Source organism: Ranitomeya variabilis, chromosome 3 (assembly GCF_051348905.1).
Source record: "Ranitomeya variabilis isolate aRanVar5 chromosome 3, aRanVar5.hap1, whole genome shotgun sequence".
Classification (NCBI taxonomy): Eukaryota; Metazoa; Chordata; class Amphibia; order Anura; family Dendrobatidae; genus Ranitomeya; species Ranitomeya variabilis.
Window position 1 is genome coordinate 274,757,887 of NC_135234.1, and position 72,089 is coordinate 274,829,975.

At 43.7% G+C, this 72,089-nt stretch overlaps 1 long non-coding RNA gene across 2 annotated transcripts; it reads left to right on the plus strand.

Annotated features, from left to right (window-relative positions):
• The first annotated feature begins 4,630 nt into the window (after window positions 1-4,630).
• On the plus strand, window positions 4,631-45,927 carry LOC143818163 (uncharacterized). Of its 2 annotated transcripts, none has more exons than XR_013224352.1 (4): window positions 4,631-4,696; window positions 24,319-24,440; window positions 33,449-33,535; window positions 45,643-45,927. It is a non-coding gene; the product is annotated as an uncharacterized LOC143818163 (long non-coding RNA). The 2 variants fall into 2 exon arrangements; XR_013224351.1 differs by lacking the exon at window positions 4,631-4,696 and adding an exon at window positions 15,136-15,257.
• Window positions 45,928-72,089: the final 26,162 nt, after the last annotated feature.

The window sequence follows — 72,089 nt, forward strand, 5'->3', positions numbered from 1 at the left end:
ACTGCACCTTGTTCCATTCACCGCTCCATTTTCCGCCTCCTCTGCACTGATGGTCAGGCAGAGGGCGCGCACTAACTACGTCATCGCACCTTCTGACCTCAGCGTCACTGCAGAAGACGGAGCGGCGGCTGGAACGAGGAGCAGGTGAATATCGCGCAGTGCAGCGCTCCCCTCCCCGTTATACTCACCTGTTCCTGGCACGGTGCAGTCCCTGCTTCCCTGGCGCTGCTGCTTCTTCCTGTACTCAGCGGTCACCGTTACCGCTCATTACAGTAATGAATATGCGGCTCCACCCCTATGGGAGGTGGAGCCGCATATTCATTACTGTAATGAGTGGTACCATGTGACCGCTCAGTACAGGAAGAAGCCGGGCGCAGGGCAGCCAGGGACATGCAGGGACCGCGCCAGGAGTAGGTGAGTATAATTAGACAGCCCCCGCTCCCTGGCCCTGCCAACCCCCTCCTTGGACCGCCGCATCATCAGGAGGCCCGCTGACCCGCCGGGCCCGGTCGCAGCGGCGCAGTATCCGCAGTAGTTACGCCCCTGGGGATACAGTTACACCCGGTCCCTGTACCTTCGCGGGGTTCCCGTTGGGACTCCCGCTCTGTGCCGGTTCCATGCTGTCCTGACAGGGCCTCTGCTTCCCCTCCCTCCTCTGCTTCCTGGCATACAGCCTGCACCTCCTCGGACAGTGCGCTTAGGTCATGAGTGCTCACTCCTGGTCTCTTAAAGAGACAGTGCGCATTTTCCAAAAGGTGCTTCTGACCAATGGCATGTTAATGATCACTATTTTTAGCCCCTCCACCATAGGGAGGGTGCCAGAGCAACAATATCCTCAGTTGCTAACTTATGGTTCCTGCTAGCATATGCTTCTGTTTCTGAAGCCTCTGTCAGTGCTCCGCTTACACTGTTTGTCTCCACAGACTATCTGCTACCCGTTACCTGGCTTTCCTGAACGATCTCCAACCTGTTTACTCCAGTTCCGTCTTATCCAGCCATTAACTCACCTGAACCTCAGGACAATGTCAATACCACTGGAATCAGCTTCTACCCGTACCCCCACTACCCACCGGTTAGCTCTACATCACCCTGCTTGTCCATCTGTCCCACTGGGTCAGCTACCATGAGTCTGGGGTCTAACGAGAGGTAGCACCGGTGTCCCGCCGGTATCCCATTCTGACTCTGTTCGAGGGGTCTTACCACGGGTCTCTGGGGCTCACGTTGACACGCAACTAGTGTTGAGCATTCCGATACCGCAAGTATCGGGTATCGGCCGATACTTGCGGGTATCGGAATTCCGATACCGAGATCCGATACTTTTGTGGTATCGGGTATCGGTATCGAAACAACATTAATGTGTAAAAGAAAGAATTAAAATAAAAAATATTGCTATACTCACCTCTCCGACGCAGCCTGGACCTTACCGAGGGAACCGGCAGCGTTCTTTGCTTAAAATGCGCGCGTTTACTGCCTTCCGTGACATCACGGCTTGTGATTGGTCGTGTGCCGCCCATGTGGCCGCGACGCGACCAATCACAGCAAGCCGTGACGTAATTTTCAGGTCCTGAATGCCTAATTCTAGGCATTCAGGATTTGAAAATTACGTTACGGCTTGTGATTGGTCGCGTCGCGGTCACATGGGCGACGCTACCAATCACAAGCCGTGACGTCACGGGAGGCAGGAAATGCGCGCATTTTAAAATTACGTCACAGCTTGTGATTGGTTGCGTGCCGCCCATGTGAACGCGACGCGACCAATCACAAGCCGTAACGTAATTTTCAAATCCTGAATGCCTAGAATTAGGCATTCAGGACCTGAAAATTACGTCACGGCTTGCTGTGATTGGTCGCATCGTGGCCACATGGGCGGCACGCGACCAATCACAAGCCGTGACGTCACGTAAGGCAGTAAACGCGCGCATTTTAAGCAAAGAACGCTGCCGGTTCCCTCGGTAAGGTCCAGGCTGCGTCGGAGAGGTGAGTATAGCAATATTTTTTATTTTAATTCTTTCTTTTACACATTAATATGGATCCCAGGGCCTGAAGGAGAGTTTCCTCTCCTTCAGACCCTGGGAACCATCAGGGATACCGTCCGATACATGAGTCCCATTGACTTGTATTGGTATCGGGTATCGGTATCGGATTAGAGCCGATACTTTACCGGTATCGGCCGATACTTTCCGATACCGATACTTTCAAGTATCGGACGGTATCGCTCAACACTACACGCAACCTTTCGGAGCCCCCGGACCGTGGTCCAGAGGTTCCACATTTAATTACAATAAAAATTAATCTGAACTTCACCATCTGTGCCTCCGTTTCCATTCGTTACACAGCCTGCCATCTAGATGTAGCAGAGCCAAGTGTGAGGTCACTTCTGGCTGTCCTTGACTTTTCTGCAGCAAATATGCTGCAAGAAAAGTCAATCTGCATATTTGCAGCGGTTTTTCACCATCCATTCAAGTCAATGAGTGAAAAACACTACAAAAACGCTGAAAAAGCGCTGAAAGAAGTGACATGCCCTATGTCATAAAAACCCTGCAAAGTACAAAATTCTGTTGACAAAAAAAACAATGTGTGTGTATGAGACTTCCGAAATCTCATAGGCTTTGCTGGTAAGGGAAAAAGCAGCTGAAAATTAGCATAAAAAAAGGAACAAAAAAAACGCTGCAAAAACGCCCTGGGTGAACTTACCCTTACAGTGTGAAAATGGCACTAAAACAAGATGTCCGCTCTTTGTATGGAGAGGAACATATGATTTCAGCAGCCAATAACACAAGCTGTTGTGTCAGGACATTGTGGATGTTTCCTGCGCCCTGATTGGCTAGCCGCAATGTGCACACATAAAGTTAGAAGAAGAAAAAAGCTTACAGGCATGGTACTCCTCTGAGCTCTGCCAACCCCTATCGTCATCAAACACGTGCCCCACGCTCATCATATACCATCATTATCGTAGCCAAAGTGCTCAAAATACTTTAGTGGCAGCGCAAATATTTTCCCGCACTTTTTACTGAAAGTTTCCAATTTTATAAAATTTTGCTTGTGTTTCCGATCTCAAATTTTGAATGTGCAATATTTATGTATGGCGATCGTTTTTCGTACAAATTCACTCATCAATAGTTGAATGGAACCAAGTATGCATGAGACCTAAGCCTAGGATACACCTTGCCACTCTTGAAAAGGAGCTTTATGGTTGTGTAACGCCTCAAAGTTGCTGTGTATGTGCCTTTAAGATGTAACAGAGCTAGCAGCTACCTCATTAGGATTGCACAATGTTCACATTTCCCTTTGCAGATAATGTACCTTAGAATTAAAAATAATTTAATAATAATAATTTTATTTCTATAGCGCAAACACATTATGCAGCACTTTACAATTGAGCGGTGACATATACAGACAATAAATTAAATGCCAGGCAAGACAGTTTAAACAATTATATTAGGAGTGAGGGTCCGGCTGCTCACAAGCTTACAATCTACATGGAAATAGGTGAGGGGGGGGGGACACAATAGGTGAAAAGTGCATGTTATTTCAGATCCAGCAATTATAATTAGGGATTTTCAAATAAAGCTGCATGATCCGGTCATCAGCTTATATGTTTACGTGCAATTCTCAAGTACAGTTATCATGTGCATGGAAGGTGTGGATACAGATGAATAGGATAGAGCAGATTCCGAATAATATTTGGAAAGAGGTAACAGGGGAGAGTTAGGTTTGTGAGTTGAGGTGATGGACTTGTTTAAAGAGATATGTTTTTAAAGCACACCTAAAACACGGGGGCTAGATATCAGCCAGATCATCTGGGATAGAGTATTCCAGGAGACTGGTGCAGCGCGAGAGAAGTCTTGGACATGGAGATGCGAGGTTTGGCTTATGGAAGATGTTAGTCTTAAGACAGTTTCAGAATGGAGGGAACATGTAGGGGGAAAGACAGAGACGAGGGAGGAGATATGGAGTAATGCAGAACTATGGAGAGCTTTGTGAGTGAGAGTGATGAGGTTATATTGTATTCTGTAGAATATGACCCTGGCTGCCGCATTCAGCATGGTTTGGAGAGGAGAGAGTTTGGTTAGAGGGAGACCGATCAGAAGAGAGTTGCAGTAGTCCAGATGAGAGTGAGTGACAGTAAGAGTCTTAGCAATTTCAAAGGTGAGAAAAGGTTGGATTCTGGAGATGTGTTTATGATGCATGTGACATGATCGAGTGAGGGATCGGATATAGGTAATAAAGGAAAGTTCTGTGTCAAATATGACCCCAAGACGATGGGCTTGTATGCTTGGGAGTTATGGTTGAACCCTCCAAGATAATTTCAATGTCAGGTAGAGTTAGGTTAATAGAGGAAACACAAGAAGTTTAGGAAGACATGGTGTTAGAGACAGCAGACAAACAATACTTGGTATTTTGTATTTGGGTGGAGGTGATGTCCAGTGAAGAAGTTTATAATTGGGTGTTGTCAGCATAGAGATTATACTGGAACCCAAATCTACCAATTGTTTGTCCAATAGGGGCAGTGTGTAGAGAAGAGAGGATCAAGTACATAGTAGTTGTTTATATATGTATACAGTGAATTATCTTTCCATATATGAACATAAGGTCACATGGTTAGACCACATGACCAAATCCTGGGCATAGCACTGAGAGAGAAGGTGACATTGTGTGTGCAGAGTGTAGTCCTCTAGAAAAAGTGAAGTAACAGGTAAGAAACAGCCAGAATTCCTGTAAAAGAGAAAACACAGCCTCAGTTTGAGAAAGCTGGGAGACAAGGACTGTGCATATAAGCAAAAGTTGAGACTCAGGAATCACTCCACCATTGTTATATCTGCATTACTATACCGAAAAGTAACTGTGATTGCTGCAATGGAATTGAATCCCTGTTAAACCATTGTTTATCTGAATGTACCTGTGTATTCATGCAACAAGTACAATTTATCGATAGCCACTGCGGCCTCCCTGTTTTCTGGACTGTTTGGATTGCACCACATTACATCACACTACCAGTAAACACAGGTTAACTAATTGCACCCTGGCCTTACCAACTTTGTTTTCTTTTATTTATGTCCCTGCCATAGCGAAGTGATAACATCTGCACAACACATAGTGTGTGACCTATGTCATTGTAGTGCATCACGGCATTACACTTGCACCCCGAGCAAAATTTGCCAGCCAGCCCTTACATACAGTATGTCTGGTACAATAGATAGAATGTATCATCAGAAAATAATTCATTTTGCTGTAGACATAGTTTTTTCTAAACAAAATTGATGACAGCTCCAGTCAATCACTGGGTTCAGTGGCTATTGCCATCTTTATCAACAGAGCCACTGAAACTAGCAAATGGCTACACATGTCACGTGCTCTGTAGTCTTGGCATCGCCAACATAGTCAAAGCTAGCACTGGGGCAGGGGAAGGTGATTAATGGGTTTTATTATATTTAGATAGTGCAAGTTTATGGGCAGAAAATAAAAGCATAAATTTGGCTTTAAAAATAAATAGCAACAACAAAATTACACAATTCACAACACCCTTTGTGCGAGTTTTTGACTTTCAATGGAAAACCTAATTTCAGTAAGGGCAAAGCGAGAGTCTTTGTCACCTTGGCATCAACAAACTCAGTCATATTTATTTGTGAATTACAGCAATTTGTTTGTTGACCTGCATAATAAGCTGATGCTATATTACCAATTAGAAATTGATATTCACAATTTTAGTTTGTTCTCTTAATTTGGAGAATAATTTCGCCAGCCAAACCTTAAAGCATCACACCAGCATGTTTTTTTTTTTATTTCACCACTGGAAAAATTTAACTTATATAGTTTTCCATCTGTCGTCTTCTTCTGTCATCAGCGCCGCTCCAGTCGTCTTTTGCAGCTCCTGACCTGCCAGGTCACTAAAGTGTTTGCTGGATGCACTGGTGGTCACTACTCAATGGAAGTCTATGAAAGCCAAACAAGTCTCATAGACTTACAATGGTAGCTTGTGACCACTACCTCTGACTTCTGCTTAGTCTCAAGATGGCGAATCAGGACCAGATCGGCGCTGGGAGAAGAAGAAGACAGCAGCTGACAAGTAGTGTATATTAGAAGGGGCTGTGTGTCAAGGGTTTACCTCGACAGAGAGTAGACAAAAAACAGCTGAGTCTGATTTTTCCTACTCCTGCACTGGTAGAAGACGTTCACCTTCATATTAAACAGTGTAGGTTGCTTCTAGCAGTGATGGGATTAAATTGCTCAATTGAGAACTCCTGGAAGCTTTCCTGCTTTAGGCACTCAGCTGTGCACTGTAAAGGTACCGTCACACTAAGCAACGTCGCCAGCGATCTGTGACGTTGCAGCGTCCTAGGGAGCGATATCGCTGTATTTGACACGCAGCAGCGATCAGAATCCCGCTGTGAAATTGCTGGTCGCTGCTAGAAGGTCTGCACATTATTTGGTCGCTAGGTCGCCGTGTATCGCCGTGTTTGACAGCAAAAGCAACCATACCAGCGATATTTTACACTGGTAACCAGGGTAAACATCGGGTTACTAAGCGCAGGGCCGCGCTTAGTAACCCGATGTTTACCCTGGTTACCAGCGTAAAAGTTAAAAAAACAAACAGCACATACTCACCAGCGCGTCCCCCAGCCTCTGCTTCCTGACACTGACTGAGCGCCGGCCCTAAACTGAAAGTGAAAGCACAGCGGTGACGTCACCGCTGTGCTGTTAGGGCCGGAGCTCAGTCAGTGTCAGGAAGCAGAGGCTGGGGGACGCGCTGGTGAGTATGTGCTGTTTGTTTTTTTAACTTTTACGCTGGTAACCAGGGTAAACATCGGGTTACTAAGCGCGGCCCTGCGCTTAGCAACCCGATGCTTACCCTGGTTACCCGGGGACCTCGGCATCGTTGGTCGCTGGAGAGCGGTCTGTGTGACAGCTCCCCAGCGATCAAACAGCGACGCTGCAGCGATCGGCATCGCTGTCGCTATCGCTGCAGCGTCGCTTAATGTGACGGTACCTTAAGCCACTATTTCACCTGAGATCTTGGTCCTCTCTTATCCATGAATGCTTTGGATTCATCATCTTGGACATCTTCCCACACACACACCTGGACCTCATCCATGATATTTGCCCTTATTGGAATTGTCTGGTTGGACTAACATCCAACACGGGACCACTAGGCTCTGTTTCCACAAAGAGGTCTTTTTTTCGTGTTTCATATGCTTTATTTCCTGGGTTACATTAATAACATTATTAGTAGTAGTGTCATGGTCAGTATTGTTTTTCTTGTCATTATTATTATGACTATTCCATTCTCCCTCTGCCAGACCCACCTTCTACATCATTTATATTATTATATTATTATTGTTTTACATCACCTTATCCTTTCATTTTTCCAGTACCCAGCCCTATACACATCACCTTCAGGTAGTTTATACCCTTTCATCTAGTTTGTCATTGTGGCATACATAACCTTATGGTACCCCTATTTTTGGATACAGGACTGCCATATTATGGGCTTGTCTTTCCCCCCTTTTCCATACTCTTTGCATGGTATATATCACATCCTGTCCTTTATATAATTCTCTTTTTGTGAAATGCATGGTATATGCTTTTCATATATCCCTTGTTGTTTCATGTATTATTTTTTGTTCAGGATTAAACTATATCATTATGGGCTTTCTTCTCTACAAGATATCATTTATTTATTAATTTATTTGAACTCATTCTTAAAAATATCCACAGGCATACATCTTCTTCATGGAGAGGGTCCTTTTTGGGTTGTTTCCATATATCCAAGCTCCTAGCGGCATCTTTGCTTTGTCCTGGAGCTCTATTTAGAGCTTTCCAGGATCTGTCTGATACCTAGGCTTTCTATATACTCCACTACTGGCTATGCTTTTCTATTCCATACATCAGGCATGGACTAAGGGACCATAGTCATGCGCACCTGTCTCACTCCTCACTTTGTACATTATGGGTAATTTTGCCCATACCACACTGTTTTCTTCTTGCGCATGTGCGTTTTTCCTCACTTTTGACTGGACACTCTGGTCTATGTTCATGCTGTTCAGGCATCATACTGCTTAAGTGCATTATGTTACTTCCAGCTCTGTGTCTGGAACCGCATCAATTCTAATCACCAGACACCACAGCCGCTCGTCACACCTCCTGCTGCTGACTGGTTGATCCCTTCACACCAGAGAACTACTTGTTCTCAATTATACCCTTCCATGAATATTGGTGCATTTGGATCTGAAGACAAACTTCCCCTGACAAAGCTGTCTTGAACAGCGATACGCGTGGGGCCTTTCCCCACACCCCTGATCTTTGGGACCTCTTTGCCTATTATGGCCTCCTGCAGGAGCTTCTTTTGAGCATGGTAGCTCTATCTGCAGATATTCCTCTGTAGCTTTTTCTATTGTCTCGCAACCAAGCCTCACGCTTTCTGTATTATCCATCCCCTTTCTCCTTCCCCTCCCCCATCCCTCTCTTTTCCATCTTTTGTCCAGATTATCTGGCTTGGTCTTTCATACCATGCATTTCAAATTGACCCATGATACTCTCTCTCCTCCTTGTAGTACATGATTTTTTATTTTGCATAGTCTTTTTACTGGTAACCATCTATTGTTTGGTTGCCAGGTGAGGGTGATTACTGTAGTTACATCTGTATTTACTGTTTATATTTGGTTATATTTGGTCCTATGACCTATACTCTTTTTAGCGAGATCTTTTCTACCTAGATATTAGTGGATCTCCACATATTGTATTTTGTATTGGAAATTGTCCCATGTATACATCATTCAGGGGTGTTGTGTATGTTCAAGGTTTCCAATAAAGCTTATATTCTTGTTTTGAATCAGGTGTGCACACCATTCTTTGTTTTGGTCTTTTTCTCCCCAGTTCATATTGCTCTCTTTACAAGGTGTAGCACCCTGAAAACTATAACCTTTTCAATATACATGTTGTCTAATATTGTAGGTGCACCCTACTCTCCTCATCTTTATGTTAGCCACTCCCATCTGCTATATAATCTGGGCCCTGGCTATTACTCATTGTCAGAGATAGCTTTTGCTACATGGCTGTTGATGGCTATTACTGGAGAAGGCGTATGGTGGATTTATCTGTGACAGTCGCTAGGTTTTGAGTGTGTGATAATTAATTTTCTTCTCCTACTTTGATTTAACCCAATTCCTCTGTTGTATGTGTGAGTATTTTTGTATAGCTGGTATTTTCTGTTATTTCTGTTTGTATTACTTTGTTAGTCTGGTTGGTGTATTATGGTAAACTACAACTCCCATCTTCCCCGGGTGGGGAAGGGTACAGACTGAGGGCAGATTCACGACCTAAGGCAAGGTACATGGACACGGCTTCTTCACCATCAGAAGTAGGAACAGGGCGAGCTAGAGCGCCCCTAGCGTTAGGGACAGGGAAGGGGCCCCAGGTCCTGGGTCACCAGACGACTACTCCAGCACCAAAATAAAATGCTGCTTTAAAGAAAATGTTGTAAAAGTGCTTGGTTAAGAAACAACAACCGGTTCTACATTTTTGTTTTATTATAAGAGCATACCAGAACTGATGCAGTGCAACAAAATGCATATTCCTTAATAAAGGATATTCTCCAAAAACTATAGAGAGTGAAAAGGAGACATAGAGAGTTTATATAGCCTTATAGTGGTATGGAATAAACTCAAAAAAGGCTAGCTAAATATTAAAGACTTGCTATGTCCAATCAATAAATACACATAGACAAAACAATACTAATGTCAACAAATCCATATGCCAAAAAATAATTTCTTATAATAATAGATAGGTGGCCAGCAATGCAACCATGGAGCAAAGGGAGTCATACAATTTGACCAAGCAGGAGAACCCAAGACACCCGGGTAGAAATTTATATCACAGTACATACTGTTGAATGCCAAAAATGTATATATGAACTAAGGTTGTCCCACAGAAATTCTTAAAATGGAGAAAGAGGAAGCATCATGATGTTTGTCAAACTCCATTCTTTATAATTGTAACCTAATCAGTGTATAAGTATAGGGAGATTGCCAAACACATTGATAGATAGTTATAAAGTGACATGTGCATGTAAACAAATAATGTAAAAGCCTCTCACCCATAATTAGTATGCCAAACCGTTGTGCTGATGCCCCGACGCGCACTTCGCTGTTGCTTCTTCGGGGGGGCAGTGTGTTCTCTGCAGGAGGTGCCATGAGGGCGAGACTTCCGCCACCGACAATGTCACATCTGGTGTCACGGTAGCGGTGAGTATAGGGAACAAGTGTTCCTTTGAGGTCATTGGAATGCACCGCTCCATGGAGACACCATTTGAGACGCAGGCAAACAGGAAGTGCCGGTCCCATGCATTACTTGTGGTAGAAAAGGAGAGACCGGAACAAGCGCCATGTAAGATAACAGAGGTAGCCATATTAAATGTGGGCTAGAAAAAGGGCAAATGTAATGATAATATTAAGATCCCATCAATGAAGAAAAAACCCCACAGACATATAGATAACATTATCTTCCAAAGAAAAGAGTACATATATAGGGAACAGACCGTCTATATATCACATTGTGCTATGAAACATTAGCAAATACAGTACAAATTTCACAAATAAGGTGACCCCTTATGTCCACAAGTTGCTTGATGAGCAAAAAACATCAGGGGGAATATTCAAAGAATATTCAAAGATGTCATAAATGAGGCACAAAATCCAATGCTGAGATAACATCCGCTAATAAAATAAGTGAAAACACAAAAACACACAAATTAGAATAAAAGTAAATTAAAAATACTCCACAGGCATATAACCAAATGAAGATCATTAAAAGGCACAGGGTCCACAGATACAGAACGCACCCTACAAAAAGGATGAGAACCTCAATTTTTCATTGAGCCCTGAAGGGGTCATAGTACCCAATCTCATGATATAGTGGCTTTCAAGCTGCACCAGCCTGTGTTTTAGATCACCTCCTCTGATGCCTCCATGTACTCGATCGATTCAACATAGCTTTAATAAATCAGAGTTGCAGGCATGGCCACAGCATGAAATGGCGGGGAATCATCTTAAGGGATGCTAAATTTTCAACAGACTGGGCTGCCTTAATGTCCCTAACATGTTCCCTGGTCCATATTCATATTTGCCTTGATGTAAGGCCCACGTAAATTAAACCATTGGGGCACGAGGCATAATATACCACAAAGTGACTACTGCATGAAATATATTCTCTGATTTGGAAAACTTGTTTTCCATCAGAAGAACCAAAAATGGCGACCCGTTCAATGTTGCAGCATGCCCCACATGGAAAACACCCCTGACGTGGTTTCCCCATATAAAATATTAGAGGAGTGGCCACATAATGGCTCTTTACCAAAATAATTTTTAGGCTTCTTCTTCTCCTTGCTGCAATCAGCAATCTCTCGGGGAGTGATCCACCTATGTTGAGTTCCGTCCTCAAAATTAGCCAATGTTTATCGAGAATGCTGTGAATTGTGCCCCACTGATTATTATATGTAGAAATGAATCTGATTTTGTGGGGCTCATTTTGAACCCTCCTGAAGCCAGACAGGAGCTGGCCATGGCTGGATGCTTTAGCCCTCTGATAACCCTGCTTTATGCATTATTTGCTATATCCCCCCCTTGCATGAAACCTATCCCAAAGGTCCAATGCCTGCCTCTCAAAACATTCATTGCTGGAACACAAACCTCTGATCCGCAGGAATTTGCCTATCAGGATAGGCTGCATGGTGTATGGAGTATGGGCTGATGAGGCACGTAAAAGGGCATTTACCGACGTCTCTTTCCTAAAGACGTCGGTTTGAACCTTATTGTCATCGGTCACAAGAATCTAAATGTCCAAAAAATAGATCTGTTGCCTATGAAATTTATATGTAAGCTTAATGTTATAGTCATTCTTATTGAGGTAAGACATAAAATCAAAAAGGTCATAGGCAGAGCCCTGCCAGATGAGCAATAAATCGTCAATATAGCGATTCCCGCTAGAGTTGAGCGACTTTTACTTTTTTCGGATCGAGTAGGGGTTTGGGAAACCCGACTTTGTCAAAAGTCGAGTCGGGTGAAATCGGCCAATTATTGCGAAAAGTCGGGGGCCGACTGAAACACGAAATCCAATGCAAGTCAATGGGGAATCAAAGTCGGCAGTGAGTGGAGGACAGGAAACCACCTTCAGTGCCCATTTTAATGCCAAAAACATCAATTCTTATTACTTAAGCTTGACAATCTTAATTTACTTTATAATAATAGTTAGGCATTGAAAACTGGGGGTCATTTGGCTAAAGTTGTGGGGGGGTAGGGCTGGCTCAAGATTTTCGTGGGCCCAGGAACGTGGAATACGTCACGGCGGTGGAGCAGGGAGAGGTAAGTATTTCAACTTTGCAAGTGCTGTGATCCTGAGCAAGCAGGGGGGCCCACTCATTGGCACTGGCACAGGGCCCCTCATATTACGGCAGTGTGTTTGACGGCGGGTGGCACCTCCCACTGGCAGAGACACTTTTGCGTACTATAAGGGCCCTGTGACAGTGATGTCGCCAATGAGTATGCCCCCCTCCCACCTGATGAAGGAACCTGCACTTTCATCTGCACCTTCCTCTTTGTCCCCGTGTAAGGTGGTATAGTATGCGGGAAGGGGAAATTGACTTTCAGCAGGGTCAGATTCTGGCTGTGTAGAGTGCAAGGGGAATGTAGTGATCTGGGTCAATGTACCAGCAGACTCATCTAGCAGTGGCTGGGCAATGGGCAGGATGAGGAGGAAACACAGATACAGGCCCAAAAAATAAAGTAGGCTAAATGCAGTTCAAAATTGGTAACAGGACTAAACAGGCAGCATTGCTTTGGTCAGTGGAGGAAAACTGTAATGAGTGGCAGACACAGTTAGTAGGCCCAAATAATAAAGTAGGCTAAATGCAGTTCAAATGTGGTAACAGGACTAAACAGGCGGCATTGCTTTGTTCAGTGGAGGAAAACTGTAATGAGTGGCAGACACAGTTAGTAGGCCCAAATAATAAAGTAGGCTAAATGCAGTTCAAATGTGGTAACAGGACTAAACAGGCAGCATTGCTTTGTTCAGTGGAGGAAAACTGTAATGAGTGGCAGACACAGTTAGTAGGCCCAAATAATAACGTGGGCTAAATGTCTGCCAAAAAATTGTTCATAAATAAACAGGTGGCATAGCTAGGTACAGGGGTGGGCTCCTCTGCTGAGTAGCAGACAGTGGAAGTAGGCGCAAAGTATTAGCTGGTCTAAATGGAGGCCAGGGCCCCTGAATATTTTAACTATCATCTATCATTTCAACAAATTTGTATTGGCAGTGCCATTGAAGGATGTAACAGCACAGACTATACAGTGGTGGAGCAGGGAGAGGTAAGTATTGCAAGTGGTAGAGCACTGTTCAAGCTGGGGGGGAACACTCTCTCGTGGGTGGCGGTACTGGCACAGGGCCCCTCATATTACAATGGTGTGTATGACGTTGGTTGTGCACCACTACCATCAGAGACACTTCATTGTACTATGAGGGACCCTGTGCCAGTGCCGTCGCCTAAGAGTGGGCCCACCCACCTGTCCAGGCAAATTGCACGGGTGTGCCAGGTGGCACCAGGTGGCTCAACACCTCCAGCCTTAGGTGCTATTGTGCTTTTACCACTACCACCAGATGCACCACCACCACCATCAGTTCCAGCTGGCAACCACCGCCCATGGGCTCTTTCACCAGACTTCCTGATTTTTTGGAAAATCTAACCAAAATAACAACCGTTATATGGTACTGTAAAACAAGGTAGAAGGTGTATAAAAACTTGTTGAGAATTTAAATCTCCCTTTTTTGGGGGGAGACTGAACCAAAACTCAGGCCCTGTGCATAAAACAACACAATGTAAATGGCAGAAAGTGGCTGGCTGATATACGACAAACTAACAGGACTGAAGTATATCCACTTTATGAGAATTTGAATCTCACTTTTTTTGGGGGGAGACTGAACCAAAAGTCAGGCCCAGTGTATATAACAACACAATGTAAGTGGCAGAAAGTGGCTGGCTGATATACGACAAACTAACAGGACTGAAGTATATCCACTTTATGAGAATTTGAATCTCATATAAAAGAAAATATACACTGGCGCTGCACCAATAGAACAACCGAGAACTAGATAAGCCCTCAAAGATTTTTTTTTAATCACTCCTTGAGAGAGCGCCGAGTGAAGAATTTGTAAAAGATCCTTCTGGAAAGAGGAAACAAGGTTATATGCAAGGGACGAATAGGTCTCTGTCTCTTAACTGTCTAAAAGCCCCCCGCTCATACATCCTAACTGGACAAACCATCACAATCCCCCCTTATCCACAGGTTTGAGAACCTTGTCCCCAAGTGATCTCAGTTCCCATAATGCTCTCCTCTGGGCCATAGTTAAGTTGTCATGTACCCTGCCTGTCAGAATCATTTTACGTTCTTGCATAACTAATTTACAGAATATTTCCACTTGGCGACACAGGGAGAGAGGGGGAAAAGTGGTGGGCCTGGGGAGGATAGATGCAGGGAAGTTAGGTGTAGGGGTCCGTTTTATTATTGTCCGTCTTAGCTGCTGCTATGGCTCATGAGAGGAGTTTAGCTAGGCTGCTTCAGGGCACTTAACAACCTTCAAGTTTTTAATTTCAAACTGCACACATATACTTGTAAAAATTAGAGCTTCCCGTTGCCACCAATACAAATCCAATCTTCAGGCAGCTAATGCTGCCAGTGTCTTAGAAAAATATAACCACAAGTATATTTTCATCTTTGTTTTACAAACTACTCGCAAAGACAATAGCATTTGGTAGATATTAAAAAATAGGTGTAATGCAATTAAATTTTAAAAATGATCTAATATACAGTTATGCAATAAGCAACATATTAATAAGCAACAGTTATAATAAACCACAAAGCTGCAGACTACCATGTAATATTGGCAAGATATCTGTGTAACTACATTTCTAGAGCTATAGTACCACAATGTAGGAATTGTCCTCAGTAATATGCTCTATATTAGCATGGAAACACTGACATTGGACTATAGTAAGTGCAGCACCAGGGTAGCACAAAATCTTTTTGCACAACAGTTTGACATCAGAAGAGCAATAAAAATGATGGTTTCTAGGTGCCAAAGAAATCTGTATTTGATGTCAGTGCTATGCCTCCAACCGTGGCATATAAAAGATAGCAATGACACCCCATGCTGAGATATGGTGTGAGGATTTTCAGCTTATGATTTAAAACAAGCGACGATACAGATAGGTGAGTAAAATATTTTGCTACATTTTCAAGTCTTTACTTTAATCTTTGCTTGTCACTTGTGCAGGACTAAATCTACTGTACACAGAGCATTATTCCTTAGGAGACGGCTGAGTAATGACTTTATGCTAATGCATTTTTGTTTCGCATTTGTCTTCTTTTTTCTAAATTCAGACTAATATTGTTTTTTCCAGCAGAACATTCTAAGGCTGCACACTAGAAGACAAGTATGCCCGTTCACATGCTGCTCACATATCCTGAAAGATCTGCACATCCGCATGTGTATTCATCAGCGGAGTTACCGTTTACAAATACTTGTGTAATAGCACTTCTTAAATACTATATATTTACAGGCGAGGACCGAAGCCAAATTATAATTTACTCCTAAATGTTTACCTAATGGAACAATCTAATCACTTTTCTAATATAGTTTAATTAAAGATTCCACATTTTCCCTCTCTCCCTCTATTATATCTTCCTTTTTTTTAAAGCATAATTTTGATGATGTTTTGTTGAAGAAAACCCAGTGAGTGCCGGGATACTCAAACTGTAGGTCATCAGGGGGCAGAGGCTGGGCCGGCCGTCGGCTCTCTTGCCGGCCCATCACTTCTCATTAGAGCCGGTGAGTAGTGCAATGTCACTGAGCATTTAAGGGAAACGCATGGTAGCTCTGCTAGCATATACCTGATGCTAAGCATATGCCAGAATTGACAAGACACATGCTCAGTAAAGCCACTGAAATGGACGTCACTAATGACGCTTTGTTTCAGGGTGGGGTCAGAGGTTGCAGCAGTGACCTATCCCAGCATGCACTAGGGAATCCCAAATGGAATGTCATCAAAATGGAAGTAAAAGAAAATGAAAATAGATTAGAGATGGAGAGGGATTGGTAGGGAATATTTAATTATATTACAGAAGAGATCAGATTAAATAGACATTTAGGATTAAATTAAACTTTGATTTCAGACACCCCTTTAAATTACTTTGTTCAGTATCCTACATAGTAAGGTGTAAAGTGTATAATCATGTAACTCCTTAATGACTCAGGGATAAAAAAAAGAGCCTGTCATCTTGGAAACGCTATTCACCTGCAGTAATAGGGATAATTTGCAGGTAAGCAGAGAAAATGAACGTATTATTTCCTGGCAGTTGCCGGCTTTCAGTCATAGGGGTGGTCCACGGAGCAAGTACAGTTTAGGGTGGCGGTAAGTATTCACCAGCACTTCAATTGACAGCTCGCTCTCTACAGATGTACGCAGGAGAGCCAGCTGTCATTCAAAGTGCCAGCGCGTGCTCACAGCCGCCATTCACAGTAGAGTGAGCTGTGCTGTGAGCGGTGACTAAAGTCTCCCCATGACTGAAAGCCTCGTAATGAATCATGAGCTTCTGGCTCCAAGACGTCCCTAATCAAGACCAACGTGAACTTCGCCAGTCTTGATGAATTGTGACTAATGCCTTTACACACAGCATTTCCTGCAGATTATCCCTTTAGAGGCACATGTCTCTTCCTTCTTTGACTTTCTGTACTACATAGTACATAGGGACAGCTTATTACATAACTGCTAAATAGCAATAGTCTGTAAGAAGTAAAGTTCAGGCTACTAGCTGGATTTGAGGAATATGTTTGCATTTGGTTGATGTTCTGTCATTGGGATGCATTGATGAATTTTATTTTTGGAGAATTTCTGAGAAAAATAGTTGAATCAATTCTCCCATTATATTCCATGGAACAATATGTAGACAAAATGGCAAAATAAGCCAAATCCAGACAGAACACAAGACTCAGTCAATCATATGCTGTATAGAAGTACTCTCACCCATTTCTCACAGTTGCAGAGAGATTCTCGACAGGTTTTGAGCTCATTAAAGTAAAATAAACATAAAATCAAATGATTTGCTAGTGACAAATATTTGAGAAAAGTCTTAGAATTGTATCTACAGCCATTATGTTTTTCCCATAGCCAATAGATATTCTTCAAAATTTCAAAAGGGATTATACAGTCACGCTGTTACACCAAGCTAAGCAACCTGCAGCTTGTATAGACGTACCTGGTGACAGATCAGATTTACCTGTCCTGGAACTTATGGTATGTAACCTATGAGCAGGAAAAAGAAGAAGGAATAATATAATCAGCTGCCAAAATGAGAAGGAAACTGAACAGCAACACAAATTAGCAGTGGACGCATAGAAGCAAAAAAAGCTTAAGAATTTTTTTTTTTTATGCTGAAATAGCTTTAAAACACTTTGCAATAGATATTATCAGCATTTTTAGATATGGCATGATCTTTTTGAGGAGATAACACATTTAAAGGGGATATCCGAGACTTTAAAATAAAGGGCGGGAATACTGGTGTCATGCTGATTGATATCCGGCTTCCCCCAATTGTTATGCTGAGTGACAGCTGTCTCTCCGCAGCCTAATTGGGGGAAGCTGGATGTCAATCAGCATGACACAAATGGTTCCGCCCTGTCAACAGGAAAAGAAACTGATGCTCTGTTGACATGATGTCAGTGGAAGTCTGTGACTGCTCCGTGTTGGCATAGGATGGGACTGGGAACAACAGGCAGGTAGGTAGCAACTACCTGCCTATTAATACTTTGGCACAAATTTTTTTAAGTGCTGGATATACCCATTTAATGACAAATACAGGCAAATTCTTTAGGCTGGATCACTACTATTCTATATTACAGCTCTGCAATGGTCACTTGGAGCTGAGCTACTATATCAGACACAAACCATAGACAAATAAAGTAAAGTAGTGTTTGTTTTTTTTAAACTTACAAAACCACTTTACAGATCAACAGCACTTAGTAGATATCTGTCAGCAGGTTTGAAATCTGACAGAAACATGAGGTAGGGGCAGAGACCCTGGTTCCAATAATGTGTCCTTAATTTACTAGGTGCACCAGATATAATAAAATCACAGCATTTTTCTCTGCAGACTTAGCAGAGCTGAGATGTTGAGCTCTGTATAACCCACCCCACATCACTGATTAGCAGCTTTCTGTGTACAATGTATAGTAACAGAAAGCTGCTAATCAGTGCATCTTTGGACGAGCAGGCACAAAGCCAGTTGTCTAGTAGTGATAATCTTCTGCTGATAAAACACTGATTGTATTAAAACAGCAAAATAGAGTGCAGTAAGTGACACATCACTGTAATCAGTGTCTCTCCCCCTCATGGTATTCTCAGATTACATAGCAAAAAACCTCGTGATAGATTCTCATTAACTAGCCCTTTCTAGGAGTTTTAGCTGTCAGTAACTAATCAGAAGGTCATAACACATTTATTTATTTTTCTTGCTTTTATAGCACTTTAAATTTCCACAGCATCACAGAAAAATATTTAGAATTGAGAGTCCTCAGTGGTTGATACCTTTTAATGGCTAACTGAAAAGATGGTAACAAATTGCAAGCTTTCGAGACTACATACGTCTCTTCATCAGGCAAAGACTAAAACAAATTCTGAAGAATCACATATTTATGGACAACATAGTATAGAGAAAAAAAAAAAAAAAAAGAGGGGAAAAAGACCATGGATAAGCCAGGTGACATGAAGCAGAATTACCATGGGTGATAAACAGTTACGTCCATAAATATTGGGCCAATTCTTAGATAAGGATTGTTTTATTGTCCTGTGATTAGGGTCTCTGTTGTGATGACCCCACATGGTCTGATGGGCAAGTTCCTTAATTGATGTAAAAAGGCATAAATCCATGTGACACATTCATTCCTGCAGTTAGAGTGTCAAAGGTCGTCATCAGTTTATATTCCCAGACTCTTCTGTCTTTCTGCGATTTGAAGTTACCTTTCAATACAAGTAATTTCATGTCCATAATGCTATGATTTGGGAGACAGAAATGTATTGCCACAGGTATATCCATTCTTTTTTCTCTTATTGTATGGCGGTGAGAGTTCATCCTTGTTCTCAGTTTTTGCCCTGTCTCCGCCACATACAGACCCCCAGTTGGACATTTAGTACAAATAATTAGGTACACCACATTAGAAGTGATGCAGCTAAAAGTACCTGGTATCTTGTAGTCCTGATGTGAATTGGGGATCTTTATCTTGTCCGTGGTCATTATAAATGGACAGGTTTTACATTTTTTCTGGTTGCAAGGGAAGGTACCTGCAGCTCTTGGAGAGGACAGGGAGCTTCTGACAATGATACTTCATAGATTTGGGGGCTGCCTAAAACACAGTGGTGGGGGGTCTGGAAAAATAGATTGTAGTCGGGCATCTTTTTGCAGTAAAGGTTGTAATTTCCGTGCAGCTCCCCTTAGCGCCTCCAGATTTGGATTGTAGGTAACTACTAGAGGTACCCGGTTATTTTCTTCTTTAGTTTTGTAATGTAGCAGGTGATTCCTTGATATTCTGGTGGCTCTTGTGATCTGATTTTCAATTGTTCTTGGATGGTAGCCCTGATTCAAAAAGGTCTTTCTGAGGCGACCCAGGTGTTCATCTCTATCCATTGGGTTGGAACATATACGATTGTATCTGATGGCTTGGCTGTAGACAATGGAGTTTTTTATGTGCTTTGGATGGAAACTGTCCCATTTAAGGTATGTTGGACGGTCGATTGGCTTTTGATACAGGGATGTCTCTATTTTATTGTTCTGCAGCTTAATGATGGTGTCCAAAAAGTTAATTTCAGTGCAGGAGTAGTTGAGTGTCAAGTTGATGGTGGGTTGAAATTGATTAAAATGTTCATGGAACGTCTTTAGCTGTGGCTCAGACTCTGTCCAGATGATTAAAATATCATCAATGTAGCGGTAGTAGGCCAGAGGCCTGATGGGACATGAGGACAAAAAGTCGCTTTCAAGCTTGGCCATGAAAAGATTTGCATACTGTGGGGCCATTTTTCTTCCCATTGCTGTGCCAGTCTCCTGTAGATAGATCTTCTTGTCAAACTCAAAGTAATTGTGGGTGAGGATGAATTTTATAAGTTTCACCACAGAATTTGCATCAGTCCCTGTGTTTTCCAGGAAGAATTTGCAGGCATTTAATCCATCCTGGTGTGGGATATTGGAGTACAAAGATTCCACATCCATGGTGGCCAGGATGGTTCCTTCTGGTAGAGGATCTATTGCTGATAGTTTATTCAATAGGTCAGTTGTGTCCTGAATGAAGCTGGGTGTATCTTTTACCAGGGGTTTAAGAATACCCTCTACCCATCCAGATACCTGCTCAGTAAGGGTGCCCACACATGAAATAATTGGTCTTCCTGGGTTTCCAGATTTGTGGATTTTGGGAAGCATGTAGAATGTCCCTGTTCTTGGACTTTCTGGTATCAGGTCATTGGCTCTTATGGATTCGTCGGGCAGACAAGATACCAACTTGTTTAGTTCCTTGTAATAATCCTGTGTAGGATCTGACTCCAATTTTTTGTAGTAGCGTGTGGTCATAAGTTGTCTGTTTGCTTCCTTCATATAGTCTGATGTGTTCATCATGACTATTGCACCACCCTTGTCAGCAGGTTTGATGATGATTTCTTTGTTGGTTTTCAGAGACTGTATGGCCTTTCTCTCCTGGGCACTGATGTTGGATGCTTGTGTCCTGTTAGTATCTATGATGGTGGATTTTATCAAATGTCTGAAGGAGTCTATATAGTTATCCAAATGAGGGTTGCGTCCCGGTGGAGGTGTCCAGTCTGACCTCTTCTTTGTTGTTAGGATCCCTTTTCCTTCAGTCCAGGTGGGTTCCGAATCTTCTGTATCATTGAAATATTCCCTCAGAAGCAGTCTCCTGAAAAAATGTTCCATATCACTGCAGAGTTCAGTTTTATCCAGGGCCTTAGTAGGACAAAATGAGAGTCCTCTGGAAAGCACAGCCAGCTCCACTTTGTTGGGTTTATAATCTGAGAGATTAATGACAGTTATTTGTGTCTGGAATGGAGTGGTTGTCCAAGTTGTCAGGTTTAGGCTTTGTTTTGTATCTGTTTGCATAGAGTCCTGAATTGAGGTGCAATCTGTGCAGTTTCTTTTCCTTGTTATGAATTAGATGGTTCCGTAGTTTGTTGTAATATTGTTGTAATTTTTGCTCTGTGTCTTCTGTAAGTGTTTTCCTCAGGGTTTCAAATTGCCCTTGGACTTTACTCTTTATGCTGTAGCAGACATGCAAAAGATGATTCCTTAATCTCTCAGAAGTCCTGTGACACAGGTTCTGAGCATAATGGGTGTTGTAGGTATGAAGAATTGGGTTTGTAATCCAGAGTCCTTTGGGAATTAGATTCTCCTTTTTGCATGTAGATAGGAAAAAGCACAGCATCACAAAAAGACAGCATCACATGCATCATCATCACTGTCCTGATTGGAGCTCACAATCTAAATTCCTTATCAGTATGTCTTTGAGGAGTTGGAGGAAAACCACACAATACAGGGAGAGAATACGACCTCCATGGAAATATTACAATATCTTCTATTATCCAATAGATCTGAGGTGATGTGTGCACATTGAGCAGATTTCCCTGCTGCAAAAATTAGAGGGGTTGGCAGGAAATCAGTTGTGAAATACATGCGTTTTTGTGTGTATACCGTCTTGTTTAACTATAAGACACACCTTTTTCCCCCCAAATTTGGGAGGAAGATTGGACAACACAACCTCCAAGCTCGGAGCCCGCAGCATCTTCCCACACCTGCCGCCATCTTCCTGCAGTAGGGACCCTGCCTCCAGTGAGGAAAGCTACCATAAGTTCAGATTACAAGATCGACTCCTATTTTATTAAAAATATATTTTTTACTTGTTTTCCAACACAAAATTTGGGTAGCATCTTACGGTCCATAAAATACAATATTTGATGTTTGGTTTTTTTTCGTGGGTCTTAATCCAGTCATTTAAATGAATGAAAAATGATGCAAAAAATCTCTGAAATAATTGACATGCTGCAATTTTGAAAAAAAAAACACTTGAAGGTTCAAATCTGCAAATATTATTCACTTTGCTGTTACTTTAAAACATGTGATTTTTCTGTGCAAACATGCGAGGCAAGAACGCAACGTGTGAACTAGCCCCAATGTGGAAACACCTCCTTAATGATGATAGCTATCCCTTTTCCATAAAAATGAATGTAAAGCTGTAACATCATCACTACATTGATAAGAAATCTGACTAAATTGTTTTTGTACTATTGAAAGATGTCAGTTTGATTTTATAAATGGCCATATGAAATCGGAGGATGTGTAAGATTTTCTTTTTTAACTATACTCTAACAACATTACTCAAAAGGTTTTTTTTAGTTACCGTATTTTTCGGACTATAAGACGCACTTTTTTTCCTACAAATTTGGGAGGAAAGTGTGGGTGCGTCTTATAGTACGGATATAGCATGTGGGGAGTGGGGCAGCAGCGAGTGGGATCGCACTGTTATCCCACTTTAGGATGTCCCCGCTGCCCAGAATCAGCTGCTGGGGAAAGCACATGGCCCCGCTGATTAAGTGCAGTGAATATTTATTAGCTGCTCCCCGCCCACCGATCAGCTGAGCGGTGAGCCGGGAGCAGCAAATGAATGCTGCACTTAAGCAGGGACACACAGTTTCCCCAGCACTGATTCCATGCTGCACTTAAGCAGGGACACACAGTTTCCCCAGCACTGATTCCGGGGAGAATCTGTGTGTCCGGGGGAGGAGGCAGCAGCAGCAGGGGCCAGGAGATCGCTGTCTACCTGCCTGTGCTGGACCCTGAGCTGTCTGGTGCACAGGGAGGACCTGTGTGATGTCAGAAGTGGGCGGGCTGGAGTATCACATGGCAGCTCAGAGCCCTCCCTCTTCTGACATCATCATAGGTCCTTCAGACTCCCACCTAGAATCTGCAGCTTCCTCTTATGTCCTGTGCGTGCGCTGTGGAAAGGCAACAAGAGAGAGGGCTCTGTGTGTGCAGCCATGGGATGCTCCAGCTTTTACCTCACAACAGTGTGGCTGGCTGCCACAATTAAGAGGTCAGTCTTTACAAAACACAATAAAGCACTCTGCCACTCCTTTGGTGAACTATAACTCCCAGCATGTCATAGGATCTGCAGGACATGCTGGGAGTTATAGTTCTCCCATGGGATTATAAAGCAGCACTCCAGTGTTATTTTGCAGTGCTGGAGTGGTGCTTTCACTATAAGCCCTGTGCACCCATTCTTAGGGCTCATTTCCACATGCGAGGCACACGTCCGTATCTCGCATGTGGAAACCAAGCTGTGGAGCCGGCACTCCAGAGCGGAGCGTGCGGCCGCATAGGAACACATGGAGCTGCACAGCTCCGCTCCAAAGTGCCGGCGCCAGAGCTTGGTTTCCACATGCGAGATACGGACGTGTGCCTCGCATGTGGAAATGAGCCCTTATACTCACCCTCCAGCGTCTTCATATCATACTTCACAGACGCCACACTGGTCCCGCAGCTTCCAACATAATAACATACTATTATATATAATAACACCACATATAATAGTATGTTATTTATGTTATTAAATATTTTACCACATTTTTTTTGCTTCAAATATTTTTTTCCCTATTTTCCACCTCTAAAACCTGGGTGCGCCTTATAGTCCGGTGCGTCTTATAGTCCGAAAAAATACGGTACTTTCCTTCTAATAATATGAAATGCAACACAAAAAATATGGAAAAATGAAATTGCAATTCTACATTCCATATAATTCTATAGAACATTGTGTTGTTTTATTTTTGTAGCTCTCTTAGGGTATGTGTCCACGTTCAGGAAACGCTGCATTTTTGACGCAGCATTGAGCAGCATGCATAAAAAAATGCAGCGTCCAGATGTTACAGCATAGTGGAGGGGATTTCATGAAATCCTGTCTCCACTATGCAGTAAAAGACGCATGCGGCACACCCGAGAAAACTCACATGCGGCGCGTCTTTTAAGAACGCAGCATGTCCTTACATTGCAGAAAAAACTCAAGGACAACGCAGGTGACCTGCCAGTGACCTCAGGTGCAGATTTGGTCAGGATTTTACCTGCATAAAATCCTGACCAAATCCTGATGCAATCCTGAACGTGGACACATACCCTTAATCCTATATTGATGCGTACAATATATTAAGTTACTTATGCTTTCCTATTACAGCTATGGTTTCCCGTGTGATTATGTCAAGTTTTCTTATTATATTTGGTCTCTGCATGTTGACTGAGAAGACTCATGGGAGTTTCCTTCATTTTTTCTCGCACAGTGATGCTTGTAATATGCAGGTACTAAAGACAATATTTTTATTTCAAATTATTTTGAGATGTAGCCTAGAATGATTGAGTATTAATATGTGCTTTAAAGAGCTGATTACTTATGCCTCAATTGGCTATAGAAGTCCTGCTTCTTATGTGGTCCACATATTCCCATGTTAAATGAATATGCTAATCCACAAACAGGGTTTTGTTACGGATTTGGGCAACTATACCACAACTGATCCATGAAAAAAATAGCATGATGCAGATGTAAAATCTACACTACATGTCCATTTATGTGCTGAACTTTTTTTTAATGTAAATTGCATTTGTTAAATGAAACCTGTCAGCAGGATTGTGCTCGGTAACCTACAGACAGTCAGGCCGATGCCATTATACTGATTAAAATGATACCTTGGTTGATGAAATCCGTCTTGCTGCTGTTTAATCTTTTATTTGAAGTTTTCAGTAAATGAGATTCTCGTGCCTGTGGGGGGGTCGTCATGTGGTGCTCTGCTCACATATTCAACTGTATGGCTTATAACAGGTCATTGATCCTTCAGTGACCTGCTCCCTATTGTGCATAATGAATATTTCATATATTTAAATTAAATAAAAATCTTCCAGGGAGGCGGCGGCTGCATCTGCATTGCAGCATGATCACATCTATAATGTGTATTTATTTATGTTTTGATGGTATACATTAATTCATAAACAAACCATTAGTCTGAAAATGGCGCCAGCAGCATCTGCACAGTAGCATCTATCGGCGATCTGATAGATGCTACTGTGCAGTCTCCAGAGACGACATGTTGCTAGAGAAAAAATTGCCTCAACTTAGGGTACCGTCACACTCAGCAACTTTCCAACGATCACGACCAGCGATACGACCTGGCCGTGATCGTTGGAAAGTCCTTGTGTGGTCGCTGGGGAGCTGTCACACAGACAGCTCTCCAGCGACCAACGATGCCGAAGTCCCCGGGTAACCAGGGTAAACATCGGGTTACTAAGCGCAGGGCCGCGCTTAGTAACCCAATGTTTACCCTGGTTACCATTGTAAATGTAAAAAAAAAAAACACATACTCACATTCCGGTGCCTGTCACGTCCCCGGGCATCCGCTTCCCTGCACTCCTCCTGCATCCTGTGTAAGCGCGGCTGTAAAGCAGAGCGGTGACATCACCGCTGTGCTCTGATGTACGGCCGGCCAGCGCTGACACAGGATGCAGGAGGAGTGCAGGGAAGCGGACGCCCGGGGACGTGACAGGCACCGGAATGTGAGTATGTGGTTTTTTTTTTACATTTACAATGGTAACCAGGGTAAACATCGGGTTACTAAGCGCGGCCCTGCGCTTAGTAACCCGATATTTACCCTGGTTACCAGTGAAGACATCGCTGCATTGGCGTCACACACGCCGATGCAGCGATGTCAGCGGGTGATCCAGCAACGAAATAAAGTTTCAAACGATCTGCTACGACGTACGATTCTCAGCGGGGTCCCTGATCGCTGCTGCGTGTCAGACACAGCGAGATCGTAACGATATCGCTGGAACGTCACGGATCGTGCCGTCGTAGCGACCAAAGTGCCACTGTGAGACGTGTTGTGAATTTGGATTCTGGGCTCCCCCGGTGGCTACTGGTGGAATTGAACTTGTGACATCATCTTCCCTGTTCACCTGTTCTGATTAGATCTGGGTGTCGCTATATAACCTGGCTTCTCTGTTAGATGCTTGCCGGTCAACAATGTTATCAGAAGCCTCTCTGTGCTTGTTCCTGCTCCCAGACATCTACTAGATAAGTTGGACATTCGTCCATGTTTTGTTTTTGTATTTTGGTTCCAGTTCACAGCTGCAGTTTCGTTACTGTGTCTGGAAAGCTCTTGTTGATCAGGAATTGCCACTCTGGTATTATGAGTTAATGCCAGAGTCCTAAAGTAATTTCTGGATGTGTTTTGTTAGGGTTTTCTACTGACCATGAAAGTATGCTTTCTGTCTTCTGCTATCTAGAAAGCGGACCTCAAATTTGCTAAAACTATTTTCCTGCTGCGTTTGTTATTTCTTCTAAAATCACCGCCAATATATGTGGGGGGCCTCTGTCTCCTTTTTTGGGCATTTCTCTAGAGGTGAGTCAGGTCTTATATTTCCCTCTGCTAGCATTATTTAGTTCTCCGGCCGGCGCTGGGCATATAGGGATAAAAAGTAGGACATGCTACCTGGCTACTTCTAGATGATGCGGTAGGTTTAGTTCATGGTCAGTATAGTTACATCTTCCAAGAGCTTGTTCCTATAGAGGCTTATGCTAGTTCTCTGGCCATGGAGACCATGACAGTTTGACCGGCCCACTAAAGGGTTAAAATCCTTGGCTGAGAAAGGAGAGAAATAAGAAGTCTGCTGAGAGTTTTTTTTTTTTTTTTTTCTCTGTGCTCTTAATTGGATCACTTGCCAGTCTGTCTATGCTGCAGTCTTTCTTTTTTTTCTCTCTCCTTATAATCTTTGAATGGCTTTGTGTTCACCTGTTAATAATGGATCTTCAGAGTGTAACTGCAGGTTTGAATAATCTCACCACGAAAGTACAAAATTTGCAAGATTTTATTATTCATGCTCCGGTATCTGAGCCGAGAATTCCTTTGCCGGAATTCTTCTCAGGGAATAGATCTAGCTTTCAGAATTTTAGAAATAATTGTAAGCTATTTTTGTCCCTGAAATCTCGTTCTGCTGGAGACCCTGCACAGCAGGTTGGGATTGTGATTTCCTTGCTCCGCGGCGACCCTCAAGACTGGGCTTTTGCATTGGCACCAGGGGATCCTGCGTTGCGCAATGTGGATGCGTTTTTTTTGGCCTTGGGCTTGCTGTATGAGGAACCTCATTTGGAACTTCAGGCAGAAAAAACTTTGATGTCCCTATCGCAGGGGCAAGATGAAGCTGAAATTTACTGCCAAAGATTCCGTAAATGGTCTGTGCTTACTCAGTGGAATGAGTGTGCCTTGGCGGCTACTTTCAGAGAGGGTCTCTCTGATGCCATTAAGGATGTTATGGTGGGGTTCCCTGTGCCTGCGGGTCTGAATGAGTCCATGACAATGGCCATTCAGATCGATAGGCGTCTGCGGGAGCGCAAACCAGTGCACCATCTGGCGGTGTCCACTGAGAAGACGCCAGAAAGCATGCAGTGTGATAGAATTCTGTCCAGAAGCGAGCGGCAGAATTTTAGACGGAAAAATGGGTTGTGTTTCTATTGTGGGGATTCTACTCATGTTATATCAGCATGCTCTAAGCGTACTAAAAAGCTTGATAAATCCGTTTCCATTGGCACTTTACAGTCTAAATTTATTTTGTCTGTGACCCTGATTTGCTCTTTGTCATCTATTACTACTGACGCCTATATCGACTCTGGCGCCGCTTTGAGTCTTATGGATTGGTCCTTTGCCAATCGTTGTGGGTATGATTTAGAGCCTTTGGAAACTCTTATTCCTCTGAAGGGGATTGACTCCACCCCATTGGCTAATAATAAACCACAATACTGGACACAAGTGACTATGTGTATTAATCCGGATCACCAGGAGACTATTCGTTTTCTGGTGCTGTATAATCTACATGATGATTTGGTGCTGGGATTGCCATGGCTGCAGTCTCACAACCCAGTCCTTGACTGGAGAGCTATGTCTGTGTTGAGCTGGGGATGTAAGGGGACTCATGGGGACGTACCTTTGGTGTCCATTTCATCATCTATTCCCTCTGAAATCCCTGAGTTCCTGTCTGATTATCGTGACGTCTTTGAAGAACCCAAGCTGGGTTCACTACCTCCGCACCGTGAGTGCGATTGTGCTATAGATTTAATTCCGGGTAGTAAATACCCAAAGGGTCGTTTATTTAATCTGTCTGTGCCTGAACATACTGCTATGCGAGAATATATAAAGGAGTCCTTGGAAAAGGGACATATTCGTCCATCGTCATCTCCCTTAGGAGCCGGTTTTTTCTTTGTGTCAAAAAAAGACGGCTCTTTGAGACCATGTATTGATTATCGGCTTTTGAATAAAATCACGGTTAAATATCAATACCCATTGCCGTTGCTGACTGATTTGTTTGCTCGCATAAAGGGGGCCAAGTGGTTCTCTAAGATTGACCTTCGTGGGGCGTATAATTTGGTGCGGATCAGGCAGGGGGATGAGTGGAAAACCGCATTTAATACGCCCGAGGGCCACTTTGAGTATTTAGTGATGCCTTTTGGTCTTTCAAATGCTCCGTCAGTTTTCCAGTCCTTTATGCATGATATTTTCCGCGATTTTTTGGATAAATTTATGATAGTGTATCTGGATGATATTCTGATTTTTTCGGATGACTGGGACTCTCATGTCCGGCAAGTTAAGAGGGTTTTTCAGGTTTTGCGGTCTAATTCTCTGTGTGTCAAGGGTTCTAAGTGCGTTTTTGGGGTTCAGAGAATTTCCTTTTTGGGATATATTTTTTCTCCCTCTTCCATTGAGATGGATCCTGTCAAGGTTCAAGCTATTTGTGATTGGACGCAGCCCTCTTCTCTTAAAAGTCTTCAGAAATTTTTGGGCTTTGCCAACTTTTATCGTCGATTTATTTCTGGTTTTTCGGATGTCGTTAAGCCATTGACCGATTTGACTAGACAGGGTGCTGATGTTGCTAATTGGTCCCCTGATGCTGTGGAGGCCTTTCAGGAGCTTAAGCGCTGTTTTTCTTCTGCCCCTGTGTTGCGTCAGCCTGATGTGACTCTTCCTTTTCAGGTTGAGGTCGACGCTTCTGAGATCGGAGCTGGGGCAGTGTTGTCGCAGAAAAGTTCTGACTGCGCCGTGATGAGGCCTTGTGCCTTCTTTTCCCGTAAATTTTCGCCCGCTGAGCGGAATTATGATGTTGGGAATCGTGTTGTGAATTTGGATTCTGGGCTCCCCCGGTGGCCGCTTGTGGAATTGGACTTGTCATCCTCTTTCCTGTTTCACCTGGTTCCATCAGTAGTGGGTGTCGCTATTTAAGCTCATTTCTCTGGTGGTTTCTTGCCGGTCAACAATGTTATCTGATGCCTCTCAGTGCTTGTTCCTGCTTCTAGACAACTACTAGTTAAGTTGGACTTTTGTCCATGTTTTGTTTTGCCTATTTGTTCCAGTTCACAGCTGAAGTTTTGTTACTGTGTCTGGAAAGCTCTCGTTGATCAGGGATTGCTACTCTGGCGTTATGAGTTAATGCCAGAGTTTAAGGTAATCTCTGGATGGTGTTTTGTTAGTGTTTTTCTGCTGACCATGAAAGTATACTATCTGTCTTCTGCTATCTAGTAAGCGGACCTCAAATTTGCTAAGACTATTTTCCTGCTGCGTTTGTAGTTTCATCTGAACTCACCGTCATTATATGTGGGGGGCTACTGTCTTCTTTGGAATATTTCTCTAGAGGTGAGCCAGGTCTTATATTTCCCTCTGCTAGCTATTTAGGTCTTAGGCCAGAGCTGGGCATCTAGCGATAAATAGGAAATGCTACCTGGCTATTTCTAGTTGCGCGGCAGGCTTAGTTCATGGTCAGTATAGTTCCATCTTCCGAGAGCTTGTCCCTCTATAGGCTTGCTATGATCTCTGCCTGCAGAGATCATGACAGTACTGTCATGATCTCTGCAGGCAGAGATCATAGCAAGCCTATAGAGGGACAAGCTCTCGGAAGATGGAACTATACTGACCATGAACTAAGCCTGCCGCGCAACTAGAAATAGCCAGGTAGCATTTCCTATTTATCGCTAGATGCCCAGCTCTGGCCTAAGACCTAAATAGCTAGCAGAGGGAAATATAAGACCTGGCTCACCTCTAGAGAAATATTCCAAAGAAGACAGTAGCCCCCCACATATAATGACGGTGAGTTCAGATGAAACTACAAACGCAGCAGGAAAATAGTCTTAGCAAATTTGAGGTCCGCTTACTAGATAGCAGAAGACAGATAGTATACTTTCATGGTCAGCAGAAAAACACTAACAAAACACCATCCAGAGATTACCTTAAACTCTGGCATTAACTCATAACGCCAGAGTAGCAATCCCTGATCAACGAGAGCTTTCCAGACACAGTAACAAAACTTCAGCTGTGAACTGGAACAAATAGGCAAAACAAAACATGGACAAAAGTCCAACTTAACTAGTAGTTGTCTAGAAGCAGGAACAAGCACTGAGAGGCATCAGATAACATTGTTGACCGGCAAGAAACCACCAGAGAAATGAGCTTAAATAGCGACACCCACTACTGATGGAACCAGGTGAAACAGGAAAGAGGATGACAAGTCCAATTCCACAAGCGGCCACCGGGGGAGCCCAGAATCCAAATTCACAACAGAATCGGGAGCTTTTGGCCATGAAGTGGGCGTTTGAGGAGTGGCGCCATTGGCTCGAGGGGGCCAGACATCAGGTGGTGGTATTGACTGACCACAAAAATTTGATTTATCTTGAGACCGCCAGGCGCCTGAATCCTAGACAGGCGCGCTGGTCATTATTTTTTTCTCGGTTTAATTTTGTGGTATCGTACCTACCAGGTTCTAAGAATGTTAAGGCGGATGCCCTTTCTAGGAGTTTTGAGCCTGATTCACCTGGCAACTCTGACCCCACAGGTATTCTTAAGGAGGGAGTTATCTTGTCAGCCGTTTCTCCAGACCTGCGGCGGGCCTTGCAGGAGTTTCAGGCGGATAGACCGGATCGTTGTCCGCCTGATAGGCTGTTTGTTCCTGATGATTGGACCAGTAAAGTCATCTCTGAGGTGCATTCTTCTGCGTTGGCAGGTCATCCTGGAATTTTTGGTACCAGGGATTTGGTGGCAAGATCCTTCTGGTGGCCTTCCCTGTCACGAGATGTGCGAGGCTTTGTGCAGTCTTGTGACGTTTGTGCTCGGGCCAAGCCTTGTTGTTCTCGGGCTAGTGGATTATTGTTGCCCTTGCCTATTCCTAAGAGGCCTTGGACACACATCTCGATGGATTTTATTTCAGATCTGCCTGTTTCTCAGAAGATGTCTGTCATCTGGGTGGTGTGTGACCGTTTTTCTAAGATGGTTCATTTGGTTCCCCTGCCCAAATTGCCTTCTTCTTCCGAGTTGGTGCCCCTGTTTTTTCAAAATGTTGTTCGTTTGCATGGTATTCCTGAGAATATCGTTTCTGACAGAGGAACCCAATTTGTGTCTAGATTTTGGCGGGCATTTTGTGCTAGGATGGGCATAGATTTGTCTTTTTCGTCTGCTTTTCACCCTCAGACTAATGGCCAGACCGAGCGGACTAATCAGACCCTGGAGACATATCTGAGGTGTTTTGTGTCTGCTGACCAGGATGATTGGGTTGCTTTTTTGCCATTGGCGGAGTTCGCCCTCAATAATCGGGCCAGCTCTGCCACCTTGGTTTCCCCGTTTTTCTGTAATTCGGGGTTCCATCCTCGATTTTCCTCCGGTCAGATGGAATCCTCGGATTGTCCTGGAGTGGATGCGGTGGTGGAGAGATTGCATCATATCTGGGGGCAGGTGATGGACAATTTAAAGTTGTCCCAGGAGAAGACTCAGCTTTTTGCCAACCGTCACCGTCGTGTTGGTCCTCGGCTTTGTGTTGGAGATTTGGTGTGGTTGTCTTCTCGTTTTGTCCCTATGAGGGTCTCATCTCCTAAGTTTAAGCCTCGGTTCATCGGTCCGTATAAAATATTGGAGATTCTTAACCCTGTTTCCTTCCGTTTGGACCTCCCTGCATCCTTTTCTATTCATAACGTTTTTCATCGGTCGTTATTGCGCAGGTATGAGGCACCGGTTGTGCCTTCCGTTGAGCCTCCTGCTCCGGTGTTGGTTGAGGGTGAGTTGGAGTACGTTGTGGAAAAAATCCTAGACTCCCGTGTTTCCAGACGGAGACTCCAGTATCTGGTCAAGTGGAAGGGATATGGCCAGGAGGATAATTCTTGGGTCACTGCATCTGATGTTCATGCCTCTGATCTGGTTCGTGCCTTTCATAGGGCCCATCCTGATCGCCCTGGTGGTTCTGGTGAGGGTTCGGTGCCCCCTCCTTGAGGGGGGGGTACTGTTGTGAATTTGGATTCTGGGCTCCCCCGGTGGCTACTGGTGGAATTGAACTTGTGACATCATCTTCCCTGTTCACCTGTTCTGATTAGATCTGGGTGTCGCTATATAACCTGGCTTCTCTGTTAGATGCTTGCCGGTCAACAATGTTATCAGAAGCCTCTCTGTGCTTGTTCCTGCTCCCAGACATCTACTAGATAAGTTGGACATTCGTCCATGTTTTGTTTTTGTATTTTGGTTCCAGTTCACAGCTGCAGTTTCGTTACTGTGTCTGGAAAGCTCTTGTTGATCAGGAATTGCCACTCTGGTATTATGAGTTAATGCCAGAGTCCTAAAGTAATTTCTGGATGTGTTTTGTTAGGGTTTTCTACTGACCATGAAAGTATGCTTTCTGTCTTCTGCTATCTAGAAAGCGGACCTCAAATTTGCTAAAACTATTTTCCTGCTGCGTTTGTTATTTCTTCTAAAATCACCGCCAATATATGTGGGGGGCCTCTGTCTCCTTTTTTTGGGCATTTCTCTAGAGGTGAGTCAGGTCTTATATTTCCCTCTGCTAGCATTATTTAGTTCTCCGGCCGGCGCTGGGCATATAGGGATAAAAAGTAGGACATGCTACCTGGCTACTTCTAGATGATGCGGTAGGTTTAGTTCATGGTCAGTATAGTTACATCTTCCAAGAGCTTGTTCCTATAGAGGCTTATGCTAGTTCTCTGGCCATGGAGACCATGACAGAGACGGTACCCTAAGATTTCCCCTTTAATGTGCTTTGATCCCTGAATAAACAGATCTTGTGAGGTTTTGCAGATGTACAGATACTAACATTGAATGCTTGAGCTCTTTTCTCATGTATCGTCTACAACTGCAATACAATTCTCTATTCTTACTTTGCTAAATAGGATTTTATTGTTTTTCAAGTAGGCTTCTATTTCTTTACTGTTGAATAAAAAGTAACGTAATATTATCTAAATATTGCTAACTCAGGATTTTGTGTTTTAATCTACCCTTTTGAGAAAGGGTGGACCATGCAAGAAATTTTTACAACAAAGATCAGAAGGAGGTGATCTACGAAATGTAGGAGGTCTGGAAGAAGATGTTTTAAAGGTACAAAGTATTACTTGTTTTACTCTTTTTTATCATATAGATACATTATTACTATTTCCATTGAAAAATTGTTTCCTGCCTAGCAAATCTACCTGAATAATTTGGGGTGGGGAGCTTACTTTATCTTTTGGACTGCTGGTGAATCTTTTGTGTTAGGCTATGTTAACATAATGAGCTTTTGATGTTGCAGATTTTCTGCACCTATTAAGTAAAATAGATTTATTGCATTTTTTCAAGATGTAAAAACTTTACAAAAACTCATCGTAGGAACGTAGCCTTAGGTAGAATAACAGTTATCAGGACTGATTTAATCACTAACATGAATTACAGATTGGCAAAACATGCATCAGTTAAGCAAGGTATGTCACTGCTAGAATGTTCTGATGCCACTTAGTACATTGGAAAGGTATGAGAAAATATATCGACCTCCCTTGAAAATTGACAATGAATATCTTGGTCTGCCAACAAATGTCCAATGGTCAGCTTTAGGCCACATTCACACGTTCAGTATTTGGTCAGTATTTTATATCAGTATTTATAAACCAAAACCAAGAGTCGAAAAATCAGAGGAAAGTATAATAGAAACACGTCACAATGTCTGTATTTATCACCCACTCCTGGTTTTGGCTTACAAACACTGATGTAAAATTCTGACCATGTTCACTGAATGTGTGAACGTAGCCTTACTGTGATCCATAGCTAAGCATCATGCATCTGTGACATGTTTGCTTGTAATCAGTGTGTGTGCATAAAAGCTGAGTGAGTTTCTGGGATCCAGACAGACTCTTGCATCTTTTATCCAGCCACTGACATTTCGGGATTGTGAGTCATGGGGAAAGCAATAGAATTGTCAACGGATCTATGGGAAAAGGTAGTTGAACTGTATAAAACAGGAAAGGGATACAAAAAGATATCCAAGGAATTGATAATGCCAGTCAGCAGCGTTCAAACTGTGATTAACAAATGGAAAATCAGGGGCTCTGTGAAAACAAAACCACGGTCAGGTAGACCAACAAAAATGTCATCCACAACTGCCAGGAAAAATAGTTTCAGGATGCAAAGAAAAACCCACAAATAACATGAGCTGAAATACAGGACTCTCTGAAAACTAGCAGCGCGGTTGTTTCAAAATGCACAATAAGGAGGCACTTGAAGAAAAATGGGCTGCATGGTCAAGTCGCCAGAAGAAAGCCATTACTGTGCAAATGCAACAAAGTATCTCACCTGCAATATGCAAAACAGCACAGAGACAAGCCTCAAGACTTCTGGAACAAGATAATTTGCAGTGATGAGACCAAAATTGAACTTTTGTAATAATTATAGGGGATAACTCAGGAGACTCTTTGCGTGGAATAAGACAACTACAGGACACAGTTTTATAAGTGGTAAAGTCTATATTATCACACGGTGATTCAAACAGGTGCAGAGAGAAACTCAAGTCCACAACACTTGGTGCAAATAATAAACGCAGCTTAGCAGTCTATAGGAAACTTCATAGGAATCAAGCAGAAAGTCTATGAAGCACAGTTATTCTTGAGGATACTTGACACGACTAAATCCTTGTCTTAGTCCAGACACAGATAGAAGATATGCTTATTAGGCAGTTCAAATCATATCTTAGCTCAACCAGGGAGGCCTGGTTAATAGTCTCAGGTTATTGCAAAGCATCAACAGCTTACATGTCCAGTGTTAAGTCCTTCTCAGTCCCTGGCTTACTAGAGGTAGGGATCCCATAGAAATGACACGCAGCACAAAAGGTTGTGTGATCATATACAGGGAAAGCCCAGGAGCGCGTCTGACCCACTGAGCTCTACCCCTCCTTTATAAAAAGAGTTAAACATTTTACAGACATGCGTACAAGCGCTCATATTTCACATCCTTATACAATAACAGCCTATACTAGAGATAAGGTTCAGCTTGGTATGTAGGTAAAAGGTTACAATATCAAAAAGGAATGCGTCCATAAAAGGAAATGTCAACTTTGCTTATATAAGCCAGATGTCTCAGGAGAAAGACACAATGGATTCTTTCAGTCTGATCTCCACAATTCCCCCCTTTGACATATTCCTTTTATTTATTACCATAGGGCCAAAGACAAAGCCTTTATTTTTGGTATTACACATACACACACTTATATTCAATAAGAGAATCAAATCTAGTATTAATTCTTCTATCGCAAATTATTTTCTTCTTTAGCAGTATACTAAAATATAAAAACAAAAATTAGTACGGTAATATTAATTAGAATCACTAGAAGATAACATAAGAAAAGAAAAAAAAAAACTTTATACTCTTGCATCTATTACACAAAGTTTATTTGAAATTATGAAAGTAGCCGGGGTTAGGCGTCCTAATGTACAAGTACCCTTTATACCTACGGGAAGCCATTTATATGCTCCTTCTCCGCATATCCAAAATGTACCTTCAGGCAGATCCCATAGAGCTGAGTGCTGCAATACCAATCTGTGAGCTAAATCCACAAATCTAGATACATTCTGAAGCATACACCAAGAGGGTTTTTGTCCCAAGGGGCTACAGTACCCGGCTGCGGGATTCCCACATACAGGCATTCCATTGACATACTCATCAGATTCATTACAAACCAGGTTCCCCGGTTTGCTTGTACAACTGTTTACATCACCTTGGGGGAACAACTCAGAATGTTCCCATTTTCTATTATGTATGTATCTTTCCAATACTACAGGTTTGAAAGCATCAGAGGAAGGGACGGTTGTACTGAAACTGAGCTGTAGATTTTCAGTGGGGACCTGTCCTAGATCAGTTAATCCAGTCTTATTCCTAGGTACCCATTTTCCTCCCCTGAATGCTAAATATTGTAGATGTGTATTACTCCCTGAGAGATTACCCTGCCACCAAGGAAATTCTACCCATCCCACAATTGGTATGGCGATTGTAGTATTCCACAGCCTAGCATTACCAGTTTGGTTGTTGGCCAGGTTGTCTGAACAATTAGGCCAAGCGAATATTTCTTCTGCTGATACGGGAACTGCTAGAAAAGGTATACTTGTGGCTGATACCGGTGAATGGGTACAGATCCAACAATCTGCCAGGGGTTGTGTATTATTTAACAAGTCATGCACTAATTTTCTATGATGTTGTACGAATCTATTGTTCAAAGGGGCTAGAGATTTTAGTCTATCCCATGCCTCCGTTGAGATTAACATTATTAACATCAATATCATGAGTTTTGTACTGCTTTTTTGCAGTGGCTTGCATGTATCCATGATGCCTTTCCTTCAAGCTTGACTGATGTAGGTGTTGTCAACAGGACTTGGAAGGGTCCGTCAAACCTTGGTTCTAGAGCCTTTCTGGTGTGTCTTTTTACATAGACTTGATCACCTGGTTCCAACTTGTGACTTCCTTCAATGTTGTCAGGATCTGGAAGGGAAGCAAAAACTTGTGCATGCACCTTAGTTAATTGTTTCTGAAGATTTTGCACATAAGAAGTCAATGACTCAATATTTAACACAAGTTGTTGTGGAAAATAACATCCTAAATTGGCAGTCCTGCCAAACAAAATTTCATATGGAGACAGTTTAGTCTTACCCCTTGGGGTATTGCGTATTGAGTAAAGGGCCAGTGGAAGGCATTCTGTCCAAGGCTTTCCTGTTTCAGCCATGGCTTTCTGTATTTTTAATTTTAAAGTTCCATTCATGCGTTCCACCTTACCAGAACTTTGAGGATGGTATGGAGTGTGTAACTGACTTTCAACACCCAACATTTTCAGTACATTTTGAAATATTTCTCCAGTGAAATGAGTACCCCTATCTGACTCGATCACTTCAGGGAGACCGTAACGGGGTATCAGTTCGGCAACTAGCTTTACAGCAGTGTTTTTAGCTGAAGCCTTCCGAACTGGATAGGCCTCTGGCCACCCTGAGAACATGTCCACACACACCAACACATACTCATACCCATTACTTTTTGGCAGCTGGATAAAGTCTATTTGTAATCGCTGAAACGGATAGAGAGGTCGGACGTGGTGCTTCATAGGGGTCTTTGTCGTCTGTCCGGGATTATGTGCCAGGCATATAACGCATGCAGCACAATAGTCTCTTGCGTAGTTGCCAAAACCTGGAGCCAACCAGACTTGCTTTGCCAGTAGTGTCATTGCATTTGCAGACACATGAGTAGGGTGGTGCAGTCCACCAACTACAATCGGGTACCAGGCTCTAGGTAGACATATTAGTCCATCTTTCTTCCAAATTCCTGCTTGTTCTTCTGCCCCTTCCTTTTTCCACCTGTCCCTCTCCTCTTCTCCTGCATCTTCCTGTGCTTGTCTCAGTCTATCTTCAGTATTTTCTGTGGGGTTTACAGTATGAACCTGCTGTAAGGGTTTGACTGCCGCTGCTTTGGCTGCTTTATCAGCCCTATCATTTCCCCTAGATTCCCTAGTGTCGAGTCTCACATGTGCAGCTACCTTAATTACTGCTACTTCTTTTGTTTCTTGTGCAGCCTCTAAGATCTGTTTGATCAAAGAAGCATGTTTTACAGGTTGTCCTGACGCTGTCATGTAACCTCTAGCTCTCCAGATTACTCCAAAATCAAACACAATACCATGTGCATACCTAGAATCAGTGTATATATTAGCTGTCTGATTCTCAGCTATTTTTAGCGCTTCAATTAATGCTGTTAGTTCTGCTTCTTGTGCAGACTGTTTTGGTGGAAGTGGTTCTGCTTTGAGAGTTTCAGATTCTGACACAACTGCATACCCTGTATGGAAGTTACCTGTGTCATCTGCAAACCTACTACCGTCTATAAACAGCTCTAAATCTGGATTTTGAAGTGGTGTTTCGGATACATTGGGTAAGCCTGCTGTTTCTTGTAAAATGAGCTCTGTACAATCATGTGTGTCTGTAGGGAAAAAATTTGCGTGTGGATCAGTGTCCTTATTCCCCCCTTCAGACTCGAGAGGTAGCAGTGTAGCTAAATTGAGAGTCTGAAGCCTAGCAAATGTGATAGTAGAGGGAAGCAGCAAAGAACACTGTAGCCGCAAATGTCTGGCCATGGAAATGTGTTTTGGTTGGACCTGGTTTAATATCCCATAAACATCATGTGTAGTTTGAACTGTGAGTGGATGCTCTAGGACAATTTCTGATGCTTTGTCCAACAATAGTGAGACAGCAACAACTACACGTACACAGGTTGGCGCTGCTCTAGCTACGGGATCTAACCTTGCTGAAAGATATGCAATTGGTCTTTGTTTCCCTGCATGCTTCTGGGTAAGAACTCCTGTAGCATGGGAATCAACTTCTGCAGCCATAAGCTGAAATGGTTTGGTGTAGTCTGGTAGCCCTAACGCTGGAGCTGAAACAAGGGCATCTTTTAATTGTTGGAACGAAATCTGACCTTCTTTTGTCAACAAATAAGGTTCACTTTTTACACAGTCATACAGTGGTTGCATTAGTTGACTGGCATGTATAATCCATTGTCTACAATGAGACACTATTCCTAAAAATGCTCGTAGCTGTTTATGATTTCTAGGCTCATTCATCTGTCTTATTGCTTCAGTTCTTTGAGGTGTAAGATGCTTTTTACCTTGAGAAATGCAATGACCTAGAAAGACCACTTTGATCTGACAAACTTGTAGCTTTTGTCTATTCACTTTACACCCTTCTTTTTCTAGAAAACATAGTAAACTCACAGTGGACCTTTCTGCAGTTTCTAGATCTGGGCAGCAAAGTAGTATGTCATCCACATACTGTAAAATTACTACCTGTGATTCAGGTTCAAACCTTTGAAGAACTGTTTGTAGGGCATTTGAATAAAGAGTAGGGGAGTGTATCATTCCCTGTGGAAGGCGTGTCCACGCCAACTGTTTGCCCTTAAATGTAAATGCAAACAAATGCCAACTATCTTGGTGTAAAGGAACCGAGAAAAATGCATTTGAAAGATCTATTACAGTAAACACTTGAGAACTGGCTGGTATCTGTGATAGTAACGTATGAGGATTGGGTACAACTGGGGTGATTGGATCTAGAACTTTGTTTATTTCTCTTAGATCATGTACCATACGATATTTGGGCATGGAACCCTTATCAAGAGTTCTCTTCTTGACTGGATACAGAGGAGTGTTAGCAGGTGATTGTATCTCTACCAAAACTCCTTTCTCTCTATATCCCTCTATCTGTTTTGTAATTGCTAATTCCTGCTGGGCACTCACAGGGTATTGTCTGAGCTGTGGGAGAACAGCTCCTGGTTGCACAGATAATTTTACAGGAGAGATATGCAATAATCCCACATCAGTGTCACCCTGTGCCCACAGTGTTTCTGGGACCGTTGAGAGGTCTAGATCTGTGTTGTACTCTTTTTCTTCAGTATAATCCTCAAAAGCCTGAATTCTAACATATTGTTCTAATGTTTCTGCATCATCAGGGATAGTCAGCATAACTGTGCCGTCTTCCCTAAAATTGATGTTAGCTTCTAATTTCTTTAGTACATCAGTTCCTAACAGACATGTTGGGGCACCTCTGGCATACAAAAATCTGGATGCAAAACATTTAGGTCCTAATGAGACCTCTAGGGGCACAGTATATGGCAGTGTTCGAATTACCCCATCATAACCCTCAGCAAAAGTTGTTTGTTCTGAAATATCTTCCGGATTCGGAAGAAAATCTTGATTCAAAATTGAGGAAGTTGCACCTGTATCTATCAAAAATGGAATCTCTCTCCCCCCCACATTCACCTGTATCATAGGTCTTCTAGCTGGTAGGGAAGTTTGTAACACATCGAGTCAATCTGAATCTGGTATGGGACCATCTATGATGGTAGATTTCTGCTGGTTGTCCGTTTGGGAAGGGTTATTTCTGGGAACAAATTTGCCTGACTTTATATCTGCCAACTTCTTCCTGCACTCTCTTTGGAAATGACCTGGCTTTTTACAGTAGTGGCAAGGAAAATTGTGTCTCACTCTTCCTCCTGTATTAGCTTGTGCTATTCTAACAGGCTTACGATTCTCTCTCATATCCATGGCTATTCCTAAACATCGTTGTTTCACAATATTTGGTTGTTCAATTGTTCTCCAATCTGGAGTAGAGGATTTAAATTTTTCTCTGATTTTCGGATCTAGCCCCTCTATTAATTGTTTTGTAAAAAGTCTCCTTACTGAAGCATCAGTCAAATCCAATCCTTCATCCCTAAAGCTATTTTCTAGTTCTTGACTATATTCTTCAATACTTTGCCCAAATTTCTGCATAATCACACCTGTAGACCCCCTTTCCCTCTGTTTTCCTCTCATGAAAATTATTAATGCCTCTGTGAACTGGGTACCTGATGCTTCTGTCTGTAAGGCACCCCCTTCTGCCACTGGTCTATTGGGCTGTAGGTGTGTCAATAATTCCTGAAAAAGTCCGGGGGACATTTTCATTCTACATAATTCTTCCCCGTCCGCCCAGACCCCAGCATGAGTCTGCATGATTTGTTGTATATATTGTGCAAATCGGATAGGATATTGAGTGGGATCAGGCGCATTATGCAGGAGGGACATACCCTCAGCAGGGGACCAAGGAAAGTATTGTCTGGTCTGATGATACCTGGTGTTCATTACCCCGTCAGCACCAGGTTCCCTAAAGGGTCTTGGTACTACCCTAACAGGGGCAAGTACAGCGCCATATCTAGGTGTACCACAGGCTAGGCAATCATTTCTCCAATCTGGATTTTGTTGTCCACAGTGTGAACATTCCCATCCTCCTACCCCACCAAGATTGGGATACAAGGCTGGAAATTGTTTTCCTCCTTCTGCTCTTCCAGATGGTACAAATGATTGGGCTTTTGGATCTAGGTAAGAAGGTGGAATACATCCTTTCCTTCCTATAGACCATTTGAAAGTGTCTGGATCATATCTCCAATTTTCTTCTCTTGCTGTTTTTGAGACCTCTATCATACAGTGTATGATTTCTTCCCACCCATTGTCTTTGATAATTCCACCTCGTTCTTTACTCAGTTTTTCCCATTCTGTACTGAACATAAGTGCTTCTGAAATTCCCAATTTTTCTCTTACCCTTCTAATCTGCCTTCTGACTGTCTTTCCACATCTTTCCTGTATGATATCTGCTGCTTCCACTTGTCCTAAGACGGTTTTTGTCTGTTTATTTCCCATTTTTCTTTTTCAATATTAGCTATGACTACCCTAGGTGACGTTTGGACAATCACTTACTCTATGGTGATGTCTCGTTGCCTTCTCTCCTAGGGAGCTAAAATATTGAAAGGCTTGTCTGCTCCATTTCTTCTAATATGCAGGACGTACTTAAGTGCTATTATGCACGCAAACAGACCCAGCAACACCATACAGATCACAAAACTTTCTGTGTCAGTTAGCATACTTGTCCCAGGCTCATGATTCCGCGTCCTGGGCTCATTCTATCAAACCTTATCCAGAAATGAAGGAGGTTTAAGCACTTAATAAGAGTCAAGCATGGGCGGAGAAGAAGAACGCAACCACATGACCCAGTTAGGCTGACTTCTGTGTATAAGGCTTATACCCCAACTATTTCGGCTTATTTTCTACGCACTTTTGCTCTTCTTTCACAACATACCACAACCTTCACACTGTTCACACACTGCCAGGGACAGGACTCATAAGTCTATACAATATGGTAACCCGAGTTTTATAGGTATCTACTCACTACTAGACTAACCCAGCGTGACACGGCTCATAGAGATCTTTCGGATAATACAGGGCAGATAAAAGAGAACTAATAATGTCTCTTACCTGGCCAGGTTTTTCAGTTCATTTGCCGTCCATTATCCCAGATCTCCGTTGTCCGTATCCGCAGGTAAATCTCGAGCAAATACTCTTTTCTCAGGTCCCTGTTCGGTGCGCCAGAGTAATGTTAAGTCCTTCTCAGTCCCTGGCTTACTAGAGGTAGGGATCCCATAGAAATGACACGCAGCACAAAAGGTTGTGTGATCATATACAGGGAAAGCCCAGGAGCGCGTCTGACCCACTGAGCTCTACCCCTCCTTTATAAAAAGAGTTAAACATTTTACAGACATGCGTACAAGCGCTCATATTTCACATCCTTATACAATAACAGCCTATACTAGAGATAAGGTTCAGCTTGGTATGTAGGTAAAAGGTTACAATATCAAAAAGGAATGCGTCCATAAAAGGAAATGTCAACTTTGCTTATATAAGCCAGATGTCTCAGGAGAAAGACACAATGGATTCTTTCAGTCTGATCTCCACACCAGCAAGTGCAGATGGAAGTAAACACAAGCAGCAGATGAAGGCGGATTACTGGAAACTTGCATATGCAGCAGGAACTCAGAGCAGAGTAGCAGGATCACCACACAGGTTAACAGGAGCAGGTGTGTGGCCAGGGAGTAATCAGAGGTCAGGAGCTGGATTCAAGGCAGACTACTCTAGCACAGACTGAAGGCTGGGGTGGAGTTTTATAGCAGGAAGACACAGTGCACATGAGACCAAAGACGCCATCTTGGAAAAGGGCAGTAATGCACAAAAGGTAAAAAATGTTCAGAGTCCTGACAACTTTTTGGTCACAACCATAAACTTTACGTTTGGAGACAGGTGAGCAAGGCCTATAATGAAAGGAACACCATTCCTACTGTAAAGCACAGAGGTGGACCGATGATGTTTTGGGGATGTGTGGGCTACAAAAGCACAGGAAACTTGGTCAAAGTTGAAGGAAATATGAATGCAGCATGTTGTCAGCAAATACTGGATGTAAATTTGCACTCATCAGCCCAGAAGCTGCGCATGGGATGTACTTGGATGTTCCAACATGACAACAATCCAAAACACAATGGCAAGTCGACCTGTCATTGGCTACAGCAGAACAAAGTGAAGGTTCTGGAGTGGCCATCTCAGTCTCCTGACCTCAGTATCATTCAGCCACTCTGGAGAGATCTCAAGCGCGCAGTTCATGCTAGACAGTCCAGGAATTTACAGGAACTGGAGGCTTTTTCCCCAAGAAGAGTGGGCAGCTTTACCATCTGAGAAAATAAAGAATCTCATCCACAACTACCACAAAAGACTTCAAGCTGTCATTAATGTTAGACGGGGCAATACATGGTATTAAGAAATGGGGTATGTGAACTTTTCATCAGGGTCATTTGGATGTTTTGGGTTGTCATCATGATTTAAAATAGAAAACACAGTAGATTCTCTGAAAAAAGGCCAACAAAGCAAAAATTCTGCTGGGGTATTTAAACTTTTGACCACAACTGTATATGAAAAATTATGCGACCAATGAACAACCTATTTGAAAACCCTGCTAAACACATAGAGGCCTGGGCTTACAACATTGAATTTTACCCAAAAAGAAAGGAGGTTGTTCTATCAATTTTGTTTGTCATCTAAATCAAATGTGAAATGCTCTAGAGTGTACAGTTATATGAAAAAGTTTGGGCACCCCTATTAATCTTAAGCTTAATGTTTTTTAAAAATTGTTTTTTTTGCAACAGCTATTTCAGTTTCATATATATAATAACTGTTGGACACAGTAATGTTTCTGCCTTGAAATGAGGTTTATTGTACTAACAGAAAATGTGCAATCTGCATTCAAACAAAATTTGACAGGTGCATAAGTATGGGTACCTCACCAGAAAAGTGACATTAATATTTAGTAGATCTTCCTTTTGCAAAAATAACAGCCTCTAGTCACTTCCTGTAACTTTTAATGAGTTCCTGGATCCTGGATGAAGGTATTTTTGACCATTCCTCTTTACAAAACAATTCCTGTTCAGTTAAGTTTGATGGTCGCTGAGCATGGACAGCCCTCTTCAAATGATCCCACAGATGTTCAATGATATTCAGGTCTGGGGACTGGGATGACCATTCCAGAACAGTGTAATTGTTCCTCTGCATGAATGCCTGAGTAGATTTGGAGCGGTGTTTTGGATCATTGTCTTGCTGAAAGATCCATCCCCTGCGTAACTTCAACTTTGTCACTGATTCATGAACATTACTGTCAAGAATCTCCTGATACTGAGAGGAATCCATGCGTCCCTCAACTTTAACAAGATTCCCGGTGCCAGCATTGGCCACACAGCCCCAAAGCATGATGGAACCTCCTCCAAATTTTACTGTGGGTAGCAAGTGTTTTTCTTGGAGTGCTGTGTTTTTTTGCCGCCATGCATAACGCCTTTTTGTATGACCAAACAACTCAATCTTGGTTTCATCACTCCACAGGACCTTCTTCCAAAAAGAAATTGGCTTCTCCAAATGTGCTTTTGCATACCTCAGCCGACTCTGTTTGTGGCGTGCTTGCAGAAACGGCTTCTTTCGCATCACTCTCCCATACAGCTTCTCCTTGTGCAAAGTGCATTGTATAGTTGACCGATGCACAGTGACACCATCTGCAGCAAGTTGATGCTGCAGCTCTCTGGAGGTGGTCTGAGGATTGTCCTTGACTGATCTCACCATTCTTCTTCTCTGCCTTTCTGATGTTTTTCTTGGCCTGCCATTTCTGGCCTTAACAAGAACTGTACCTGTGTTCTTCCATTTCCTTACTATGTTCCTCACAGTGGAAATTGACAGGTTAAATCTCTGAGACAGCTTTTTGTATCCTTCCCCTGAACAACTATGTTGAATAATCTTTGTTTTCAGATCAGTTGACAGTTGTTTTGAGGAGCCCATGATGCCACTCTTCAGAGGAGATTCAAACAGGAGAACAACTTGCAAGTGGCCACTTTAAGTAGCTTTTCTCATGATTACATACACCTGGCTATGAAGTTCAAAGCTTAATGAGGTTACAAAACCAAAAAAAGTGCTTTAGTAAGTCAGTAAAAAGTAGGTAGGAGTATTTAAAACAATAAAATGATAAGGGTGCCCATACTTATGCACCTGTCAAATTTTGTTTGAATGCAGATTGCACATTTTCTGTTAGTACAATAAACCTCATTTCAAGGCAGAAACATTACTGTGTCCAACAGTTATTAGATATATGAAACTGAAATAGCTGTTGCAAAAAAAACAATTTTTATAAAACATTAAGCTTAAGATTAATAGGGGTTCCCAAACTTTTTCATATAACTGTATATTGGTCATATATTCAGTATACGGAATGGTTCTTATCATTCTTTCATGCATCAAAGCAAGTAATGCTCATTTCCTTTATTCATAGCTAAAAGCTCCCGTGGAAATTGAAGTTAGATTGGACTCACAGCAAATAGAAAATTATCGAAACACTATTGAGGACATCTTTGGAAGTGAACCACAAAAGTCTAAAGATGTCATGAAGTTGCTTGACTCTTTGTAAAAGAAAGCATATTCATAAAATTGCTATCATTATGGCTATGCAACATGAATAAATATGCTAACATAAAATGTGCATAAAAGTGCTAAAATCTTTTAGATGTATTGAATAAATATAAAATTCCTCAGTTCTGTTTTCTCAGCATAAAATGACTGGGACGTGTTGTGTTAATCTGTCTGAAAATGTTCAGCATTACCCTGTAGAGACTAATTCTGTTTCCATGACAATATGAATGCTTTACTATCATCGGTGTGGTGTGGCAGCATGATCAGAACATGGAGGTAAACAAAATAAATCATTCCTGCAGAAGGAGAATGGAAGCACTGCAGCTTATCCTACATTATTAAAGAACACATGCTATTAATCTATGGCCCATCATTTTGTTAGCAACACGTTGAACCTCATTTATCTAAACTGTCCACCAAGTGAAAACATGGACTTGGTACCTGTAGCAACCAATCAAAGTGTAGCTTTATTTTTATAGAGCAGCTTAACAAGTGAAAGATGAATACTCTGTTACTATGGGCAATAAAACCAGATACATTAGAACCCGTGTATGTTCCTATGTTTAGTTTATAAAGCAATAAACTTCTAAGACTTAGAGTTGATTCTCCATGAATGGATCTGCGTACCCCAAAATCATTTTTTCATTTCATGCAATGGCACATATTGTTAGGTGTCGAGCTCCCGCCGCTGCACAGGGGGAATCTCGAACCATGTCCGCTGCAGTCTCCCATTCTCCTCCAGCCACAGCAGAACCTGCTCAGCGGAGACATCAGTCCCAGCATGTGGCTCAAGCCAGCCAGGCTCTGACTTTGTAGCCAGCACTGATCCACAGCAAGCAGGCCTTTCTGGGAATAAGTCCTGCTTTTCCCATACTGAGCATGCCCACGGGATGACCTCCCATTGGAGGTCAGGGGTTACATGCTCACATCCTGTTGCGGCTCCTATCGGACCATCAGGAAGGTCCTGGAGCGCTACTGCTATAAAAGGTTTGCATGCCCGCTCGGCCATGCACTAGTGTAAACTTATTTACTTGTGTGTGTAGATGAATGCCTGTCGATGGATGAAAGCTCCGAATCATTCCCATCCCTAGTGTTGTTGCCTGCTCACGAACGGTGGAAGCTACCTAGCGCCAGACAGTGCTACTCTGCACATCCAGCACACAAATCAGCGTCTCATCAAGAGAATGTCAAGCATGTTCAAAGCAGTCATCAAAGCAACAGGTGTCTAATTTGAAGAACCTAGACTATAAGACATAATTTCAGTTGTTTCACACTTTTTTGTTAAGTATATAATTCCACATGTGTTAATTCATAGTTTTGATGCCTTCAGTGTGGATGTACAATTTTCGTAGTCATGAAAATACAGAAAAATCTTTAAATGAGAAGGTGTGCAAACTTTTGGCCTGTACTATATATGAAATATATAGCCCTTAGAGCTGCCTATATTGTATCACAGACCGTTATGCTCCCCTCTAATGAATAATAAGTATAGGCTAGTACAGTGGGGGAAATAAGTATTTGATTCCTTGCTGATTTTGTAAGTTTGCCCATTGACAAAGATATGAACACATTGAACAGTCTATAATATTAATGGTAGGTTAATTTTAACATTGAGAGATAGAATATCAAAAATAAAATCCAGAAAATTACATTGTATAAATTTATTTGCATTTTGCAGAGAGAAATAAGTATTTGATCCCAACCATTAAGAGTTCTGGCTCCTACAAACCAGTTAGATGCTCCTAATCAACTCCTTACTTGCATTAAAGACCGCTGTCTTACATAGTCATCTTTATAAAAGACTCCTGTCCACAGACTCAATTATTCAGTCAGACTCTAATCTCTACAACATGGGCAAGACCAAAGTGCTTTATAAGGATGTCAAGTACAAGATCATAGACCTGTCAAAGCTGAAATGAGCTACAAAACCATAAGTAAGACGCCGGGTGAGAAGGAGACAATTGTTGGTGCATTAGTAAAAAAATGAAAGAAATACAAAATGACTGTCAATCGACAGTGATCTGGGGCACTATGCAAAGTCTCACCTCGTGGGGTATCCTTGATCATGAAGAAGGTGAGAGATCAGCCTAAAACTACATGGGGGAACTTGTTAATGATCTCAAGGCAGCTGGGACCACAGTCACAAAGAAAACCACTGGTAACACATTACGCTGTAAAGGTTTTAAATCCTGCAGTGCCCGCAAGTTCCCCCTGCTCAAGAAGGCACATGTGCAGGCCCATCTGAAGTTTGCCAGTGAACACCTGGATGATTCTGTGAGTGATTGGGAGAAGGTGCTGAAGTCAGATGAGATAAAAATTGTAGTCTTTGGCATTAACCGCTGCCTATCACCCAAAGAACACCATCCCCACTGTCAAGCATGGAGGTAGAAACATTATGCTTTTGGGGGTGTTTATCTGCTAAGGGCACATAACTACTTCACCACATCAATGGGAGAATAGATGGAGCCATGTGTAACACCCCAGGTAACCGGTTGTTACAGTGGCATTGCTTTCCTCACGGGGAGAGTGATGTCATGCTTGGAAGCGAGGAAGGATCCCTTTGACATGTATTCAGCACATACAACACTGTTCTGACTCCAGGCCAGATGGGGGAGCTCTACACCCGACTTCAGGGGAGCTGCTCTCTCTGGTCGAGAGGAGGAGTCAGTTGCTAGGCAGTTAGAGTTAGACAGTTGGTGAGAGGAGAGCGAGGAGAGAGGAAGGAAAGCTGGGGCTGTGGAGACAAGTGATTCTGCGGCTCCTGGGAAGGTAAAAGAAAACAGAGCAGTCTGTAGGAGATTGAGAGGGAAAAGAAGCACAGGAGAGTGAAGAGCTGGAGAGAGAAGATGCGACTGGGCTTCCTCTATCCTGGAAATAAACATTAAGGGGGCACCACAGTCAAAAACAGTGGGATCTACACCATGGCCTACAACATCAAACACGGTTAAAGTACAGACAGAAAAGCGTAGGTCATAAAATCGGGGATCACCACACACATGGATTTGGCTAAAGTGAACACAGCTCTTTATTAAAGTGCAATAACCAATCAGAACATATAGTAGAAAAAACATACAACATTTAAAAACAGTTAAAAAAGGAAGCACATTTTTCCTATACACAAAGCCCACAATATGGCTAACACCTGCGCAGGATAACTAGTACCCCTGACCCTAAATAGGGTGCCTATATGGACAGCACTGTGGTTCACTATCCAGTGTTTGGACACCACCCAAGTGAATACCACAGGTAAAAGATAACAAATAAATAACCTCTGGATCACAATCCTCCCTCCTAAAGTGCAAAAAATAAGCAGTTATTGAAGAAAAAAGTTAATATGTGCAAAATAAGCTTGACAGATGCAATAGCCTCCACATGTAGCACCTTCCTATTAAGGTGCAATATGGGCAGTAGAAAGGGAGAATAGTTGCTATATAAGCAGAATTACTAGTGTCCCATCAGTACAAGGTGGTACTGTGCCATCAAAGACAACACAGTGCTGTTGGCTATATAGCCAATGCTGCTCACACTCCTAGAGGATCCCTCTATTAGATGTGCACATGAATCATAATGATCTTAACTCCCATTAGCAGCTATAGCTGACTATGGAAAATAGCAGACGACCTCCCATAAAGCCGAACACATACGATACCATGAGCCAGCTACAAGTGGAGAGCAACCTAGTAATGTCAAGCGCAGGTGAAGCGGTGAACCGACGCATGTCGCCACACTGCAGTGGCTTCGTCAGGGGTAATGACCGCTAAGCATGTTTCAACTTAAATATATGTTCCTTAATTAATCATACCTATTGCAGCTGCGTATGATCTGCCCCCTGGGAATGCAGTTCCATAGTGAAGTGTAGCGCCCCCACTGCCGCAGGGCCGAGGGGTACCCGGTACCGGGCCTCTGAGTCTCTGTTCTGGGGTTGTCACGGTGGCTAGACCCGGTCCGTGACCCTGCTGAGGGGCGTACAGTAATAGGTGTGGGTAGATGATGGTGGTGGTGATGCTGTAGTGGTGCAGTGCAGTAAATAACAAGGACACCAGGTTGCAGTCTCTTTACCTCTTTACTGAAGATCTCTGGGTCCTCAGTCCGGAATCCAGATAACCAGGCTGCGCAAGTCTGGCCGGTCCAATGGCACCTCCAGAGTTCTCTTAACAGGTGGAAATCTGCGCCTTCCTGCTAGCGCTATGTGTTGTGGTCCTTCCCTGCTGTGCTTACGGAAAGTCCCCACAACTGTTGTGTCCGTTTCTTAAGTTCCCTCACAACTCGATTAGATGATGTTCTGCTAATCCTCCGTCCCTCCCTGATGTTACGGTTGGAACGGCACCCGTAGGACGGGTAGGCTCGGAGCTCTTCCGGGACCCTAGAGTCGCCCCTCTCCACAAGTTGCCCCCCAAGACTGCATAGGTGATTTAGGTGAGACAGCCCGCCTTAGACTGACTGTCCTGCCGTTGGTTTAGAGTATTGCTTGAAGCTGAATATTGTAATACTCCCTCGGCGTTCCGGCCGCCGGTTGTGCGCCTCAGTAGGATGTTGCCTCGGTCTTACAGCACGACTCCTACTGGTATTCTCCTTGTTGCTTTGATCTCGTTTCTCACTCAGCACAATCTATCTCGCTTCCAGTCCCTCCTTGGGTACCGCCACTATACTGAGCAGGCACGGTCCCGTTACGTTCGCTCAAGTTGCCAAGCCTCTGTCAGGATCCCACCCCTGACAGGGACCCTACCGAATCTTCTCCCACAACACCCTCTGCCACAAGGTGTTGCCTGGTTCCAACCCAGTCAGCTTTCTCGCTAACTTCCTGCCTGACCCCCATTTTACCCACAATGGTGGGGAGTGGCCTAATGAATAGAACCCTTAGCTCCCCCTGGTGGCCCGGCTGTGAAATGTATTGGTGTCTGTGATACCTGGTCAGATGAACTCCTTCAGTGCCATCAGACGTACCATAGCTCCCCTTAGTGGCGGAGCCACAGTACTGCAATGACCAGGACTCTGGGGCGCTGCAGAAGCATAGCCGCACAAGCACAGGCGCCAACAAAGAGGAAGTACATGGCTGACCCCGGAGTGCTATAGCAACGCTCCAAGCACACAGGAAGCTGCGCCTGCGCACTAGATAGAGTCATCGGTATATGACAGATACGCCGCAGTTACTGAATACAAACTCTTCCTATTGGCCCCGACCAATGAATTTAGGGGGGCTAGCAACATACCTGACCATCAATTGTCTTAAAATTATAAACACATACATTGCTATAAAAATGTGCAGGCACGTAGCATACCTCTGGTGACTGGTAGGGTTGAGCGAAACGGGTCGTTCATTTTCAAAAGTCGCCGACTTTTGGCTAAGTCGGCGTCTCATGAAACCCGATCCGACCCCTGTGCTTGTCGGCCATGCGGTACGCGACTTTCGCGCCAAAGTCGCGTTTCAATGACGCGAAAAGCGCCATTTCTCAGCCAATGAAGGTGAACGCAGAATGTGGGCAGCGTGATGACATAGGTCCTGGTCCCCACCATCTTAGAGAAGGGCATTGCAGTGATTGGCTTGCTGTCTGCGGCGTCACAGGGGCTATAAAGGGGCGTTCCCGCCGACCGCCATCTTACTGCTGCTGATCTGAGCTTAGGGAGAGGTTGCTGCCGCTTCGTCAGAAGCAGGGATAGCGTTAGGTAGGGTCCACTAACCACCAAACCGCTTGTGCTGTAGCGATTTCCACTGTCCAACACCACCTTCGGTGTGCAGGGACAGTGGAAGCTATTTTTTTTTTTTTTCCCTCAGCGCTGTAGCTCATTGGGCTGCCCTAGAAGGCTCCGTGATAGCTGTATTGCTGTGTGTACGCCACTGTGGAAACCAACTGCTTTTTTCAAAGCACATATCCTCTTGTTCCTTCCTTTCTGCACAGCTATCTTTTTTGTTTGTCCACACTTTTTATTTAATTTGTGCATCAGTCCACTCCTATTGCTGCCTGCCATACCTGGCTTACATTACTGCAGGGAGATAGTAATTGTAGGACAGTCCCTGTTTTTTTTTTTTTTTTTTTTTTGTGGAAGATTAAGATTGGCATTTCTGCTACAGTGCCATCCCTGTGTGTGCCATCTCTCACTGAGTGGGCCATAGAAAGCCTATTTATTTTTTTCCTTGATTTGTGTTCTAAAATCTACCTCAACACAAAAACACTACATCAATCAGTGGGAGAAAAATATTGGCCTCAGTCAGGGCTTGTGTGCCACTCCTGTGTGTGCCATCTCTCATTCAGTGGGCCATACAAAGCCTATTTATTTTTTTGTTTCTTTTAATATTATTGGGTTTCTAAAGTCTCCGTGAAAAAAAAAAAAAAAACATAAAAAAACAGTGGGAGAGTAATATTGCCCTTTCAGCTTGTGTGCCAGTCTTGACTCCTGGGTGTGCCACCTCTCTCTCTCTAATTGTGGGCCATAGAAAGCCTATTTATTTTTTTGCTTTTTTTAATATTATTTGGTTTCTAAAGTCTCCCTGAAAAAAAAAAAAAACATAAAAAAACAGTGGGAGAGTAATATTGCCCTTTCAGCTTGTGTGCCAGTCTTGACTCCTGGGTGTGCCACCTCTCTCTCTCTAATTGTGGGCCATAGAAAGCCTATTTATTTTTTTCCTAGATTTGTGTTCTAAAATCTACCTCAACACAAAAACACTACATCAATCAGTGGGAGAAAAATATTGGCCTCAGTCAGGGCTTGTGTGCCACTCCTGTGTGTGCCATCTCTCATTCAGTGGGCCATACAAAGCCTATTTATTTATTTATTTTTTTTTAATATTATTGGGTTTCTAAAGTCTCCGTGAAAAAAAAAAATACATAAAAAAACAGTGGGAGAGTAATATTGCCCTTTCAGCTTGTGTGCCAGTCTTGACTCCTGGGTGTGCCACCTCTCTCTCTCTAATTGTGGGCCATAGAAAGCCTATTTATTTTTTTGCTTTTTTTAATACTATTTGGTTTCTAAAGTCTCCCTGAAAAAAAAAATACATAAAAAAACAGTGGGAGAGTAATATTGCCCTTTCAGCTTGTGTGCCAGTCTTGACTCCTGGGTGTGCCACCTCTCTCTCTCTAATTGTGGGCCATAGAAAGCCTATTTATTTTTTTGCTTTTTTTAATATTATTTGGTTTCTAAAGTCTCCCTGAAAAAAAAAAAAAACATAAAAAAACAGTGGGAGAGTAATATTGCCCTTTCAGCTTGTGTGCCAGTCTTGACTCCTGGGTGTGCCACCTCTCTCTCTCTAATTGTGGGCCATAGAAAGCCTATTTATTTTTTTCCTAGATTTGTGTTCTAAAATCTACCTCAACACAAAAACACTACATCAATCAGTGGGAGAAAAATATTGGCCTCAGTCAGGGCTTGTGTGCCACTCCTGTGTGTGCCATCTCTCATTCAGTGGGCCATACAAAGCCTATTTATTTATTTATTTTTTTTTAATATTATTGGGTTTCTAAAGTCTCCGTGAAAAAAAAAAATACATAAAAAAACAGTGGGAGAGTAATATTGCCCTTTCAGCTTGTGTGCCAGTCTTGACTCCTGGGTGTGCCACCTCTCTCTCTCTAATTGTGGGCCATAGAAAGCCTATTTATTTTTTTGCTTTTTTTAATACTATTTGGTTTCTAAAGTCTCCCTGAAAAAAAAAATACATAAAAAAACAGTGGGAGAGTAATATTGCCCTTTCAGCTTGTGTGCCAGTCTTGACTCCTGGGTGTGCCACCTCTCTCTCTCTAATTGTGGGCCATAGAAAGCCTATTTATTTTTTTGCTTTTTTTAATATTATTTGGTTTCTAAAGTCTCCCTGAAAAAAAAATACATAAAAAAACAGTGGGAGAGTAATATTGCCCTTTCAGCTTGTGTGCCAGTCTTGACTCCTGGGTGTGCCACCTCTCTCTCTCTAATTGTGGGCCATAGAAAGCCTATTTATTTTTTTCCTAGATTTGTGTTCTAAAATCTACCTCAACACAAAAACACTACATCAATCAGTGGGAGAAAAATATTGGCCTCAGTCAGGGCTTGTGTGCCACTCCTGTGTGTGCCATCTCTCATTCAGTGGGCCATACAAAGCCTATTTATTTATTTATTTATTTTTAATATTAGTGGGTTTCTAAAGTCTCCCTGAAAAAAAAAAAAAACATAAAAAAACAGTGGGAGAGTAATATTGCCCTTTCAGCTTGTGTGCCAGTCTTGACTCCTGGGTGTGCCACCTCTCTCTCTCTAATTGTGGGCCATAGAAAGCCTATTTATTTTTTTCCTAGATTTGTGTTCTAAAATCTACCTCAACACAAAAACACTACATCAATCAGTGGGAGAAAAATATTGGCCTCAGTCAGGGCTTGTGTGCCACTCCTGTGTGTGCCATCTCTCATTCAGTGGGCCATACAAAGCCTATTTATTTTTATTTTTTTTATATATTATTGGGTTTCTAAAGTCTCCCTGAAAAAAAAAAAAACATAAAAAAACAGTGGGAGAGTAATATTGCCCTTTCAGCTTGTGTGCCAGTCTTGACTCCTGGGTGTGCCACCTCTCTCTCTCTAATTGTGGGCCATAGAAAGCCTATTTATTTTTTTGCTTTTTTTAATATTATTTGGTTTCTAAAGTCTCCCTGAAAAAAAAAATACATAAAAAAACAGTGGGAGAGTAATATTGCCCTTTCAGCTTGTGTGCCAGTCTTGACTCCTGGGTGTGCCACCTCTCTCTCTCTAATTGTGGGCCATAGAAAGCCTATTTATTTTTTTCCTAGATTTGTGTTCTAAAATCTACCTCAACACAAAAACACTACATCAATCAGTGGGAGAAAAATATTGGCCTCAGTCAGGGCTTGTGTGCCACTCCTGTGTGTGCCATCTCTCATTCAGTGGGCCATACAAAGCCTATTTATTTTATTTTTTTTTTAATATTATTGGGTTTCTAAAGTCTCCCTGAAAAAAAAACAAAACATAAAAAACAGTGGGAGAGTAATATTGCCCTTTCAGCTTGTGTGCCAGTCTTGACTCCTGGGTGTGCCACCTCTCTCTCTCTAATTGTGGGCCATAGAAAGCCTATTTTTTTTTTTTTTTTTTTTTTTTTATTAGTATTTGGTTTCTAAATTGTCCCTGAAAAAAACATTTTATCTTATTTGGTTTCTAAAGTCTCCCTGAGAAAAAAAAAAAAAAAAATTAGGTGGGAGAATAATATTGACATTAGTGCTTGAGTGACAGTCCTGCGTGTGTGTCATCTCTGTGATTTTGTGCCACAGAAAACAGAGTGTGTAACATTGTGCCTGATTTTCCTTGTGGTCTCACCAACCTGTTAAGGGATATAGAAATCATACTGAAGTTATAGCTCACCGTGTAAGTTGTTTGACAGCAACAAATAAAGTTACTTTGGTTAATTTTTTAAAACAATGAGGAAGTCTGGTGCAAGAGGTCGTGGCCGTGGGCGTTCATTGTCAGCTGGTAATGATGGTAGTGGTAGTGGAGCATCAGGTGGTCGTGGGGATAAAAATATTCCACCTAAGTCTGGAGCTCTGGAGCCAGTTTCGTCGTCTGGCTACACAAGGCCTCGAACGCTCTCTTTTCTGGGAGTAGGAAAAACGCTTTTAAAGCCGGAGCAGCAACAGCAAGTTTTGGCTTACATTGCAGACTCAGCCTCTGGCTCTTTTGCCTCCTCTTCTGAAACTGGTAAATGTAAAAGCAGCGCGTCGCTTGTGGATGTTCACGGTCAGGGACAAGTCGCTTCCTTGTCCTCCTCAGCAAAAACTACAACAAGAGAGAAGGATGCAGCAGGCGACACAACGGGTCACTCCATGGAGCTCTTTACACATACCGTCCCTGGCTTAGAAAGTGAAACACTTAACAGGCCATGCCCATTACAAGTAGATTCTGACATGGAGTGCACTGATGCACAGCCACAGCCAGAGTACTATGCTGCTCCTTTGACTCAGACCACCACATTGCCCTCTCAGGGTACAGATCCACAATCAGACCCTGATGAGACTATGTTGCCCCGCCACGAACGCTATACCACAGACCGACACAGTGACACAGACGAAGTTGCACACGAGCTCGAAGAGGAGGTAATAGATGACCCGGTTGTTGACCCCGATTGGCAGCCATTGGGGGAACAGGGTGCAGGCAGCAGTAGTTCAGAAGCGGAGGTGGAGGAGGGGCCGCAGCAGGCATCAACATCGCAACAGGTTCCATCTGCCGGGCCCCTATCTGGCCCAAAACGCGTGTCAAAGCCAAAACCTGTTGGAGCACAGCGTTGCCATCCGGTTAAAGCTCAGTCTGCAATCCCTGAAAAGGGATCCGATGCTGGGAAGAGTGCAGTCTGGCATTTTTTTAAACAACATCCAATTGATCAGCGCAAAGTCATCTGTCAAAAATGTTCAACTAGCTTAAGCAGAGGTCAGAATCTGAAAAGTCTCAATACTAGTTGCATGCATAGACACTTAACCACCATGCATTTTCAAGCCTGGACTAACTACCAAACGTCCCTTAAGGTTGTAGCACCCTCGGCCAATGAAGCTAGTCATCAACGCAACATCCCTTCCGTCACTGTAAGGCCACCATTTTCCGCACCACCGGCAGTATCTGTGCAGGTTTCTTTGCCAACCAAAAGCAGTCAGGGTCAGGGAATCACCAGTTTTGTAGGCGGAAATATTGCATCTAGGGCACCGGCGGAAACAATACCATCTCCAACCGTCTCTCAGTCTGCCATGTCCACCGGCACACCCGCAAGTTCCACGATCTCCATCTCTCCAGTTCAGCTCACACTACATGAGACTCTGGTTAGAAAAAGGAAGTACTTATACTCGCATCCGCGTACACAGGGTTTTAACGCCCACATAGCTAGACTAATCTCGTTAGAGATGATGCCCTACCGGTTAGTTGAAAGCGAAGCTTTCAAAGCCCTGATGGAGTACGCTGAACCACGATACGAGCTACCCAGTCGACACTTTTTTTCCAGAAAAGCCATCCCAGCCCTGCACCAGCATGTTAAACAGCGCATCGTCCATGCACTCAGGCAATCTGTGAGTACAAAGGTGCACCTGACAACAGATGCATGGACCAGTAGGCATGGCCAGGGACGTTATGTGTCCATCACGGCACACTGGGTGAATGTGGTGGATGCAGGGTCCACAGGAGACATCAATTTCGGGACAGTTGTGCCTAGCCCACGGTGTAGGAAACAGTTGGCTGTAGGCGTTCGCACCCCCTCCTCCTCCTCGTCCTCCTGCAGAAGCTACAGCTCTTCCACAGACCGCAGTCGGCCAACCACTCCATCGGCAGATGACACTGTTGCACACCAGTTGTCCCATTATGGGCCAGCTACTGGCAAGCGTCAGCAGGCTGTATTGGCTATGAAGTGTTTGGGCGACAACAGACACACCGCGGAAGTTCTGTCCGAGTTCTTGCAACAAGAAACGCAGTCGTGGCTGGGCACAGTAGATCTTGAGGCAGGCAAGGTAGTTAGTGATAACGGAAGGAATTTCATGGCTGCCATCTCCCTTTCCCAACTGAAACACATTCCTTGCCTGGCTCACACCTTAAACCTGGTGGTGCAGTGCTTATTGAAAAGTTATCCTGGGTTCTCCGACCTGCTCCTCAAAGTGCGTGGACTTTGCTCACATATCCGACGTTCGCCTGTACACGCCAGCCGTATGCAGACCTATCAGCGGTCTTTGAACCTTCCCCAGCATCGCCTAATCATAGACGTTGCAACAAGGTGGAACTCAACACTGCACATGCTTCAGAGACTGTGCCAACAGAGGCGGGCTGTTATGTTTTTGTGGGAGGATACACATACACGGGCAGGCAGTAGGATGGCAGACATGGAGTTGTCAGGTGTGCAGTGGTCGAAGATACAAGACATGTGTCAAGTCCTTCAGTGTTTTGAGGAATGCACACGGCTGGTTAGTGTAAACAACGCCGTAATAAGCATGAGCATCCCCCTAATGCGTCTGCTGATGCAAAGTTTGACGCACATAAAGGAGCAGGCGTCTGCACCAGAGGAAGAGGAAAGCCTTGATGACAGTCAGCCATTGTCTGGTCAGGGCAGTGTACAGGACGAGGTAGCGGGCGAAGAGGAGGTGGAGGACGAGGAGGATGATGGGGATGAGTATATTTTTAATGCGGAACCTTTCCCGGGGGCACTGGAAATTGGTTGCGTGTCAAGGCCAGGTTCTGGTTTTTTGAGGGACACAAGTGACGTAGATTTGCCTGCAACTGCCACTCACCCAATCACAACCGGAGATTTGACAACTGGAACTTTGGCCCACATGGCGGATTATGCCTTACGTATCCTAAAAAGGGACACACGCATAACGAAAATGATGAACGATGACGATTACTGGTTGGCCTGCCTCCTTGATCCACGCTATAAAGGCAAATTGCAAAATATTATGCCACATGAGAACTTGGAACTAATATTAGCAACCAAACAATCAACTCTTGTTGACCGTTTGCTTCAGGCATTCCCAGCACACAGCGCACGTGATCGTTCTCACACGAGCTCAAGGGGGCAACAGACTAGGAGTGTTAGGGGTGCACACATCAGAAGTGGCGTTGGACAGAGGGGTTTTCTGACCAGGTTGTGGAGTGATTTTGCTATGACCGCAGACAGGACAGGTACTGCTGCATCAATTGAAAGTGACAGGAGACAACATTTGTCCAGTATGGTTACTAACTATTTTTCATCCCTTATCGATGTTCTCCCTCAACCGTCATTCCCATTTGATTACTGGGCATCAAAATTAGACACCTGGCCAGAATTGGCAGAATATGCATTGCAGGAGCTTGCTTGCCCGGCAGCAAGTGTCCTATCAGAAAGAGTATTCAGTGCTGCAGGTTCAATATTAACCGAAAAAAGGACTCGTCTGGCTACCCAAAATGTTGACGATCTAACATTCATTAAAATGAACCACAACTGGATTTCGAAATCTTTTGCCCCACCTTGCCCGGCCGACACCTAGCTTTCCTATGAAAAGCTCTTGCCTGTGGACTACTGTGAATTACTTTTCTAATGTCTAATTTGCTGCAGCTGATTGTCCAGCATACGACATGTTTACACCTCCCTAAATGGCCAAACTCCCCACACGGGGCCGTGGTATCGCGACTTGGCGCAAGCACCCGTGAGACTGCTGTTTGTCTGAAGAGGTGGGTGTACTCGCTTTTGGTCGACGGCATTGCTACTGGGTTCCTCATAGTACAATAAAGTGTCTCTGGCGGTGGTGGTGCGCACCCAACGTCAGACACACTGTTGTAACATGAGGGGCCTTGGGCCTGTAACGCCGGCCACAAGAGAGTTCACCCACCCCCAGGTCAAACATTGCTCTACCACTTCCACAGTTATCTCTCACACTTCCACCAATGTTAAGTCTATGCGCTGACATCCTTCCATACCTGCCACTGACAATACCATTGTGTTGACATGTATGATGGTACTTAACATAGTCAGGGGCAGTGTCCTCTATTTACCACAGTAAATACTTTGCGCAAAATTAGTAGGTCTGAAACAACGCAGAGGATCCCACCCCTGAACCTAATGATTGCACCCTTTAGTGTTTTTGTTTTGTTTTAATGCGAGACATTCACATTTAGTTGTTGTTTTGGACTACTAACTGGCAGACACTCATTACAATCGGCCTCCGTTGACCAGACCACTGCTGCCCGTGTACCCCTGTAACTAATAATAAAGTGCCTACAGCCAGCCCAATTTAATTATGTTAGGCCTTCGAAGCCTGTCTGCGGTCCCTCCTTCCACTAGGCCTCCACTGACCAGACCACTGCTGCCCGTGTACCCCTGTAACTAATAATAAAGTGCCTACAGCCAGCCCAATTTAATTATGTTTGGCCTTCGAAGCCTGTCTGCGGTCCCTCCTTCCACTAGGCCTCCACTGACCAGACCACTGCTGCCCGTGTACCCCTGTAACTAATAATAAAGTGCCTACAGCCAGCCCAATTTAATTATGTTAGGCCTTCGAAGCCTGTCTGCGGTCCCTCCTTCCACTAGGCCTCCACTAACCAGACCACTGCTGCCCGTGTACCCCTGTAACTAATAATAAAGTGCCTACAGCCAGCCCAATTTAATTATGTTGGGCCTTCGAAGCCTGTCTGCGGTCCCTCCTTCCACTAGGCCTCCACTGACCAGACCACTGCTGCCCGTGTACCCCTGTAACTAATAATAAAGTGCCTACAGCCAGCCCAATTTAATTATGTTAGGCCTTCGAAGCCTGTCTGCGGTCCCTCCTTCCACTAGGCCTCCACTGACCAGACCACTGCTGCCCGTGTACCCCTGGAACCAATTATAAAGTGCCTACAGCCAGCCCAATTTAATTATGTTAGGCCTTCGAAGCCTGTCTGCGGTCCCTCCTTCCACTAGGCCTCCACTGACCAGACCACTGCTGCCCGTGTACCCCTGGAACAGATAATAAAGTGCCTACAGCCAGCCCAATTTAATTATGTTAGACCTTCGAAGCCTGTCTGCGGTCCCTCCTTCCACTAGGCCTCCACTGACCAGACCACTGCTGCCCGTGTACCCCTGGAACTAATAATAAAGTGCCTACAGCCAGGCCAATTTAATTATGTTAGGCCTTCGAAGCCTGTCTGCGGTCCCTCCTTCCACTAGGCCTCCACTGACCAGACCACTGCTGCCCGTGTACCCCTGTAACTAATAATAAAGTGCCTACAACCAGCCCAATTTAATTATGTTAGGCCTTCAAAGCCTGTCTGCGGTCCCTCCTTCCACTAGGCCTCCACTGACCAGACCACTGCTGCCCGTGTACCCCTGGAACCAATTATAAAGTGCCTACAGCCAGCCCAATTTAATTATGTTAGGCCTTCGAAGCCTGTCTGCGGTCCCTCCTTCCACTAGGCCTCCACTGACCAGACCACTGCTGCCCGTGTACCCCTGGAACTAATAATAAAGTGCCTACAGCCAGCCCAATTTAATTATGTTAGGCCTTCGAAGCCTGTCTGCGGTCCCTCCTTCCACTAGGCCTCCACTGACCAGACCACTGCTGCCCGTGTACCCCTGGAACTAATAATAAAGTGCCTACAGCCAGCCCAATTTAATTATGTTAGGCCTTCGAAGCCTGTCTGCGGTCCCTCCTTCCACTAGGCCTCCACTGACCAGACCACTGCTGCCCGTGTACCCCTGGAACTAATAATAAAGTGCCTACAGCCAGCCCAATTTAATTATGTTAGGCCTTCGAAGCCTGTCTGCGGTCCCTCCTTCCACTAGGCCTCCACTGACCAGACCACTGCTGCCCGTGTACCCCTGTAACTAATAATAAAGTGCCTACAGCCAGCCCAATTTAATTATGTTAGGCCTTCGAAGCCTGTCTGCGGTCCCTCCTTCCACTAGGCCTCCACTGACCAGACCACTGCTGCCCGTGTACCCCTGGAACCAATTATAAAGTGCCTACAGCCAGCCCAATTTAATTATGTTAGGCCTTCGAAGCCTGTCTGCGGTCCCTCCTTCCACTAGGCCTCCACTGACCAGACCACTGCTGCCCGTGTACCCCTGGAACTAATAATAAAGTGCCTACAGCCAGCCCAGTTTAATTATGTTAGACCTTCGAAGCCTGTCTGCGGTCCCTCCTTCCACTAGGCCTCCACTGACCAGACCACTGCTGCCCGTGTACCCCTGGAACTAATAATAAAGTGCCTACAGCCAGCCCAATTTAATTATGTTAGGCCTTCGAAGCCTGTCTGCGGTCCCTCCTTCCACTAGGCCTCCACTGACCAGACCACTGCTGCCCGTGTACCCCTGTAACTAATAATAAAGTGCCTACAGCCAGCCCAATTTAATTATGTTAGGCCTTCGAAGCCTGTCTGCGGTCCCTCCTTCCACTAGGCCTCCACTGACCAGACCACTGCTGCCCGTGTACCCCTGGAACCAATTATAAAGTGCCTACAGCCAGCCCAATTTAACTATGTTAGGCCTTCGAAGCCTGTCTGCGGTCCCTCCTTCCACTAGGCCTCCACTGACCAGACCACTGCTGCCCGTGTACCCCTGGAACCAATTATAAAGTGCCTACAGCCAGCCCAATTTAATTATGTTAGGCCTTCGAAGCCTGTCTGCGGTCCCTCCTTCCACTAGGCCTCCACTGACCAGACCACTGCTGCCCGTGTACCCCTGGAACTAATAATAAAGTGCCTACAGCCAGCCCAATTTAATTATGTTAGGCCTTCGAAGCCTGTCTGCGGTCCCTCCTTCCACTAGTCCTCCACTGACCAGACCACTGCTGCCCGTGTACCCCTGTAACTAATAATAAAGTGCCTACAGCCAGCCCAATTTAATTATGTTAGGCCTTCTAAGCCTGTCTGCGGTCCCTCCTTCCACTAGGCCTCCACTGACCAGACCACTGCTGCCCGTGTACCCCTGTAACTAATAATAAAGTGCCTACAGCCAGCCCAATTTAATTATGTTAGGCCTTCGAAGCCTGTCTGCGGTCCCTCCTTCCACTAGGCCTCCACTGACCAGACCACTGCTGCCCGTGTACCCCTGGAACCAATTATAAAGTGCCTACAGCCAGCCCAATTTAATTATGTTAGGCCTTCGAAGCCTGTCTGCGGTCCCTCCTTCCACTAGGCCTCCACTGACCAGACCACTGCTGCCCGTGTACCCCTGGAACTAATAATAAAGTGCCTACAGCCAGCCCAATTTAATTATGTTAGGCCTTCGAAGCCTGTCTGCGGTCCCTCCTTCCACTAGGCCTCCACTGACCAGACCACTGCTGCCCGTGTACCCCTGTAACTAATAATAAAGTGCCTACAGCCAGCCCAATTTAATTATGTTAGGCCTTCGAAGCCTGTCTGCGGTCCCTCCTTCCACTAGGCCTCCACTGACCAGACCACTGCTGCCCGTGTACCCCTGGAACCAATTATAAAGTGCCTACAGCCAGCCCAATTTAATTATGTTAGGCCTTCGAAGCCTGTCTGCGGTCCCTCCTTCCACTAGGCCTCCACTGACCAGACCACTGCTGCCCGTGTACCCCTGGAACCAATTATAAAGTGCATAGAGCCTATTTTTTAATTTAATTTAATATTAATAAAGCCAGGATGAACTACGATATACCACGCTATGAGCTACCCAGTTGTCAATTCTTTTGCGAGAAAAGCCATCCCACCCCTCCACCTGCATGTTAAAGACCGCATTGTCCTTGCATTCTGTCAATTTGTCAGTCCAAAGGTATACCTGACAACAGACACATGGACCTGTAGGCCTGGCCACGGAAGGTTACGTGTCCTTTGTGGCTCAATGGGTTAATGTATTGGATGCATGGTCCACACAGGGGACAGCCTGCAAAGTCTGTCTGCAGTCCCTAATTCAAGTTGGCCTCAACTGAATAAAGCTGAGCTTCTACCTTCTGGCTCAGATTAACTGCTGTTTTTAAAAAAATTGGCTTTTCCGTCCTTCTAAAGGTGTCTGCCCCTGCCTGGTGTTGTCCTCAACTGAATAAAGCTGAGCTTCAACCTTCAGTTCCAAATTACCATTTTTAAAAATGCAATTGGCTGTTCCGGCCTACTAAAGGTGTCTGTCTGCCCCTGCCTGGTGTTGTCCTCAACTGAATAAAGCTGAGCTTCAACCTTCAGTTCCAAACATACAACCAAAAACTGGTACAATACAAAAAGTGGCCTCCAGCTACAAAAACTTTCTCCTACAAGTAGTTAAATGACAGTTTTTTTTCCAGTGAAAACACAGATATGGCATCCAACGAGTGTTGTCCTGTCTCGTCTTCTTTATATTATTGCCAAGAAGCTGCAACTGAATAAAGCTGTGCTTCAACCTTCAGTTCCAAATTACCATTTTTAAAAATGCAATTGGCTGTTCCGGCCTACTAAAGGTGTCTGTCTGCCCCTGCCTGGTGTTGTCCTCAACTGAATAAAGCTGAGCTTCTACCTTCTGTTCCAAATTACCATTTTTAAAAATGCAATTGGCTGTTCCGGCCTACTAAAGGTGTCTGTCTGCCCCTGCCTGGTGTTGTCCTCAACTGAATAACCTTCAGTTCCAAACATACAACCAAAAACTGGTACAATACAAAAAGTGGCCTCCAGCTACAAAAACTTTCTCCTACAAGTAGTTAAATGACAGTTTTTTTTCCAGTGAAAACACAGATATGGCATCCAACGAGTGTTGTCCTGTCTCGTCTTCTTTATATTATTGCCAAGAAGCTGCAACTGAATAAAGCTGTGCTTCAACCTTCAGTTCCAAATTACCATTTTTAAAAATGCAATTGGCTGTTCCGGCCTACTAAAGGTGAATGTCTGCCCCTGCCTGGTGTTGTCCTCAAATGAATAAAGCTGAGCTTCTACCTTCTGTTCCAAATTACCATTTTTAAAAATGCCATTGGCTGTTCCGGCCTACTAAAGGTGTCTGTCTGCCCCTGCCTGGTGTTGTCCTCAACTGAATAAAGCTGAGCTTCAACCTTCAGTTCCAAATTACCATTTTTAAAAATGCAATTGGCTGTTCCGGCCTACTAAAGGTGAATGTCTGCCCCTGCCTGGTGTTGTCCTCAACTGAATAAAGCTGAGCTTCTACCTTCTGTTCCAAATTACAATTTTTAAAAATGCCATTGGCTGTTCCGGCCTACTAAAGGTGTCTGTCTGCCCCTGCCTGGTGTTGTCCTCAACTGAATAAAGCTGAGCTTCAACCTTCAGTTCCAAACATACAACCAAAAACTGGTACAATACAAAAAGTGGCCTCCAGCTACAAAAACTTTCTCCTACAAGTAGTTAAATGACAGTTTTTTTTCCAGTGAAAACACAGATATGGCATCCAACGAGTGTTGTCCTGTCTCGTCTTCTTTATATTATTGCCAAGAAGCTGCAACTGAATAAAGCTGTGCTTCAACCTTCAGTTCCAAATTACCATTTTTAAAAATGCAATTGGCTGTTCCGGCCTACTAAAGGTGAATGTCTGCCCCTGCCTGGTGTTGTCCTCAACTGAATAAAGCTGAGCTTCTACCTTCTGTTCCAAATTACAATTTTTAAAAATGCCATTGGCTGTTCCGGCCTACTAAAGGTGTCTGTCTGCCCCTGCCTGGTGTTGTCCTCAACTGAATAAAGCTGAGCTTCAACCTTCAGTTCCAAATTACCATTTTTAAAAATGCAATTGGCTGTTCCGGCCTACTAAAGGTGAATGTCTGCCCCTGCCTGGTGTTGTCCTCAACTGAATAAAGCTGAGCTTCTACCTTCTGTTCCAAATTACCATTTTTAAAAATGCCATTGGCTGTTCCGGCCTACTAAAGGTGTCTGTCTGCCCCTGCCTGGTGTTGTCCTCAACTGAATAAAGCTGAGCTTCAACCTTCAGTTCCAAACATACAACCAAAAACTGGTACAATACAAAAAGTGGCCTCCAACTACAAAAACTTTCTCCTACAAGTAGTTAAATGACAGTTTTTTTTCCAGTGAAAACACAGATATGGCATCCAACGAGTGTTGTCCTGTCTCGTCTTCTTTATATTATTGCCAAGAAGCTGCAACTGAATAAAGCTGTGCTTCAACCTTCAGTTCCAAATTACCATTTTTAAAAATGCAATTGGCTGTTCCGGCCTACTAAAGGTGAATGTCTGCCCCTGCCTGGTGTTGTCCTCAACTGAATAAAGCTGAGCTTCTACCTTCTGTTCCAAATTACAATTTTTAAAAATGCCATTGGCTGTTCCGGCCTACTAAAGGTGTCTGTCTGCCCCTGCCTGGTGTTGTCCTCAACTGAATAAAGCTGAGCTTCAACCTTCAGTTCCAAATTACCATTTTTAAAAATGCAATTGGCTGTTCCGGCCTACTAAAGGTGAATGTCTGCCCCTGCCTGGTGTTGTCCTCAACTGAATAAAGCTGAGCTTCTACCTTCTGTTCCAAATTACCATTTTTAAAAATGCCATTGGCTGTTCCGGCCTACTAAAGGTGTCTGTCTGCCCCTGCCTGGTGTTGTCCTCAATGGAATAAAGCTGAGCTTCAACCTTCAGTTCCAAACATACAACCAAAAACTGGTACAATACAAAAAGTGGCCTCCAACTACAAAAACTTTCTCCTACAAGTAGTTAAATGACAGTTTTTTTTCCAGTGAAAACACAGATATGGCATCCAACGAGTGTTGTCCTGTCTCGTCTTCTTTATATTATTGCCAAGAAGCTGCAACTGAATAAAGCTGTGCTTCAACCTTCAGTTCCAAATTACCATTTTTAAAAATGCAATTGGCTGTTCCGGCCTACTAAAGGTGAATGTCTGCCCCTGCCTGGTGTTGTCCTCAACTGAATAAAGCTGAGCTTCTACCTTCTGTTCCAAATTACCATTTTTAAAAATGCCATTGGCTGTTCCGGCCTACTAAAGGTGTCTGTCTGCCCCTGCCTGGTGTTGTCTTCAACTGAATAAAGCTGAGCTTCAACCTTCAGTTCCAAACATACAACCAAAAACTGGTACAATACAAAAAGTGGCCTCCAGCTACAAAAACTTTCTCCTACAAGTAGTTAAATGACAGTTTTTTTTCCAGTGAAAACACAGATATGGCATCCAACGAGTGTTGTCCTGTCTCGTCTTCTTTATATTATTGCCAAGAAGCTGCAACTGAATAAAGCTGTGCTTCAACCTTCAGTTCCAAATTACCATTTTTAAAAATGCAATTGGCTGTTCCGGCCTACTAAAGGTGAATGTCTGCCCCTGCCTGGTGTTGTCCTCAACTGAATAAAGCTGAGCTTCTACCTTCTGTTCCAAATTACCATTTTTAAAAATGCCATTGGCTGTTCCGGCCTACTAAAGGTGTCTGTCTGCCCCTGCCTGGTGTTGTCCTCAACTGAATAAAGCTGAGCTTCAACCTTCAGTTCCAAATTACCATTTTTAAAAATGCAATTGGCTGTTCCGGCCTACTAAAGGTGAATGTCTGCCCCTGCCTGGTGTTGTCCTCAACTGAATAAAGCTGAGCTTCTACCTTCTGTTCCAAATTACCATTTTTAAAAATGCCATTGGCTGTTCCGGCCTACTAAAGGTGTCTGTCTGCCCCTGCCTGGTGTTGTCCTCAATGGAATAAAGCTGAGCTTCAACCTTCAGTTCCAAACATACAACCAAAAACTGGTACAATACAAAAAGTGGCCTCCAACTACAAAAACTTTCTCCTACAAGTAGTTAAATGACAGTTTTTTTTCCAGTGAAAACACAGATATGGCATCCAACGAGTGTTGTCCTGTCTCGTCTTCTTTATATTATTGCCAAGAAGCTGCAACTGAATAAAGCTGTGCTTCAACCTTCAGTTCCAAATTACCATTTTTAAAAATGCAATTGGCTGTTCCGGCCTACTAAAGGTGAATGTCTGCCCCTGCCTGGTGTTGTCCTCAACTGAATAAAGCTGAGCTTCTACCTTCTGTTCCAAATTACCATTTTTAAAAATGCCATTGGCTGTTCCGGCCTACTAAAGGTGTCTGTCTGCCCCTGCCTGGTGTTGTCTTCAACTGAATAAAGCTGAGCTTCAACCTTCAGTTCCAAACATACAACCAAAAACTGGTACAATACAAAAAGTGGCCTCCAGCTACAAAAACTTTCTCCTACAAGTAGTTAAATGACAGTTTTTTTTCCAGTGAAAACACAGATATGGCATCCAACGAGTGTTGTCCTGTCTCGTCTTCTTTATATTATTGCCAAGAAGCTGCAACTGAATAAAGCTGTGCTTCAACCTTCAGTTCCAAATTACCATTTTTAAAAATGCAATTGGCTGTTCCGGCCTACTAAAGGTGAATGTCTGCCCCTGCCTGGTGTTGTCCTCAACTGAATAAAGCTGAGCTTCTACCTTCTGTTCCAAATTACCATTTTTAAAAATGCCATTGGCTGTTCCGGCCTACTAAAGGTGTCTGTCTGCCCCTGCCTGGTGTTGTCCTCAACTGAATAAAGCTGAGCTTCAACCTTCAGTTCCAAATTACCATTTTTAAAAATGCAATTGGCTGTTCCGGCCTACTAAAGGTGAATGTCTGCCCCTGCCTGGTGTTGTCCTCAACTGAATAAAGCTGAGCTTCAACCTTCAGTTCCAAACATACAACCAAAAACTGGTACAATACAAAAAGTGGCCTCCAGCTACAAAAACTTTCTCCTACAAGTAGTTAAATGACAGTTTTTTTTCCAGTGAAAACACAGATATGGCATCCAACGAGTGTTGTCCTGTCTCGTCTTCTTTATATTATTGCCAAGAAGCTGCAACTGAATAAAGCAGTGCTTCAACCTTCAGTTCCAAATTACCATTTTTAAAAATGCAATTGGCTGTTCCGGCCTACTAAAGGTGAATGTCTGCCCCTGCCTGGTGTTGTCCTCAACTGAATAAAGCTGAGCTTCTACCTTCTGTTCCAAATTACCATTTTTAAAAATGCCATTGGCTGTTCCGGCCTACTAAAGGTGTCTGTCTGCCCCTGCCTGGTGTTGTCCTCAACTGAATAAAGCTGAGCTTCAACCTTCAGTTCCAAATTACCATTTTTAAAAATGCAATTGGCTGTTCCGGCCTACTAAAGGTGAATGTCTGCCCCTGCCTGGTGTTGTCCTCAACTGAATAAAGCTGAGCTTCAACCTTCAGTTCCAAATTACCATTTTTAAAAATGCAATTGGCTGTTCCGGCCTACTAAAGGTGTCTGTCTGCCCCTGCCTGGTGTTGTCCTCAACTGAATAAAGCTGAGCTTCAACCTTCAGTTCCAAACATACAACCAAAAACTGGTACAATACAAAAAGTGGCCTCCAGCTACAAAAACTTTCTCCTACAAGTAGTTAAATGACAGTTTTTTTTCCAGTGAAAACACAGATATGGCATCCAAAGAGTGTTGTCCTGTCTCGTCTTCTTTATATTATTGCCAAGAAGCTGCAACTGAATAAAGCTGTGCTTCAACCTTCAGTTCCAAATTACCATTTTTAAAAATGCAATTGGCTGTTCCGGCCTACTAAAGGTGAATGTCTGCCCCTGCCTGGTGTTGTCCTCAACTGAATAAAGCTGAGCTTCTACCTTCTGTTCCAAATTACCATTTTTAAAAATGCAATTGGCTGTTCCGGCCTACTAAAGGGGTCTGCCCCTGCCTGGTGTTGTCCTCAACTGAATAAAGCTGAGCTTCTACCTTCTGCCTCTTACTATCTGCTGTTTTTTAAAAAAATTGGCTTTTCCGGCCTACTAAAGGCGTCTGTCTGCCCCTGCCTGGTGTTGTCCTCAACTGAACAAAGCTGAGCTTCCACATTCTGGCTTTCGCCCTATACTATCAGATATTAAACTGCATTTGGCCTACTAGTGTGGTTAGGCCCTTGAAACAGTGTCTGCTGCTCTTGTGTTTGCTACTCCACTGAACAAAGCAATGCCGCCTGTTTAGTCCTGTTACCAATTTTGAACTGCATTTAGCCTACTTTATTCTTTGGCCCTATATCTGTTTCCTACTCATCCTGCCCATTGCCCAGCCACTGCTAGATGAGTCTGCTGGTACATTGACCTACACCACTACATTCCCCTTATACTCTACACAGCCAGAATCTGACCCTGCTGAAAGTAAGGTTCCCCTTCCCGCATGTTATACCACCTTACACAGGGACAGAGAGGAAGGTGCAGATGAAAGTGCAGGTTCCTTCATCAGGTGGGGGGGCATACTCATTGGCGACGTCACTGGCACAGGGCCCCTCAGAGTACGCAAAAGTGTCGCTGCTGGTGGGAGGCGCCCCCGCCATGCAAACACACCGCTGTACTTTGAGGGGCCCTGTGCCAGTGCCAATGCGAACGAGTGGGCCCCCCCTGCTTGCTCAGGATCACAGCACTTGCAACGTTTAAATACTTACCTTTCCCTGCAACACCGCCGTGACGTAGTCCGCATTTCCTGGGCCCACGAAAAACTTGAGCCAGCCCTACTCCCCCCACAACTTTTGCCAAATGACCCCCAATTCCCTATGCCCAACTATTATTATAAAGTTAATTAAGATTGACAAGCTTCAGAAACAAGAATGGATGTTTTTGGCATTAAAATGGGCACTGTAGGTGTTTTCCTGGCCTCCACTCACTGCCGACTATGCTTCCCCATTGACTTGCATTGGGTTTCGTGTTTCGGTCGATCCCCGACTTTTAGCGATAATCGGCCGACTGCACTCGACTCGACTCTGGACAAAATCGGGTTTCACAAAACCCGACTCGATCTTAAAAAAATGAAAGTCGCTCAACTCTAGTGACTGGGGAAACACTGAACCCAAACCATAGTGTATGTATATAACCGCCTAAGAATGCGGTTCCGTAGTATAACTGCACAGGCACAGGCGCCCACAAAGAGGAAGTACATAGATGGCCCTGGGGTGCTATAGCAACACTCCAAACACATAGGTAGCTGCGCCTGCGCACTAGATAGAGTCATCGGTATAATATATATAAGCCTAGCGAGCCACACTCACTGGATGAAAATTCTTCCTGTTACCCCCGATCAATGAAATTAGGAGGGCTGGCAACATACCTGACAATCAGTTTACACATATAAGCACATATATTGCTATATACAAGCGCATAGCATACCTCTCGTAAAATAGGGAAACACCGAACCCAAATCAGAGTGTATGCATATATATAACAATGAGCTAAATTGCATTTTGCTCGAACGCCATTCCCCATAGACCAACAAAATAAGCCAACGATTGACTTATGGCATGTGAGGTTAGTGACTGCGTATTATAAAACTGTCACACTAGCAGCACAAAGGCTTCTATTGAACGCATGGGACAATAAATCCAAGTGCCATTTGGTATTGAATAATACAAACCTACCGTAAGTTTTTTAAGCATCTCTTGAGGTGGATATGACGCTACCCCAAATTTCTCAAGAACCCCCCCCCCCGAGCACAGCCCCTTGTTACCATAAATCTGTCAAGTATATATATACGTGCCTTATGTTTGAACATAGAATCGGTGTAGATTAAGCCAGTTGGTTCACCATTGTATCGGGACATAGCCATGGTGTCCGCCTGCCCGCTTGGTCGTTGGATGGAGGCTTGTCCCAACCAACCGGCCACCAAATACAGTGTAAATGCTACTAATCAGAATATAGAACGCGCAATATTGTACAGCCACAAATGCATATCCAGCCCACCATAGTGTCGTTGTATCACATTCACTTATGTAACCGCCCATAAGACGGTCCGAAAACACCAAGGTGTGCCACATAAATATATAACCAACGCTGAACATGAACTGAAGGCCCACAAACAAGGGCAGTAATGCACGACCAACCTTGTACAATATGCAGCCGAGTATGGCATATATGAAATTAAGGGCTGATTCCCCACCAGTGCCTATCACATGGAGGAAAGGGAAGAAAGGGAGAAAGGCCAAAAAAGGAAAGAACAAGGTACATGGTATAATACACAGTCCACTTTATGATGTAACTTCTCAAAGACCTGCTCAAGACCAATAATAGATGCAAAAGACTCTCTGAAGATTAGAGCAAAGGTCCTGTGAACGATAAACTAGACCTATTACCCTAACACCCACACAGATATGGAGGAGAGTATGAGAATGTTAGAGAAAAATATGTCCATTTAGGCTATGCTGAGCGCAGATACCGGTAGCCAGAAGACCGAGGTTGTGGGGGTAACTTCATGCCCCACGGCAGAAAATGGCGGACAGCTGATTGCAACTTACCTGTCCACTATTAACAACCAAAGACACAGTAGCAAATAGAGCCCGGGTTGTGATAGAGATCCTGTAAAAAGGCTTGAGTTACCTGTCGTATTGGTTAGTGTCCTACCTAAAGGGGGACAGAGAAAATGTGAGGACCTTGTGTGAGTCCTAAGGCAGTAAGGGACTACAACACCACAGCGCTAGAAGGAAGGTTTCCAAACCCTCTTGGTTAGAGGGATTCCCAATTCGCTTCCAAGCCGGCCGGACTACACCAGCATCCTTGATCCGGTACCCTGGACTGTGGCTGCCTTGTTCCAAGTAAAGAGGTAAAGAGACTGCAACCCTGTGTCCTCCGTTTCTTACTACATCATCTGTCACCATCTTTATCTATTACATCGGGAGCCCTGGGGACCCAGCTTCACCTGTGGGAAGCTATACCATCCCTGCTGCCATAACATCACCCCAGTGGACCCTTTTAAGCAGCTTCGGTCACCCCTGACCGAATACCACAGGTGGCATCACAAACTTTTATTATTCAACTAACCCCTTTAAAGACTGTCCCTTTAACATGGGCATCCAGGGCCACAGACCAGGTCGCCACTGCCGTAACACGTCCCTTTAAGTACCAGACGCGGTACCGAGTACCCCACGGCCCTGGCGGGCGTTCCACATGTAACATAAAATCCTGAGTGACAACCTCCTTCTCTCCATTAGGACATTAAAAATG